General features: G+C 33.3%; 3 protein-coding genes across 3 annotated transcripts; all 3 read left to right on the top strand.

Annotated features, from left to right (window-relative positions):
* The first annotated feature begins 19,644 nt into the window (after positions 1–19,644).
* Positions 19,645–23,885, top strand: LOC146945134 (putative WRKY transcription factor 14). The gene is made up of 3 exons (XM_085743495.1): positions 19,645–20,555; positions 21,299–21,439; positions 22,336–23,885. The coding sequence occupies exons 1-3, from the start codon at positions 19,855–19,857 to the stop codon at positions 22,925–22,927; spliced, it is 1,434 nt and encodes a 477-aa protein (XP_085599621.1). The 5' UTR covers positions 19,645–19,854; the 3' UTR covers positions 22,928–23,885.
* Positions 23,886–58,374: 34,489 nt separating this feature from the next.
* Positions 58,375–61,574, top strand: LOC146945133 (NAD(P)-binding Rossmann-fold superfamily protein). The gene is made up of 6 exons (XM_085743494.1): positions 58,375–58,657; positions 58,889–59,041; positions 60,118–60,211; positions 60,502–60,584; positions 60,751–60,904; positions 61,219–61,574. Exons 1-6 carry the CDS (start codon positions 58,463–58,465, stop codon positions 61,452–61,454), a joined length of 915 nt encoding a protein of 304 aa, XP_085599620.1. The 5' UTR covers positions 58,375–58,462; the 3' UTR covers positions 61,455–61,574.
* A 2,107-nt stretch (positions 61,575–63,681) lies between these two features.
* Positions 63,682–65,509, top strand: ANNAT8 (annexin 8). Its single transcript, XM_085743493.1, has 6 exons — positions 63,682–63,760; positions 63,908–64,053; positions 64,202–64,420; positions 64,535–64,747; positions 64,892–64,981; positions 65,089–65,509. Exons 1-6 carry the CDS (start codon positions 63,688–63,690, stop codon positions 65,287–65,289), a joined length of 942 nt encoding a protein of 313 aa, XP_085599619.1. The 5' UTR covers positions 63,682–63,687; the 3' UTR covers positions 65,290–65,509.
* The last annotated feature ends 6,580 nt before the right edge of the window (positions 65,510–72,089 follow it).

Below are 72,089 nucleotides of genomic sequence, written 5' to 3'. Positions count from 1 at the left end.
CGAATGAATACTACCTGTATTGAAGGACATGCATTGCAATTAACTTATAGCTTGTTATACCACTCATTTTGAAAAAAAGAGAGTAGAGAAGTGATAAGTTACTAAGTATTAATGGTTATTTTTTAAAAAGGCAAAGACGATTGTAAATTCTACCTTTAAAACTACATTAACAAATTTAAAGCTCTCTAATTCAGTAACTTTTTTTAGTTAAATGTGAGAGTACGTAGATAATCTCCTCGTGTGCGTTTAGACTATAGACGAAGGAGCGCTCAAATGCATGTGTTCCTCATCCACAATGATTAAAGGAATAAATGATATCAATGCTTTGTACCTAAAAAAATGATATCAATACTAAAAACAAGGTAATGAAATGATGAATGATAATCATGCATGCATTTCATTACAAATTTTAACGAAATAAAGGTTTTTTTTCTTCTTGTTTAAACGGCAGTGAAACAAGGTATTACTATTACAAACAACCGGCTATGGCTTTCTTCCATAAGGATTAAGGACCATGTTTTTCAGCCGTAAATAACTGTGATGATTGCTTATCTCCCCTCTCTTATATGCTTAAATTTGTCAAAATACACACTATGAGACGCTTCCGATAAAATGCAGCATTTTAGGGGGAAAATACTAGGTCTGGTTGCTGTTACAAAGAAAAAGTCCTGATGAAGTTGCTCTGCTAGGTTTCGTTTTAGGGCATTGTTATTGACACCTCTTATTTTACTACTACATGCATACTTTGACAGTTTCTATTCAAATGACCAAATAGTCCGAAGTTCTATTTTAAGACGGAAAAACAAGTACTAAAGATTACATGTATAACCTATGTGATCTAGAGATGGAAATCTAAGTAGTAGCAAAAACCCATGTCAAGTACTGTTTGTACTGGCTTACTTTCTGATTGCATTCCCAAACTATAGTACTTAAGGTCTTTCTGTAAAAAAAAGAGTACTTACTGTGATCTTATTCTATTTTTCGTACTTCTAATGATTTCATTAAGTCAATTTATATTTTTTATTTTTAAGGTTCATGGGTAAAAAAAAGGATCATATATATTTAATATTTGATTTGATCATATTTACCACAAAAGTTCATGCCGTTTCCCCTAAAATAAAAGAAGTTCATGCCGTATAAAAAAGAAACCCCAACTAACACATGCAGTCGCATATTATACTATATGGACCACTGTACTTTTTAGGTCTCATTTTATTAGACCCTAGACTTTCAAATTCACAAGTTGTTCCTTATATATTTTCTTCACAAGATGCATCATGTCACTGGAAGCACATGTACAATTAAATGCAACATACACTTGATCAAAAACAAAATTAAATGCAACACACACGTTACGCAAATTGTTACAAATTTATTCTTAAAATTTTTATAAAATTAAAATAAAATAAGTTGTGAATATATTCATTATTTATTCTTGTTACGAAAAAACACTTAATACAAGTGTAGATCATCAAATGAAGTATAGTACACAAGGTTATCAAAATTGGGACTTTACTTGAAGTCGAAAGAGAGTAGCAAAATCGGGATTCGTAAAATCGCAATCAAAATCGAAGGATTTTACTCAAGGACTTTTGTAGAATCGATATAGGATAGCAAAGTCAGGACTCATAAAATCGCCATCAAAATCGAGGATTCTACAAAAACAAAAATAATGTTAAATATATGTTATAAATTGCATATAGTCATAAATGACTAAAGTTCAAAGTACACAAAATACATATACATAAATGACTCAAAACATAGATGCAAATATTATTTAGTAGTCATAATAATGGTAAATAACCTAGACAAAATACTTAAAGGAAAATCCTAAATGCCCGACAAAATACTTGATCACAAATGAGTAAGCCGATTAAGTGTCAAGGCAAAGACTAGAGGCGTAACAAAATATTTAATGGTAAAACTTATATGTAATCATAAGTCACGAATAAATCGTCTGAACAATCCCGTGTAACTATTGAGGAAGTGTGGGGAAAGTGAAAGAATGAATTTTTTTGGCCTTTTGGGTATTTATAAAACCGGGTCATGAATTTAAATTGGGTCAATTTACGAACCGGGTCAAAAATTGACCCTTATCAAAAAATTAACAAAATCCTTCAAAATCCATCAAAATCCTGCGATTTTGAAGGGATTTCACGATTTTATGCGATTTTGTTAGATTTTGCCTGATTTTGGGACTTTGCTATGGATTTGAGTCGTTGAAGCTACGCAAAGTCGCAAAAACCAGGATTTTGGGACTTAAGTCGCGTTTTTGATAACAATGATAGTACATCATAAACAAAATGACTCAAGTACAGTTCACTATCTCAAATCGGTGGCTGTTTCAGATACTGTTATAGTATTGCATTATGTTATGCATGATATTGTTTTCCTATTATGTTTGTGGCAGCACCAGGACAACTATACTAACATGTTAAACAGTACATGCATTAATTAGGATTGTGTCATTTATTTTAGTAGACATGTTACTAACAAAATTAAATAAGTTTAAAATTTGATTAATTTTAACCTAAAACCTAGTTTCATCTCCTTCATCCACCAAAGATAGACGATTTATGGTCAATTTTTGACCCCAAATCATCATTCTAAATCGTTTTTCTCAGTTCCTTTTATTTAAGTAAGTGTGATTTTCACATCTATTTAGTTTTTCTTTAGTGATTTCATCATCTTAGGTCGACGTTCTTTTATTCACCGTCTTTGTGCGACGTTGTTTGTTTTTCCTGTCTTGATCAGTTCATATTGTCAGATCAGTTTTGATCAAGTGCAAATCCAATCAATGACTTTGACGTCGTCAACGTTATAGATCCAGAGACATGACTATTCTGAAGACTTGCATACAATCATATTTGTAGACTTATGTATTTTGATGTTTTATGCTATTAACATGAATGTTGTGAGTTTGTTCGGAGATTCACCCCTTTTATTTTTTAGCGAATTTGTATTGTATTGATATACCTTATCAAATTAAGTGAATGAATAATGTTTATTTTAGTAAAAAAAATTTAGGGTATCAAAGTATTTTTCTAATAAAATTGGCTCTATCTTATCTTATATTTCTCAATCCAGTGACAGTGTATACCTAGATAGTTGCTAACGTGCTTCATCCGTATAATAGTACTTGTATGTTATGGGGGAACACTACATCCTTCTAACCATTCTTCCATGTTGAACTTGTCAAAGACAACAACACAAAGGTAATCATCAATTTAACAATATTATTATTTAGGTCTACAATCTTTTACTTGTGTTTGTGACAATAGGAAAGACAAGAGGCCACAAAGAGATATGAACAAAAGACTATATATGGCTTTTCTTGAACTTGAAATACACCTAAAGGCAATGACATAGGATCTCTAAATGATTCCCTAAATGAAGGCCAATGGATTGAACAAATTGCATTACCCTTGGAAGTAAAGTTATTCATAGCACATGGAAAAGAGCCATATGGCCCTAGACCCAAGGCTTAATCCTGTTTTTCGGTTAATATGTGTATAAAATTAGAGCAAAATGTGGTAAAAAAAATTGAAGGATTGCCCACATGGAAGGGATATCAATTTCCAACTCCCAATGTGCATTTGTATGTGAATTATGAACTATATGATTTTAATTAGCTTCATAAAAACTGAACATGTCCGGTAGAAACGGGTCTATCGTCAATTTCTTGCTTTAACTTTTCCTTGAGGCTGTGTTTTTGCTGTTAAATTACGGATGAAGTAAAGGCTAAAGATAATAACTGCATTAATTATAATTACAGATATTATAAAATAAATTAGGATAAATTATACTTACATATCTTGAATTATACTTTTCATTCCTTCTATTGTAACTATGTCAAAACCTATAACAAACATATAATACATTGAGAAGTAAATATATATTATATATACTTTAATAGGGCGCATATAATATGGAATTTATCCAAATGTAAACAATTTGTTACCCATGGAGAATGACTTTGTACAATCGTTTAAAAATTTGTTTTACTTGGTACAACTTTCATTGTCACTTGTTATTAACTTTTCTAATTTATAGTTTGAAGCTAAAGAAAATAAAGTTTAAATACCTTTTTTCTTATATCTGATTTGGATTTCATATATCTTAATTATATTATGAATAGAAAATAAAAAAAAATGTGTAGAAGAATTTTTTTTAGTAAGATTTATATGATTTTCTTTTTTATATTAAATGGATTTAAGTGTTGCAATTACATATTCATTTTTTGAAGTAAACAGAAAAGGCTTAAGTTTTTCGTCAAAAAAAGCTTAAATTTTGACATAAAATATAGAATAATGTTAGCAACACTCATTTTATCATATTTTTCTAACATTCATTCTTTTATTAGATGAAATATATATGAACCCCATCACTTTATATGAGACCCGTTTCTAAAATGGTGTGACTCACATGTATTTTACTCAATAAAAGAGTGAATGTTAAAAAAAAGTGTGTTAAAATGATCGAGTGTTGCTAGCATTACTATATTGTATATGAGATGTATTCAAGTATCTTCCAAAATTAAGAGGGGGTGTAATTTTGTTTTGTTTTGACAAGGGTTTATAATTTATATAAAAAAGAAAATATTTAAATTAAACGATAAATATAAAGGGCTTTCAAACTCAATTATAAGAGCAAAACAAAAGAGAGCAAATAAAGACGAGGGCCTGGTAAAAACCACTTTTTTCTACCAATACAATTTTTCAAATGGACCTACCAATACAATTGTTCGAATTTACCCACCATCAAATTAATATGCCAAATAGTGAGACGACTTGGACCGTACCAAAAACTATTTTCACTCTTTTAATGCAGGTTGATCTAATTATAGATTTTTTTTTGGAGAGAAGGTTGATCTAATTATAGATAGTTACTATATCTTTTATAAACGTGTGAATTCAACTTTCATTGTCGACATAAAGTGATAGATAGTCTACAAATACTTCTTTTGATACTCTCTGATCCTTGAGACTTACGCTGACCTTGATAAGCTTTAAACCCAACTCACATTACTCACCAAAACTTTTATTTACCAAAACAAACTATGGTTCAATCACCTTATCTAAAAAAATACAACCATTTTTTAGTTACCTAATAGCAAAAAAGAAAAAATGAATGCATTTCATAATAATTGTCACATTTGCAAAAAAAAAAAAATTATTTCAAAATAATTGTCATTTTCAGTGTAACATCAATTAACTTTTTTTTTCACTATATCATCTAAATTAATACTATGTACATCATTTCAAAATTATTATTTTCAACTTTATGCTTATAATATAATAAGAATCAACCAATAATTAATGAGGTTAATTTGATAAATTTGTTATTCTTTTTTCTTCATTTATAAGTAAAATGACCAACTATGATCATTTTTGTAGGAGAAAAGAATTTTTCACTATATCATCTAAATTAATACTATGTACATCATTTCAAAATTATTATTTTCAACTTTATGCTTATAATATAATAAGAATCAACCAATAATTAATGAGGTTAATTTGATAAATTTGTTATTCTTTTTTCTTCATTTATAAGTAAAATGACCAACTATGATCATTTTTGTAGGAGAAAAGAAGTTAGTATTATTATATGGGTCCTGTTAACCGGTGCCCCGGGGCACTGGTTAAGGAATCCAAAAAAGGAATTTTTGAATGAAAAACAACACTTTTTTGACTCTTGAGGAATTGATTACACAGTTTTCGATACAAAAACTACTATATTTACTTCCTTATCCAGTGCCCCGGGGCACTGGTTAACATTTCCCTTATTATATATATGTATGATGTCAAGCGGAAAATGTGGTTATGGTAACCTTGGATCGTTATTTCTTTCAAAAAAAAAATGTATATGTATATATGAGAAAATCTTGTGTGGACCAGGACCAAGAATTTTGGTTTGGTCACACACACAAGAATTTGCCTTCTCTCTCTTCTCTTCTCTCTTCTCTCTTCTCCATTTTCTCTCTCTTCTCTCTTTGTGTGTGACCAAACCAAAATTCTTGGTCCTCGTCCACACAAGTGTTTCTCTATATATAATATGCATATATGCACTAAATATTTTAGGGTTATATGGTGGAATTAATGTACGTGTGAGTGATGATGGTGGTCCATAGCTTGCATAAAATTCTACAGCTAAGCCTATTAAGTAGGCACTGTGGTTGGTGGTCTGGTAGAAGAGCCCCACCCCTACCCGATTTAATGTTAATTTGTCCTTTTCTTATTGGTTTGTTTCTTATAAAAAAATGCACTGACAAATTCCAAATGCAAAATATAGGATGGAGCAAACAGCTCCTACATGATCTTGATCTTGATCTAGCTAGCAAATTGCAAAAAATCCAGAAAGGAAAGGGAAAAATAGATTCATCTATTTTGATGTGGACCCCTACTTTGACCTTGTTTAAGTGGTTGCATTAGAATGTGTTCAACACTTCTTCAAAACTTCATATTAAAAAAGGTGGCATGCATGATCAAAGCCGTCCACTATAACCATTTCAAGGGCTATATATAATGGGGTTTTACATTTTTTATGTCGTTAATTCAATTATTAAGGAATATTTTATTTTGAAGACAAATACTAGATTATTAACTAAAACTAATCTTATTCACCATTTCAAGGGCTATATATAATGGGGTTTTACATTTTTTATGTCGTTAATTCAATTATTAAGGAATATTTTATTTTGAAGACAAATACTAGATTATTAACTAATCTTATTCAAAATGTGACAGACACTAAATTGATACCTCTTTCATCTGTCATTTTAACTTGATTTATCACGTTGCAAGAGTTTATCCATTTCCCCTAAAACCCAAATCCTTTTAGTGTTAGAGACAATTAATTTTAACTGAGTTAATGTCCAACTTGGTTATCTTTTCGTACCATCTTATCAATAATTTGTTAGTCTCCAAATTATCGATATTTAAAAATAATATCTAAAATTGCAAAATGTTAATAGGGTCCCTCCCTATGTTGGTATTGACATTAACTATAACGAGATTAAGTTAATAATATTGAAGATTAAGAAAGTAAACAGTCCTAGCTCAACTGGCAAATGCCGAAATTGCAAGGTCGGACGTCGTGACCCGGGTTTGAACCCGGGACGTCACAGTTATGTGTGAGTTTAATTTCAGTGGATTACCACTTCTTCTAAGACCAAAAAAAAAAAGTAAACAATAATAGGGACCCATTTAATGAAAAATCAAGACAAAACAAAAAAATTAATTAATATTTATTTTCAAATATTGATAATATAGAAATCAAAGTTAATACAAAAATTTCAGAGATTAAGTTAGAAATTTATTCGATTTTAATTCATTTGTAAATAAAGAAAAAAAAAAATTAAGGGTTATTTATTTGCGCTTTTGGCCCCTAATATTCGTGCGAGTTTTGATTTTAATCCCTCTATTTCTTTTTAGATTCTATCTCTATAACTTAAAATTCTCAATGTTTTAGTTTATGTTTCATTTTCTCACTTAACTTAGATGATGTTGCCACATCATATTTTGGTCCCATGGGACAAAGTTGCCACACCATCATCGAATGAATGATTTCCATATGGCACTGAGTTGTAGTGTTTATTCTTCCTCTCTTACATATGAATATGTAATTCATGAAACCTTAATCTCACAACTTATTGCGACTAGAATTTATATTTCACTATTACTTTGAAGACAAATACTATGGACCATACTTTTATGAGTAATTTTTTTTTTCTTCAAATTATATAGTGGTTGGAGCTCACACATTTTTAATGTGGAGAAGCGCAATGTTTATAGTTTGAACCCCGATCTTTATATATATTATGCATTGTCCATACTAACTGAGTTAAACTCTTGGAAACTGAGTAAATATTTATCATTAAGATAAAAGAAAACAACTTAAAGATAATTTTATATCGATAAAAGAGAAGAAAATGGAAGATATTAAAAGAATGAGAATCTCAAATTATAGAGCATAATCTAAACAAAGTTCAATAGACTAAAACCAAAATTCATCCAAATATTAGAGACGTACTAAACAAAGTTCAATAGGCTAGAACCAAAATTCATCCAAAACACAGATAATCAAAAAAATAATGAAGCCGCCACCTAACAATTTTAATTTAAGCACAATAAAATAATCATTTGTAACAAAAAAGTTATTTTAATTCAAGTGACGTTCCTTCAAAAAAGAAAAATTCTAGTGACATGTACATGCGTCATGGCCTTTGCCAAGTGTCCCGCGTGCCCATAAACACCAATGTCACAGGCAAATGCCAAAAATATTACTCCCTCCGTCCCATATTACTTGACCTAGTTGACTCTGTCACGTATGCCAATGCACAATTTTAAACTTAAATTTCTTTAATAATCTAGTAGAAAAAATTACGAAAATTTAATATTTTGAAAATATTAATAGAGACGAATCTAACAACATCTTATATGCTATATTTTGTTTTTATATATTAGTATAAAAATAGAGTCAAACCATGGTACATGAATAGTGCAAATATTCTAAATAGGTCAAGTAATATGGGACGGAGGGAGTATTTTAACAATGCATTTGGGGCTTAAACATTTGATTAATTTAATGTTGAAAATGCAGTGATAAGCGAGTATGAAGGGTTGGCATTAATTTTAAGAACCCTATAAGGTATTTTTTAATTAATGTATTATTTGTATATGACCATATGGTACATTAATTTTCATGTAAGAATAATTTAGAGGCCTGCTTCACATGGTAGGGTGATGGTGATTCAGACAAAAACCTTGTTAGAGTAATGGTGAGAGAATCCCAGTTTAATTTTGTTCGTTTGTGGGAAGTGTGATTGGCCTGTCATGCTTGGAACGTGAGGCAAGTTTTTGTCTGAACTCAATCCATAATTTTGATTTTACAAGATACCACTAGTGTACTTATGCTTAGCTAGCTCGGGTTTTGTGGGATATGTATTAGTATATAGTATAGTATTGATCCCTAAGAATCTTATTAAATTGGTTCCTTGCAGGAGTTGGCGAGCAATTCAACAAATATTTTGAAATGGTTAAAACTATATCAATGCTTATTATCCAAGTGAATGAGCAGGATGTATATAGGTTAATATATTTCACTTGTTAGTTATTTATTGGTTGAGTTTGACAAAAACCGAGACCCTAACCATGTAGAGAATTCTGATTTTAAGTCTAATGGGAGAATCACACCATAATGAGTTATCATATTTTTTTTTTTCAAACTCTATCAATTTTTAGCTAGGTTGGATTAGATTTAGCATGAGGTGGGTTATCAACATTATCTTTAATTTGTTAGTAAACGATGAGTCGTCATATTTTTTTTTTCTTCAAAAAAGCGACCCAATCTTATTTTTTCCTAAAATATGGTGTAACCTATTTTCAATATTTTTTAGCATCAAATATATAAACATACAACAATAAATGAGGATATTAATGAGATACGTAGAATAATTTTTGCAAAAAAAATATAGTAGAATATTTATGAATATGCCGCTACAATATAGTCAATACAGTAAGATACTACGTTTAAAGAATGAGATACTAGTACATTTATGTAGAATATGACGGGGAGTTTCACTGAGTGATATCATCACATTAGACAAAAATCTTAAAATGCTTGTTTAGTTTAACATCATTGCATATGGGAGCGGCACATATCGCATATGCGACACGGGAAAACACATTGTTTCGTTTAGGAGTTCATATAAGTGAGCTAAGGAGTGATATGCAAGTTAAGGAAAATTAGGTTATTTTCCCATATCTCATTGCATACGCCAAGGTATACGATCACATGTGCGACACCAGGGGCGGTTTCACCCCCCAGCTAGGCTGGGCTAGTGCCCAGGCTCTGCTTCTGCTTTACTTGCAACAAGCCCAACCCATTAGTCGCGACTCCATGCTTCTACTTCTGCTTTACTTGCTTTTGCCCAGGCTCTGCTTTTCTCTCTATACAAACACTGTGAAATATAAGCTTAGATTCATGATCAGCGTGAAAATCCAAGCAAAATAGTATTTTAGTTTGTGAGATTTGATGAATATTTGAGGTTTTAAAAAATTTGAAGCTTTGATGGTTTTTGTGTTGTTCATTCACGTGGCTAGAGGAAGAAGAAAGAGTGGACTCTCTTTCTCTTCCATTGACTCACGCGGGTCCCACAACTTTTTTGTCCTATTTGCTGAATGTTCACACGCACGTCTGCCCATCGTATACTGTGCACCCTTGTTTTTTTAACTCTTTGATTTAGATCTTGTGGCAGTGATGAGCCCTTTAGTGATTAAGTTTGGACCCCTTGATGCATCAAGTGGTCCAGATTTAATCCAGTTGAGCCAATTTTGTTTTTATTTATTTCTTCACCATTTTTATTATTTTTTACACCATTTTTGGCACTTTAATGCCTCTTTTTTATTCATAAAAATTTATGATGTGAACTAAATGTAGTTAATTGATCATGAACTTTGTTTAAAGATATGCTATGAGTAGTTATTTATTAGTTAATTTCTTTTCAATCTGTCAAACATTCTATCTTTACTAAATGTAGTCTATTTTTATTATTCTATTTACTTTAAACATGTTATAATTATGGAAAAAAGTATTGATCTAAGTTATTATACATTATATGATAATATAAATAGTTTTAATACGTTTTGTGAAACGTTTTGATTAATTCACACCGTGAAGACCGTTTTGTTGAAGTACAAGAATTTTGTGTTGCTAAAGGTATTCCGGTGCCAAATATGGATGAAGAAATACCGGTTCGGGGTCGTTCAAGACTAGAAGAGGTCGCAGAAAGGGCATTTACCTCCTAATTTTATTTAGCACGCCATTGTCAGGTTATATTTCTTCTCTCTTATTTCAAATTGTACTTTTGTTGAAAAAATAATGAACCTCTTTTATTTCTATTTATGACTCTATATATATTATGTCATATATGAATTCGGGATAAAAATTTCGCCCAGGCTCTAGAAAAATCCTGGCTCCGCCACTGTGCGACACTGTCCAAAATCAAATTTGTTCCATTCTAACTTCGTTCACATATGCAAGATATATATGTTCCTCATCTATATATGCGAGGAACTCCATACCTGGAATTTCCCCATTCTTGTTTTCGTTGACACATGCGAGCTATCCTGCCTGTATATGTGAGAAACATCATGATCTGGTTGGACTTAGGAAGATGGTTTGTTGCGTGATATCCTATGTGTAGAGGGGTTGGGCTTTACGTCATCCTCCGCGAGTCTTTCTCCACTGGAATGGGTGGTTTACATGTACGTGGTCCGACGTCCAAGTCAGTAAAGGATTCAAGAGAAAGTGCGGCTATATTATGGGTAAGCCAAGGTTTTTTTTTTTAGGGATATGGGTAAGCCAAGGCTAAACATGTGTATATACAGTGGGTAAGTAGGGTTTTGGTTGTCAAGCCTTCATTTGTACGAATGTCCTTGAGGGGATAGGCATGACCATCTGGGTGGTCATGTAACATTGGATTCAGACTGGTCGGTCAGAATCTGTTGGTACATAATCCAGTGGAATTTAGAGCGTATCTATCATGTGGTATCACATGTGAATGAGCCTCTAACTGAACCAGAGTCAAGTCAGATTGGGCCATGAGTCAGTCTGGAACACATCAAGAGTGATTTTGCTCCAAAATGGGTCGATCAAACTTAGTCTAATCCCTTTGTCACACAAATTTCCAACATAAAATGAATACCTTTTTATTGTATTTGACATTAAAATACACATAAATAAATAGATATCGTACGTATTTATCATAAAAAATTGATAGAAGAATGATCATTTCCCATAATTTATAAGACAGCAATCACAAATGCTGTCTCCTCATGATTATCACAAGGACTCGATTAACCAACTTGATTTGAAGCCTAATCGACTAGTTTAAGAGCTTGGATGATGAACAGTTGGAGACATAGTTGGCAAATAGTGTCTCTTTTGGAGCATACTATATGATATGAAAATCGAAATTCGTAGTGACAAAAAGCCCTTAATTAAGAAGAGAGAAATATTGAAGGGGGTAATAGTTGTCTTACCTATATATATATGGGTTTTGTTACAAGCCACTCTTTGGTGGTGTCTTTTAACAAGTCACACCTTAAGGTGTGATTTTCACTTTTTAGTTATAATTTTGCTAAAAGACACCTTCATAAAAGTAAGTTGGTGTCTTTTCGCAAATGCTCATAGAGTAACTTGATAAAAGACACCTTCATAAAAGGTGTCTTCTATCATAACCATATATATATATATATATATATATATATATATATATATATATATATATATATATATATATGTATACACACACATAGCTTGATAGTAGCTTCTCAAAATGTCTCATCAAAGACAAAGGACGGTGATTCTCTCTATGATCACTGGCCCATTAAAAACTTGAATACTCCAAACCTTCCATATTATAGAATATTGATTAACATTATGGTATTCTAAAGTTTTGTTGGCTATAATACTCAATGTTTAATTATTTAATGTTATGTTATTTTGTAATATTTAATTGTTTTAAAATGAACTTAAACTTTTAAATAATTTTACTTTGAAGATACCAATGTAAGAGAACATCGAGAGCTGTAATTGACTAAACATTCAGGACCTTAAGAAACTTAGACGTCATATCTCCACTCAAAACATTAAGATATCATGTATATGCGTCTTCTCTCTTATATATAAATTGTTTCCTTCATTTCTAGTCGATATAAAACTTAATTACTCATACTTGATTTTCAACGCAAATAATTTCCCTAATGTAATAAACAAAATTAAGGTCCCTCTTCGACCCCGCAGCATGCCCACATGATATGGTTGATTTGATTATACACACAAGGAAAAATAATAGTGGGAATGGGGAAGCAAACGTTTCAAAACCTCTTGTCAAAAAAGTAATAAAAATCAGAGCCTTCAAAGGTGTCTTATCATGCTTGTATCATTTTTATCAATAAGATATGATTCTTTGAGCATCATCTTTGAACATGTCACACAATTAAACTTAACCAAGAATTAACTTTTGGAACTAAACAAACGGTAAAGACGTTAATCTTTATCTCTTTTTAAGAAAGATACACTAACCCCAATTAATATTTATATATACTTATAACTTAGGCTAAGGTTTTACTAATTTTCTAATCAATGTCCTTTATCATTCCGACATACTTTATAATAGTTCCTAGTTAATTGCTTCCCAAAATCTCATCATATTCACTTTTACAATTTGATTATTATATTAATTATCTGCAAAAGCCGTCCATAAGTAGCTAAGTGTTAATTTTTGGCTTTTAATTCCATTTGTTATTAATTAGTACCTATTTAGATATTTTCTTGCTTTCAAGTGACCTCAGAAGATGATGAAAAATGAGGTCAATTTCCATTTGCTGAAATAGTTTATTTGTGAAGAAAGAATAATGCTCAACCAAGAGAAAAATTCAAATCCAAATTCAAAATAACACGTGGTATGTAAAGTCAGCTCATTTTGACTTTGAATGGAGTAAGTGGACCTGGATGTTCTCAAGCACATATGACACACACAAGATCTATTTCTGTTCCTCTTAAAAAAAATTATTTGATATGTTGAAGAAGAAAATAGTTTTTTCTCATTCCATTGTCTTTTGCTACAAGCTTTGCTTAATTAAGTACCACTCTTTTTTTTGAGAGGCATTACGTACCACTCTTGTAGATGTAACATTTTTCAATATTAATTAATCGAATTATTGATGACGTGTAAAATTATTCAAATTGAATTTGTTATTATATGACTAGGACAAACATGACTCGGAATCTACATGGCAATATAGTTTATGTCTATTATATTATTTAGTTTTTTTTTTTTGGTTGAAAGGTTTATATTATTTAGCAAACCTTATCATAATTTTTTTGAGTGAGTTGGGTCCATTTCCCTTTAGAGACAATATATATAAGTTAATAATTTCTAAATCTATTGCTTGGCAATTAATTTGGTATATTCATTTAATATTATTGAACAAATTTTTTTAGTTGTTATTTGTTTTTTCATAGATTTTTTTTGAATAATAAGTGGTACAATACAAAGTTACTCATTATAATCAAAGAATATGATTAGATATGATTTGTAAGAATATCATTTTGTTATTCAAACCAAATGAAAAAGTATAACCAATACCTTATCCGGTCTAATATCCTCCCCATAGTTGTCTCGGAGAATGCACTATAAGCATAACTAACTGAAAACACATCCTCTAAATTATGTTTTCAAACTTAAGTATCGTCATCTGCCGACAACGAACACCCCTCCAAAACTACCAATATCTCTCCCATTAAGAGGGACCAATCCCACCCAGGTATTGTCCTAGAAGAAAATTGTAAGACCACCCTTGATTACCTTACCCATTACCTTCTATAAACTAATTAGAAGTATCCCTCATCCCTGCATCTATTAATGAAACTTCAATCCACCAAGGGAAGGTCGAGGACATCCCCCCTGTCTCGTACCGATAAAATAATACTAGTACCTTAACGTGCAGATATGATATCCATCCAAAACTAACACCTCGAGAAATAAGTGTTCTCATACTTCCCAAGCAGAGCTATATTGACAAGCTGTAAGTTCCTAAGCCCAAGACAAGTTTTAGACTTAGGCTTACAAATGCCAGCCTACCAGACCCAAAAGATTTTACTATCCCCCTTCAACCCTCCCCACAAGAAGCGTCTATAACGATGAACAATCTTCTTCTGAATCTTAACTGACATCTTTTTGATGAAAAGAAAGAAACTATGGATCAAGTTCAACACTAAATTAATTAGATCACTCTCTTTCCCAGAATAACAAACATATTCCTCTAAGAACTACGCCGATTGGAAATCAACTAAATCAGGGGATCCCATGTTTTCTAACTTATAGGATTTTCCCCAACTGCGATCATAAGATACCTAAAAGGAATAAACCCAACATTATAGTGAATAAAACTCTCAACCATCCTTATGAAGTCATTCTTAGATGAACGAATATAATATCACTCTTAGAAAATTCACACAAAGACCATATGTCAACCCAAAGCAATGAAAATAAATTTTAGGATCCACTTATTAGTCACTGTAGCATCATCTACGAATAAGGTGTCATCACCGTATTAATGACGAGACACCATTAACCCCGCATTTCCAATCTTAAACCATTTAAACTCACCAAGCTCCTCAGCTCTCCTGATCAAGGCACCAAGACCATCCACCATCAGAAGGAAAAGAAAAGGCGCCAAAGGGCCCTTAATCGAGAATTTCCTAGAAAACACACAACACAGATCTAAGACCTCCAGCTATCATTAAAGACCAATTGTCTCATCATATAGTTCAAGAAAGGACAGCCGATCAAATCACAAGTCTTCTTAAAACACACCTTCAAAATTAGGCAACTCTTTCTAGACTTTTGTGCAAGATCAATAATCTCATTAACTACGCAATCCACTAATTTTCTCCCCTTAATGAAAGATGATTGGTTATCCAAGATAATTTTATCCATAATGAAATCTAATCTATTTGGCAAGACTTCACCACCAACTTATATAGGGAACCAACTAGAGAAATTGGACGAAAAATCCTCAAGTGAGGGCAGTGGCGGAGCCAGGGCAAAAAATTTATCGCAAATTCACATGTGACATAATATATAAACAGTCATAAATCGAAATAAAAGAGGTTCCTCATTTTGTCAACAAACGTACAATTTAAAATAAGATTATTAATTGAAATTGACCATGTAATATACGTGAATTCCGAAAACTTAGAGGCGAGTTAAGAACGTTAAAATATGGCTTTACACCGAAAAAATTATAAATTTTCGACAAACAACAAATTAATTATGAATTTTTAAAGTGTCAAAAACTCAAAAAACAAAACAACGGAAATCTCGACCTATAAATCGAATTTGGAGCTCATTATTTCCAGAGACATCTATAAAATACATAAAAAGGATCTGTAAAGTTTTATAGCATTTCGAAGTCGTTTAAATTTATTTTGATTTTACAACCAAAACGTGCAAAATTGAAATTTTATTCCGCGTAAGCGTATACTCACAAATCAAATTTAGTTCCCTATTTTGTAGGCATGACTAGAACATGATAAGAATTTTCACAATGAAATTTTGTAGTTTTTAAACGAGATACAAATTAATTATAAATTGTTTAAGAAATTAATAATTATGAGGGAATAAAAATTCATAATTAATTTATCCCTAGTCAAAGAAATTTAATTTTTTGTGTAAAGCTATATTATAACATGCTAAACGTGTATGAAAAAAATAGTAAAAAAATTCAACCTGTAGGTCACATTTTTAGACTACGCGTAGATTATAGGGTGGTCAAAAATAAGAAGAAATTCAAGTTACAATGCTAGAATATATGTTTCGTATTTTACAGGGTCATTTTTCAGACATAATGTATATTACAGGGTCAATTTGAACAATTAACCCGTTAAAATAAGAGAGATGAACCCGTCAATAGTGTGCTAAATAAAATTAGGAGGTAAATGTCTTTTCCGAACCTATTTGTATGTGAGAATTTTTCATATTTTGCCCAAATTTTTCTTTTTGTAAGTGTGTTAATGGGCTTTTGGATTGGGTCTAATGTGCAAAAATGATCGATCGAGCCCGGACGACCGCCCGGGGTCGCCGGGCGGTGAAATCGCCCCTGAGTGAGGGCAAGACCTCCACCCACTCGGAGAGCCATAGCTGAGTTCCTCCACCCTCCTCATCTTCATAGAAACATGGAAATAACCAGATTTTGCATCCCCTTACCTGACCACCTTAACCTAGATCTTTGATATGTCTGGGTTATTAGAGATATAAGTGTATAAATTAGTTTACTTGTGTTTGTGCTAACTCATTAGAAGATGTATGCTTAGTCATACAAAACTGTAACTAACCTGATGTTGAGTCAGCATCAGAAACACTGGTGTATATAAACCAATCTCATCTCATATTGTAACTAACTTTTCATATATCGAAAATCTCAATTCATTGTAACAAACTTTCTTTCTCTTCTCTCTCTATTTATCTTCATCATATGATGAGTTTATCAAACTCTATTAAGGTATCAAGAGCTTAAGATCCTTTTTCCGACATGACTTCTGAAGGTGATTCGAATCAAACTTAGCAAAATTTGTTTTCGATGATGCTAATAAGTGCCTTTGCATACTATTTTTTTTTATTACAAACTTAGGGCACTAGAGAGAGAAAAATAACAAAATTTTTCATTAATAATAACAAATTTTGAACTTTCAAAAATTGACTTCAGTTTATTTTAACAAAAAATTGACTTAAGTTGAACGCGCCATATTTGAAGACAATTTTTTATTTTGTTTCCTTAACAAATACTCTAAAGACACTCTTTAACATTTTTTTAATGAATTTCCGAATCAATGCATTTAGGCACTTACCATAGTAAAGATAACTAGCTATACAAAGGTGGCAAGTTAGAAAACTAGTTGTTTCTCAATAATGTTTAGGAAAAATTCAATGCATACTAACTTTCATCACAATTTAAACATTCAGAATATGATATATTGAATCATTTCATTCACCACATAAAAACCTCCAATTTTACCTTAGAATTGTACAAATTAACTGCATTTCTAATAGATATATATAGAATATATACTAAAATAAATTATAATTATTATTACTAGCGAAAAGACGGGCACACACGTGCTCATTTTTCCACTCATTTTACTTCGCTAACGCGTATAGATTATCAATGATATTTTATAGAATTTTTACGTGTAAATTACAAACGATATTTTATTTTAATTTTTTGATATAGACTAAAATTATAAGTACAAATATTTGTAACTTTCAAATGTAACAAACTCAACAAACCAAACTTATATTTATCAATGACAATAATAATATAATAAATCTAACAAAATTTCTCTTCTTTTTTAACAACATCAACAATATTACATTATTATAGAAAAATTTGTTTAAAAATATAATTGAAATAACAAAAAAACCAGCCAAAAATCTCCTTAAAATCTCCTATTCTCTTTGTATATCGGATAGATTATTATGCTTTTTATTTTTACAATATTATTATGTTATTAAGTATTTTTGAAGGGAAAAATTTGAGCGGCATATATAATGGTATATTGATTGTTATGAAGGAACATGAGACATATATAGATAGGTGGCACATTAAAACATTCTTTGCTTATGGAAAAAAAATTAGGAGAGTCTCTAATTATTGAATGGCTCGAAACGTTTCTCCGCAAAATGCGGCTACTTGCCGCCCCTTTTGTTTCTTGTCATTTGTTACGTAGAAATGACCATTCTTCAATCCTTTTCCTCTTTTTATTTTTTTCATCTTAAAAAGTTACTCATACACTCATATTGTTTATTTTTATTATTATTAGCATATCATAACAGTTGATTTGATTTCATTAATCACTTCATTCATACAACACATGCAAGGTGAATAGTATCCCAACATTATTTACTTTTACCTATAAGAGAGAAAACGACTAGGCAACATTTTGACCCTTAAAGATAATCTATAGTGCTCCATAATAAAAAAGGGTTGTATCATATGATAAAAGTCTATTTCAGTTGTGAGCTTGAATTTGATGCTAAAAATGAAACAACTGTAAAACTTTTAAAATAGAGCTTAATTTGTTGTTTATGTTTTTTTAATGGAAAAATATGTTAACATATGTTTCGAGGGCACATGTTAAGGAAAGACATGCAATCAAATTCTTAAACTAGTTTAGTATCCTTTAGCTCATCAACAGTGTACAATTTGTTGTCTATGTAATTTTGTGTGATTATAGGAACAACACTTTTGAGACATGGTGCGTTTACCTTAAAAAATGAATGATAGGACAAAACAACTTCAGTTGTATAATATTTGATTTGTAAAAGTGTTTTAGGGACATGATAATTTGGAGGCAAGGAGACATGACAAAAACTGAATTCTTATCCCTCATTAAACCACAACATAATTTTTTGTCCCACGTACAAGTTGTCTAAAATATTAAAATAGCATTTTGTCCACAAAAAATCGTAAAAGACAAAAATTATTCAAAATGATAAAAGTTTGTCATATGTTGTGTAGCCTTGTGTTGTATTGTTCTGTCTAGTACTTACTGTTTTGCAGATCAAACACATCCAAAGCTTTATTAGTTGGGTTTTTCCCTATCCAAGCATTACTCTTCACAGTTGCACAATAATTTTTCGATAATCATGTTATAGATACTAAACATCAATAGTCGTTTATCAGTGACTAACATTTGTTAAGAGAATTTGTACATACAATCTGAGTTTTTCTCTTCTAACTAAATTTTTTCATACTTAAGAAATAAGAGATCAAATCTTTAATCACTTGCTTAAGGTATCCGAGTCTCTTACGATTAAGACGAACGGATGTTGGTAGTTGCACAATTATATATACCATATTTATAAAAAAAAAATATATAGATAAATCTCCCAGCTCTGCAGTTGTATTAATTTAATTAGTCCTCCTGCCAATTTATTTATGTTAATTAAAAAATTCCTTATCTCTCTCTCTCTCTTGATGTTGCGTATGGAATAGAGCTGTTATTGTGTGAAAAGTCAGCGTCTCCCTTTCTCTTTCTATAAACTCATCTTTCTCTTTCTTTTGTTTGTTTCTTATTAACAAGAGAACAATCAGTTTCAGTTCCAACCCCCAAAAACCTGTTCCCTAAACTTGCTTTTTCTTGCTCCTTAATAGCCAAAAAACCTTATTGCATGTTTTTTGTTATTAAATTCTCTTCCAAAATTCCTTTCATTTCATATATATATATGCTTCAAAACCAAACCATGATGAATAATAACAAGAAACTCTTGTTTTTCAACTAAGCATGTGTAGTATCTTTGTTTCTTCATCAAGTATGGACAATTACCTAGGTGATTTAACTGACATAATCAGAGGTGGTACTGCTGGAGCATATACTAGTACAGGAACTTCATCATCATCTGCTGAACCTGCAGTTTCACATCATCATCATGATCATGATAATCAGTGGAATCATCATCATCATAATCATCAATTCTCTTCTGATCATCATCACCACCCTTTGAGTTTCTCTTCTGTTCTTGAAGACAATAGAGGAGGAACAAACATGAACATGTTTGGTGATCCATTATTTTCAACTTTAAGAGATCCATTTTTACAAGAACTTGATCATATACCTTCTTCTTCTTACTTCAACATCACAAGTACTACTAGTACTACTTCACCTGCTTCTATAATTGATGTTGCTTCTTCTGGTGTTAGTGTTACTACTTCATCATCTTCTTCTGCTTCTGTTTTTGCACTTGATCATGAGATGAGATCAATATCAAGACCATGTAAAAACATATTCTCAAATATGATTCAGATCTCTCCTAATCCAAAGTTACCTAATTATGAATCTTCTTCAACAATAGCAGCACCTTCTCCAAGACCAATTAAACCTTCTGCTGTTATTTCAACCAACATCAATATTAATGCTAAGGATTCTCTTCTAGACAACACAGGAGTTCAGATCTCATCTTCAAGGAATACAGGTCTTAAACGAAGGTAAGATCAGACATTATATTATATTATCTGCTTAATTAATTAATATTAATAATTAATGTCATTGAATATAAGAGAATCAAATTAATTTATGCTTGTCCATGTTACTATAATTAATTTCATGCTGATGAATCAATCACATACTAGTACTTTTTTTTTTTTTTGATTTTGAAGTAGAAATTTTATGGTGATTTTTTTGAAGTACTATTGAGAGAAAGTAGGGTTTGGCATAAGTTAGGCACTTTGTTTCTTTTTCTTGTGACTACACGTGGCACTATTAATGGTTTATATTGAGAAGAAAGTTATCAAGACTATAACATGTGGTTTAATTTCTTTGAGGCTTTTCATAAATTAAAATTCACCTGAAAAGTAGAGTTAGCTTCTTGTCACACATAATTAAAATGACAGTCACAGAGACTGACCTTTCAAGAAACTTATCTTAAACTTACTTTTCTTCCATAACTACCTGAAAATTCCTATTCCTTTGATCATCATGCACAAAAAACCATAGTCCTTTTAATTTTTAGAATACCAAAACATACCTACCTATTTTAATTGGAATAAATCAAATTAAATAGATAGCCTAATCTAATAGTTTTTTTTATTTCCTTTTTTTGGTACATGTTTTTTTTTAATGTCATATGATAGAATTCTTATTATTTCTTGCATATGTGAAGAGTGAAGTATTTGATTGGTGGAAATGGTAAATAGCTATTTATTATTTTTGTGTAATGAATTAATTGCAGGAAGAATCAAGCAAAAAAGGTGGTTTGTATTCCTGCACCAGCAGCTGCAAATAGTAGACAAACTGGAGAAGTAGTTCCTTCAGATTTGTGGGCTTGGAGAAAATATGGTCAGAAGCCTATTAAAGGTTCACCTTATCCAAGGTAAGTTACTTTCTTAGAAGTACATAATTTAGCAATTAAAAATACATTGAGGCAAAGCTTCTTGATATTATTAAATCATCATGTTTGACTTGACTTACCTATAACTATAATCATTTCCTTGTAATGTACTACTGTGTTTCTTCCACATTTTTAGCTTGACCATTGTATATTGTTACTTGTAACACATTGAGATAACAAAAACAACAACAAGGCTTAGGTCTTCCAATTAAGAAATCTCTCTCTAATTGCTACTAGTATTTTATTAAGAGTTTAATTAAGAAGCCTATTAGGTTTTCAATTAATGAATACGACAATTGATCTCTTTTCATATTCATTGATTGAGGTGACAATACATGATTGTATGTATGCGTAAAATAATAGTATGGAAAATGCTAGATATCAAGAAAGAATTTTCTTGATGAATTCAAGAATGACATGGCAGAATAATCACCCTTAGATTTCAATCTTATTTATTAAAGTTTCATAAAAAAAAATACATAACACCCACCATCCCATGATTTCCGGCAAGACTGAGATTTTATTGGCTAACATTAATTTCGGGACAATTTCTTGATAAAATCTTTCTTGATATATAACATTGCTCTAATAGTATAATGAGAGAATATGCTAATTAAATTCTTTTATTAAAATAAATTTATTGTATTAAGCAATTTTGATTTGGTATATAATGTTAGGAAAAACTGCACATTTCATCCTTTAAGTTTCGACCCTGTATAATATTAGTCCTTTAAGTTTCGTAACAATATTTCCGTTAGGTTTTGACATTGTTTCAGATTGGTCCTTTAAGTCTCGTTTAGGTATTATGTTACAATGTTTCTTCTTGTTCAAAAAAAATGTTACAATGTTTCTTATTATTATTTTTTGGTTGCTATTAGGGGTTATTATAGATGCAGCAGTTCAAAGGGATGTTCAGCTAGGAAACAAGTTGAGAGAAGCAGAACTGATCCAAACATGTTGGTTATAACCTACACTTCAGAACACAATCATCCATGGCCAACACAAAGAAATGCCTTAGCAGGATCAACAAGATCTCAACCATCCAAAAACAATACTTCTACAAAGAATTCAGAAACATCACAGCCACAAAATGACACAACAAAGCCAAAAGAAGAACAAGAGAACAATAATAACAGTGATGGAAATGATTCTCCAGTTGTTAACAATGTGAAGGAAGAGAATATGGAAGATATAGAGAAGCTACAAATTGAGATGGATGAAGGAGAATTCAGTGATGGACTTTCTTATAAGGTGATGGAAAATAGCAAAATTCATGAGGACTTTTTTGCTGAATTGGGTGAAATTGAAACTGATCCATTAAACCTATTGTTTAATCAAGGTTTTGGTGGTAATTCAAGTAATGATAGGGATCAATCCAAGGTTTTAGATCCATTTCATCTCTTTGATTGGTCAGGTGATAACAACAATACCAACAACTCATTTGAAGGACCAAACAAGAGAAGGCTATGATGACAACAAGACCTAGAATTTAAATGCATGCACCTAGCAACAATGTCTACCTCAAAAAAAAAGACCTAGTTATCAATCTTGCTTTTTAGTATTATTTGGTGGTGCTAGCTATACTACTCAAGGTCATGTTTGGCTATCATGTGATTTGAAGTGTGTCATGTGGAGGGAGATTGAAGAAATTTTCATTTTTTTACTTACTATAGAAAAAGTTGAAATAGCGATATAAATTTAGAGACAGAAAAATACATAATTTGTCTTTAATTTAATCGTTCACTATTAAAGACATCAAAAATTGATGATCTATTTTATTTTTTTCCATCTCTAATTAATATCATTATTTCAACTTTTTCCGATAGTTCAATTTTTTGGATTTAGATTATCTATAATTAATGCAAAACACATTCAAACATTTAAATTACTAACTGCGTGAATGCCTGTTGATGTTAATCGTAGATAATACAAACCCTACTTTATTTATTTTTCTTGTTATTTACCAGAAAAGGCAGTGAAAAAATTATAGAAGAGTGAAAAAGAGAAAGAGTGCTGGTTGGTTGATTGGAAGCAAACCAAACTGAGTCCCACATTCCTTTTGGAATATTGATGGATGGGACAGAAAGCTGAGGAACAGAAGGTTGCAATAGTTGCAACAAGTACATTTCACTATATGAAGACATGATCACTCGAAAGTTCAGTAGTGTGAGTAGATTGATGATAAAAAAGATAAGACTAGCCCTTTCATCTTTTCAAGTGGGAAAAATTATTTATTTTGAAACCTTCTTGGTCATGCTCATGCTGCATGTGGGGTTATTATTGTTATTATTCTAATTCCAAAGTGTGTGAGTGAAAAAGAGAAAGAATTTGGATTCCAAGATTTGCTTGTGAGATGAAATTTATGAAAGAAGACAAAAGAATATATTTAGGGTAATTTTATTTATAATATAAAGCTTGACTTTTCATATCAGTCACCTCTAATCTAGGGATGTGTGACATATGAGAGGTGAAATGCATGCTTTGGTTCCTCAGCTTTCTGTTTTCTTATTATTACTATTATTATCTTATCCACCGACTTGTTTGTGTTCAATGATTTTAATTTGAATGAATGAAATTATTATTACTTTTTTTTTTGTTTATTAATTTTACTGTTTTATTTATCATCACAAAGAAAATAATTATGATTGTTAGTACTTACTACTCCCTCCGTCCCGGAATAACTGACCCATTTTCTAAAAAAAAGTGTCCCAAAATAACTGACCCATTTCAATTTTCAATACAACTTTCATCATTTTCAATACAATATAACACTAAATAATACTACTTTTATCATTCCCAATACAATATATTCCACTTTCCCCTTTATTTATACACTTTTCTTAATCTGTGCGAAAAACTAAAGTAGGTCAATTAAACCGGGACGGAGGGAGTACTTAGTAGTATATGGTATCGGTAGTTTGTGTTTAGATAACAAAATCCAGCAAAACGAGGTTGGCATTTAATCATTTAGCATGTGCATGCTCAACTATTTGTGCATGTTTCATTATAATTGTAGTAGAATCCATGATCAGTGTTAATATAATAATAAGTATGGAAAATGCAAACATATATATGCATATAATATTTAACTGTAATTACTACCAAATTGAAAAAAACCTAGCTAGGTTAATTGAGAACATGATCAGATGCGGTAAAATATTAGCGATGATGATGCAGAATTCATTAATAATGTAACATGTCATCAAAACCTAGCACATATTCTCTACATATCAACCCAAAACCTTAAGGAATGGAGAATATGGGCTATCTATTTCATATATCAAATATTTTGTTTATTCATAGTTGATGGAAGACTAATTACTCACATTTTAACCTAATGATCTTTCTCTCAAACGTACGCGAGTCTCCTAAATTCAATATTTACATCGTCGTTGGTACCAACGAAACACATCTCCTGACTACATTGCGAGGAAGACTTTAAAATTCAATAATTCAATACCACTTCTTCTAACTATACTTGCAACAACCCACTTTTACTCCCCTAGCGAGCCGTACCAGTCTCTAATATTTCTTGTTGTGGAGTTCGGGTGAGCGTTGAAGCAATAACAAGTCAATACTCCAAGACCTCAAGAGAGGGAGACATCACATTGCACCCATGATTGTTGGTTCAATTGTTATATATTATATGTAGCATTGATTTAATTTGAAAAGGTCTCACATTGCTTTGTATTGTTGAGAAAAAAAGGGAGACCAAAACAATGTATATGAACGATGGTTCTTCGTTATTAGACAAGCTAGCTAGTTAGAAGCCAATTATCAAACAATATATGTAGTATAACGTAAAATACCTTTTACTATAGTATGATGTTGAGAGAGTTGACAACATGACTCTTCCTTAAAAAAAGAACTTTGGTTTGAATTTTGAAGTCACCTATTTGAGAGGTAGTCCAACCCTAATAAAAAAGGGGAACTGATACTTATAGCGAGAGATAGTCTCGCAAAAACTTCACGGCCATATATTTGCCAAGTAGCTTTCCTAAATTATAGTCATTACTTCCCTTGATTTCCGGCTAAGAATAATTTCAATTGGCTAAAACATTTTCGTACTTAATTCTAGATAAATTTTCTCGGGATGAATAGCAATGCTCATAAAAAAAATTAGATCTTTTTGGCAACTAGATTAGTTTCATAATGGACCTAAAAGACCTAAGCCGTGAGAATATTTTGAAGTATCTAGTGGAGGTTTAAGATTTTAATTACGGTGGTTAAAAAAAACGTAAAAAATCATTTTTGGTCGGATAAAAAACCTTTTTCTTGGTAGTGTAGTAATTTTGTTTATCCATCTATGAAGATTGGTTCAATTGTTATTTATCATATGTTGCATTGATTCTACTATATATCCAACTCGATATTATCAATGCTTTATTGCATGGAGACTAAAGTGAAGTTGTATTTCATTTACCATTCTCATAATCTCAGACATCATAATAAAGGTGAGAGGAAAAGGTTTTCTATGATCCCTTAGGCAAACCCTCCATGCATTGTAGAGTAGCAGCAATACTCTGTCCCATATTATATAACAAGAGGAAAGCTTTGAGAAGTACTCAAAAAAATTTAATTTTGTTAATTCAGTTAAGCTGCTCATTGTGACCCTTCGTGAAAATTTCACATTTGCTAACAATTCGTAAATACCTTTGTAAAATAACAATTAACATTTGTTATTTTTTTTCAAAAAATAAATGAAACTTTTGTAAATACCTTTTGGGCCTTGAGGTATACACCCTCCGGTCACTATTATAAGCAAAACTTTGCATTTTAGATTCATTCAATTAATGATGTATATAATCTTTATTATAGACTACATACATCATTTAATGAATGAATCTAAAATGCAAAATTTTGCTTATAATAGTGACTTGAGGGTGTATTCTTTAACCTAAAATTAGCCTCTAAGAATTCATCACCTAATCTTCTACATGAATCATTTTTTTTTTTTTTTGGGTCAGATAGCTCAAATTCTCTATATATAGTGAAAGTAGTTATTTAAGAAAATTCCAAGCATGATCTGATCTAATTCCCTTTTTATCAAGAGATTTTGAAGGCTTTTGAGGGAAACTTTATCCCTTTTCTTATTTATGAGACATTTTTTCTGAAAGAGAAGATGTAGGTTTTGTTCTTCCAGGAACTTTTACTGACATGGATGGGCCCAATTGTAACTGTGTTGGTGTCAAGATCTACTACCTATGTGGCTAACGGTTAAAAGGGGATCCTATAAAATTTATTAACACCAGCATTTTTTTTCAATAATTTTTTTTTTTTTTTTTACAAACTCATGCACAATTTGCTTTGACATTGTATACATAATAAAGAAATGTTCAACTTTTTTTACAAGTTCATGTACAATTTGTTTTGACACTGTATACATAAAGAGTGGCTTAATTAATGTCATTAAAAAAAAGAGTGACTTAAGTGAGAAAATATTTTATTATTGTGACAAATAAGTTTTTTTTTTTTTTAAGGATATGACAAATAAGAATTAATAATAATCATAATAATTATCTTAAAATTAATAAAAACTAACGGTTTAGATAAAAAAATTAACAAAAATGTCTCATGAACCTTTCCCAGTGTTTCTTCCTTTTCTCTTAGTGTTCAAAATATTTTTAAAATTTCATTATATGAGGTTACAAAGTCAAATATTTACCATACACATCATGGACAATAATATGATATTTAAATTTTTTTATAATATTTTAAAATTGTTGTTCATGCAAAATAATATACAATGTTATATTATTATTTATGCTTGAATAAATAGGATCATGTGCATGTTAATGCCAAATTCATGTTATAATTAGCTATAGCAAAAGATACATGTCTATACCTATATAGTATTAATTAGTGGATGCTCTTCTTCTTCTATCTAAAATGTGACAATTTTTAGCCTAAGCACCTTCGAGCCACATATCTCCAATTTGTAATGGAGACAACTTTATTTAATTCTGGTGAAGCCAAGTTATTGGATATGGTCTTGTCAAATCCATAAACTTTAGTGAACTTCATTCTCACCTCCCTACAAATGAAGTCACTTCAATGGGTAGAGGAAAACAACAGTTTGTTTAATGGTTTTGCCCATATAGTTGATTGATGGGTAAGAGTCATTGTATTCATTTGAAGGAATATATATAATTAATGATGCAACTTGTTCTTGTGGGAGTTACTGTAGTTCATGATTTTGAAGTGATGACACAAATAAAGCTTCATCATTCTATAGGCTCTTTATTATTTTTTTTTCAAATGTGTGATCATGTATATATAATTGCTTTTAGTCTTTTGTTGGGAGAGTTAATTTGCTTTGATCTCTATCATTCTTGGTATGATTTGCATATCAAACATCAAATCGTTCATAAATTGGTCAAAAATTTATAATTAAGAAAAGGAATATGAAAGTTGTCAAATTTTGGAGAATGTTAATGTTAGTTCATTGGTTAAATCTTTCCCATCCTGCAATATTCCGTAAGAATTTTTTTTTAAAAAGAATTTTAATGAGATATATTGTTTTTTGCTTGCAGAGAAACACACTTTGCATACTTCTTTTGGTCCTTTAAGTTTGTCAAAAATATCAGGTTAATCTTTTAAATTTTTTAATTTTTAAATAGGTCCTTATTACCCTTTAAGGATCTAATTGAAACTTAAAAAACTTCAAATAGATGCATTTAATTAACAATTTAAAGGACTTATTTGAAACTTTAAAAAAATTAAAGGACCTATTGAAAACATAAAAAAAATTAAAGGACTTATGTGAAACTTAACAAACTTAAATGATTACCTCAATATTTTTGTCAAACTTAAAAGATCAAAAGAGGTATTTTGTCAAAACTCTACCTGCCTCTATAATAATGAATTTAAAATAAAGGATAATTTAGTAGATTGCATTCAATTTTCATTTTTCAATAAAACATTCCAAAAACTGTTTACTAAATTTACAAAAATAACACTTTGTTTAAAATTTGTTTGATTAGTAACAAATGGGTATTTTACCCAAATGAAAATGTGCGCACTAGCTAACTTAGATCTTAATGTTTAGAACAATCTAAAAATATTAAGGTCTAAATTAACAAGTATGCACCTTTTCATTTATACAAAAAAAATCTACTTGTCTCCATTCAAACCAATATACTCCCTCCGGTCACTGATATAAGTAAAACCTAACTTTTTAGATATATTGAATAATTAATGTATCTACCCTATAATAAAGACTAGATACATCAATTGTTTAATGTATCTAGAAAGTAAAAATTTGCTTATAATAATGACCGGAGGGAGTATATGAGAAAATGTACACCTTTTCGTTTTGGGAAAAATAAATTGTCTCAAATTATAAATCACTTTACAATATTAATGAATCATTAATATATTCTTTTTTTACCCTTAACTATTTATGAATTTATTTTTTTTTACTTCCTTAGTTTGTTTTTCTCATAACATTATTGAAAAATTTGATTGTAAAATAACTCATAATTTTCTATTTCTCATATAAAATTAATTAGATTTTTTAATTTATGTTAAATGGATAAAACGGCTTAAAATTAATTACATCTCTTAATTAATAGGCACACATATGTACCACATATATAGGAAAGGAAAATGCTACTTTTCAAGAAAAATAGCTTCAAGAATTTTTCAAGAAATAGTTGGCAAATTTTAATTGGATGATTTATTTGTCCACTTCCTATTTTTCAGCCACACCTCCTTGAATTGTGGCAAATAGTGCATTGTGATTGGCTATTCTTTATTCTTGAAGAATTCTTGATATTATTTTTCTAGAGATATAGCATTGCTCGGAAAGGAAATGTCATTATTTAGTTGATCATGAACATATTTCATGAATTCAAATGCATTTTTATTCCGAGCTTTTAGTTGACAAATATTTTTTTGACTTAGTTATTTGATATTTAATGGCAACTATATTACGAGAATCATTTGATCCTGGACAAAGGCCGTATATTTTTAAAACAAAAAACGTCTAGGAGTTTCTACGTTGAATTGAATCTACACTATGTTCCACTTTAGATTTAAATGGATTAATATATTTATTATCAGTATTTTTCTCACTCTCTTTTACTTGTTCTTTCACACAAAGATTTTCTTTCTCCTTCTAGTCATGTTTAAAATATATTTCAATAATAATACATATTGAAATATTAGAGTTAGTCTCTAACTGACTCTTGCATACAAAAGTAAATCATAAAAGGGTAAATTTATTAAACAAGAAAAAAGAGAAAACATAAGTGGTAAGAAAAGTGATGATTTAGAAGTAAGAAATAAATGAACAAAAAGCAGATAGCGTGGAGTTATTTGTTAGTGACAACAAATAAATTTAACATACTTTAGAGTATGCATATGATTCACATGTTAAAATTTAGATGTATTTGTCAATTCTTTTTAGAAGGAGTATGCTTAAACTAAAATCGACCAAACCTTTTGTAATGTGATGCTTGAGGTCCAAACTCTTTAACTTATTATATTTTATGATTTGTATTGTTTTAACTTAATGTGAATTTGACTAGTTGATATAAACCTAATTTAATGACTTTGTTAATTTACATATCCTTATTGTTTGTGAAATATATCATACAAACATGTTGAGTAGAACATGTTTGTTATAATGTATAAACAAGTTGAACATTATTATTTGTATGAAATGTTTTATATATGCACAGGTTTGTGCAAATATCATATGCACATGTCAATTAATGCCAATTAATATGTACAAAGAAAGAATCTTACATTAATGTAAACAAATTCAGTAAACTAGATTTATATCAACTAGTCAAATTCAGTCAAAACTAGATGCAAAACACGTACACTACATGAGTTTGATTATAATGTATTTAAAATGATTTATTTAATAAAAATTCTATGATTTCTATAAATATATTTTCGTTAAACAAAATGGTTGTCGGTTTTAAAAAATAGTTGGCATTAATATTTATAATGATAATATATGCTCTTATCTATATAATCTATGTTAAGTTTTGATGTAACTTTTTTCTTTTAATTTTATAATTTAAAAATGTATTCTTCATTTTACTTCATGCTGCAGAGATATTATTCTGTTAGTTAGGTATGTTTCACCTTCAATTTTTAAGGTAAAGTTTGTAAAACTACATTGTTTAAGAATAATTAAATTTTGCTTAATGTCTATACAACAACAAGGTTGGTCATATATAATTCAATTTATTACATATTAGATTTGAGAATTAATAAGTCAATTCACTTATACTTTTCAATGAATACTTATTGTTTTATTTTCAACTATACATACCCTCTAATTAATTAAGTGTACACTACTTCCAAAACATTACAACAATAATAAAAAAATTGATTTAGTAAAATTGTTATTTATTTTGACACCATCAATATATATTTTAATTTGTGTATTAAAATTTTAAACACACTTATTTTAAAAGTAAATAAATAGATCTCTTTATTTTAACTAATTATCACACTATCACTTGAATCACTATATTTAAACACTTAATATATCAATATAGTAGTCTATAGCGATTTGAGAAGGTCAAAAGCCTTTTCAAAATATTGATAAAATTAATTTTAAAAATACAATGAATGTTAAGTTTTGATGTAAATTGTTTTAATGAACAAATTAGCTAAGAGAAAAAGGGAAAAACAGAAAAAGAAAGAACTATGGATGAAGAAAAAAGGGAAATGTTCACCTTTACGATAATGATAGTTTGATGTGTGGTGAAAGATTTGTGGTTTAGGTTTATAATGTATTGATGAATATATGGTCCAGATGAGTTTTCATGAGGGGAAAGATATCACAAAGAAAATGAATTACTCCTCTCTCATTTTTTGCATCCGCTTTCTCTTTTGCTCTGAATTTTTGTTCATCCATATTTAAACTCACAAACTAGGTTAAGTTCTTATGGGAAAAACAATAACAAATTGTATTCTTGGTGTGTATGATAGTAGGAGACCAAAGATCAAAGTTGTTGAAAATACAAACAAAGCATAACAAATTATACTCTTGATGCAAAGGATAGTAGGAGACCATAGACGGGAGTTGTTGCAAGCATGTACGGACTTTGACTTAAAAATGAAAAACATGATATACATTATTGGTGTAAATTAATTTTATATTAACATTCCATAAGAATAGAGTATCTTACAAGTGTTTTCAAAAACAATTATAAAATAGAACTACCTAGTAAGATGATATGCTCTCATTGCCTCAAGAAAGGGTAGGTTAAATGTCAAAGTTCAATCCCTTCTGATTTTTTTAAAAGTCTCGCTAACGAGCATCCTAAGGGCACTTTTTTAGCATTCCTAATTAAGAAATTATTCACCAAAAAATCAAATACTTTAATTTTTAACACATTAAATACACAAGTTCCACACATGCTTGCAACAACTCCAATCTTTGGTCTATTGCTACCATATGCACGTATAGTACATTTTGTTACGTTTTGTTTGCATTTTCAACAACTTTGATCTTTGGTCTCCTTCTAGCATACACACCAAGAGTATAATTTGTTATTGTTTTTTCTATAAGAACTTAACCTATTTTGTGAGTTTAATTATGGATGAACAAATATTTAGAGATAGCAAAAGAGTAAGGGGATGCAAAAAATGAGAAATAAATCATTTTTCTTTGTGATATATTTCCCCTCATGAAAGCTCCTCTGCACCATGTATTCATCAATACAATATAAACCTAAACAACAAAACTTTCACCATGCATCAAACTATCTTTATCGTAAAGGTGAACATTTCCCTTTTTTCTTCTTCCATAGTTCTTTCTTTTTCTATTTTCCCCTTTTTCTCTTAGATAATTTTCGTAAAGGTATGTAATGATTTGAGAAGGTCAAAAGCCTTTTTCGTTAAACACGATGGTTGTCGATTTTAAAAATATTTGGCATTAATATTTTTAATAATAATATATGCTATTATCTATATAATGAATGTTAAATTTTGATGTAAAATTTTTTCTTTTAATTTTATAATTTAAAAACGTATTCTTCAGTTTACTTCATGTTGCAGAGATATTATTATGTTAATTAGGTATGTTTCACCTTCACTTTTTAGGGTAAAGTTTGTAAACATACATTGTTTAAGAATTGTCTCATTTAATTTAAGATAAATGTTAATATTAACCAAATTCTAATTGATGCCTTCCTTTTACGATTTGTTATTCTCCTCAATTTTGTTGTTGGAGTTTTCTTTGAAGGTCTCACTTTCATTTGTGTGTATATGAGTCAAATTTCTTCAAATTTTGTTAGTACAATTTCAATGAACAAAACATATACGACGAATACAATAATGATGTAAAACTGATGGGATGCCAGAAGAATTTTCAAGGGATGAAATGTGAAATAAGATGAAATTAAAGGAACAAAATGCAAAGTGTGAATTTTGTGAAGAAAAAAAAATTAAGTGTGGGAGCAAAGATGGGTACATACATGAACATGTAAATATGTTTGTGTGTATGGACATCATGTGTTAATTAGGTTTAGTGGACAACATTGAGGTGGCCATAATGGTTGATTACCTCTTGGCTCCGTCATACCATTGAGATCTTTTGCGCACATCGATTATGTTGTGTGATCATTTTCTTCTTGTGAGATTTTAGGCTTCAAAAGTTAGTTTAATTTAAGTATTGAGCTTTGTTGTTTAGAGATATTGACAAGAAAAACAAACTGAGAAGATCCAAACCCCATATTGTGAAAGTAGTTTTGTTAGTAAATTATGACAAGTTTGTTAGTTTTTAGTTGTGTGTGTGTGTGTGAGAGAGAGAGAGAGAGAGTTTGTACAAATATCATTTCTATTTTCTAATATCGGGGACTTCCCACCAAAATAGGAGGTGCAAATAACAAACCCCCAACAACCATGATACTTACTACTACTTGGTAAACACATAAATGACCCAATAACTTTCTCACATGCACGAAATATAATTCTTTATCTAACTCCGTCACACCGAAAGTCGCATCGATACCTGGTTTGCCTCATTAATGGAATCGATCAAAACCTGAAACAATTGTCATGAAAATGCGTCTGCATCAAAATGGCGTCGTTTCCAACATAGATCTCGACACAAACTCCGCCATCGTAAAAAAATCTCGGAAGACTGAGCAACGTCGCCGTCATCGGAAACAAAAGAAGATTAACAAGGCTTCTGAGGAACTAGAAGCAAACGCCTCAAAAGAGCAATGACACACATACAATTCAAAACATATTAGACAATGTAACAGATTTTTATCATAATTTAAAATTTAATTTAATACTTTGTTTAAATATGTACTTTTTTATAGGGATCTTTTACTTAAAGTTGTGATTTTATTTTGTTAGGGATAAAGATGAATTTTTAAATATTTATTGGGACAATTTACATAATTGACCCTTTTAATTATGTACTTTTTAATAATGTAATTTTATCTTTGAATGAGTAATTTTTTTTATATGTTTAAAATTTATTTTGAGTAATTAAAAATTACAACATAAGAGTGTTTTGTAAAATTCTAATAAATAAAGTATATAATAATACTAGACAATTAGTCAAAAACAACAATATAAAATAAGCCTAATTTTTTCTTCGATTTCAACGTTTGATACTATAGTTTGTTTATGCCTACTCATTCAAGTTGAATTTAAACATTATTTGATTACTCACCTTGCATGTGTCTTTTGTGTTCAACGCTTGCAATGGCGTAGTTGTGTCTAGGGGTGTTCATAGTGCGATTTGGATAGATTTTGAGGCAAAACCCATTCGATCCAAATTGAAAATTATATATACGTGGTTTGTGTAACACCCTCCTTTTATTTAATTATTTTTATTAAGTTAGAATTTATTTATGTGATTTATTTATATATATATGAGGTGTTAGTATTTTATTATGTGGCATTATTCTATTATTTATTAGAATATGAGAATTATTAGTGTAAGTAGAATTGGAGGTTAGAATAGAAATAAGAATAAGTTATTGGGCCTAAATAGATTTAGGAAGAGTGATTAGTATTATAAATAAGGAATCTTAGGTTAGAAAGAGTTTTTACGTTAAACCGCTTTTTGGAGAAAGAGGAGAACTCAGAGAGAGAGAACCCTAGGAACGAAGAACGCTGCATTTGATTTCAGAAAAACAATCTAAGGTAAGGGTGAGACTATCTTGCACTAATATTAAGTCTGTAGATCATTAGATTGCATCTTGTTATACCCTAATTTTGGACCTAAAAATACTAGCTCAATTCTTCTTTTCTTGCATTTCAAGCTATCTGAACTGTCTTTGATCAATTACATCTTTCTCTGCATTTTATTTCAATGTTATTTGCAAAGTTCACATAGAAGGGTATTTTAGTCATTTCCTGCATTCAACTCATTTTAATCCTTGAAAATTGCTTGAGTCTTTTAAATTGGTTGTATGAGTCCCTGTTTCAATCTCATGTCAGAATTCATTTCAAAATATCAGTTGAGTCATTGTTTAGTCAGTTTAGCCCCTAGGGGCATTTTAGACATTTCCCATGATAAAATTTCTTTCAGTCTTTTAAAAATTTGTTTAAGTCCCTTCAATTGGTTAGAATAAGTCCTCATTTCAATTCTATGTCAAAACCCATTTCAAAAATTGCATTTGAGGTCATTTTGAGTCAGTTTTGCCCCTAGGGGCATTTTAGTCTCTTCAAGTGTCAAAACTCTGTTCAAATCTTAAAAATTGTCTCTGAGTCTTTCAAATTGGTTTAAATAAACTTTTGTTTCAATTCTCTGTTAAAAATCCATTTTTAATTTGCATCTGAGTCATTTTCTAGTCGTTTTAGCCCTAGAGGCATTTTGGTCATTTCACACGAATTTTCGGCAGAGAGAGGTTACTTTAAAGTACCTCATTTAAGCCATTGGTTCGTTTTAGTCCGTTTTGTCAATTTTAATCGTTTCACTTTACGTTATTTCCAAATTACGTTTTTTACCAATTTTATTATTACTTACATTTTTAGTCCTTTTTTGTCATTTTTGCAGTTTAGTCCATTATCTTTAGTCATTTGCAGTTTAGTCCAGAAGTTAGTTAAGGTCCAGTGCCACGTGTCACTATCTTACAGGTCCAGCAGTCACTGCGTCAGCCTATAAAGCTGACCAGTCACAGTCAGAAAAAATCCATTCACTTCATGCCAACTCAACAAACACAATCACAATCTCTCTCTCCACCAAAACAGAATCAAAACAGAAAAATTCAAGAACAATGGTGAAGGTTTGAAGAACCTTCAAACCCTAACCAACTCAAAACCACCGTAACAGAACCATGCAACCACCACAAAAGTGATCAAAACCACCAATCCACCATCATCATCATCACCAAAACGCGTAAATCTCCCACTGTCTTCAGTTCCAATCGGTGAATCAACGAATTCGAGTCACAATCGAAGCTGCGACGGTAACTGAATCACCGTTCCTTCCAAACGAATCAAAATCGAAGCCAAACGAATCGAAATCGAAGGGTCAAAATCAAGGCAAGAAAAGAGACAGCGCTGGAAAACGTCGCTACGAATTCACGAGTGCAAGTCCTCGAACGAATTCACAGCAGCGAACGGGGAAGGGAATGAAGCAGTGAAACCAAACCTGAGTTAAAGCCGAACCATACATAGAGGTAACTCTCGTTTCCCTTCTTTCTTCAAGGTTTTGTTCGTGTTTGCTCAAAGCTATTTCCAGAACTAAGATGTAGATCTATGGGTTTTGGTGAGCCTTTCTTCGAAAATAACAATGGATTCGGCAAGAGCTCAAAGAGATCTTTCTAAAACTGCAAAAAAAATTCGAAAATGGAATATAAAATTTTCCGGTGCCGGAATTTGCAACCGTCGCCGGAATTTCTTCGAGCTCTCGCCGGAGAAGAAAGGTTCTTGTTGCAGAGCTTCTCACTCTACAACAAGTCTAGAGCGAGAAGGGGAGTCTGAAAATGGAGCAAGAAACCGGTTCAAGGCCTTATATAGGCCTGTGAACCGGTTCAGCCCGTTGGATCGACCCACAACCCGCCTCTTTGAGGCCCAATTATCATAACTGTGCATATGCTGCTCTTTGCGCCCCCCATCCCTGCGTGTTTCTTGCTATTTCTGCTATTCACACCCCCTGCTTGGTCAATGTTCATACAAAAATGCTCTAAAAATTTGCAATACTTTCCTTGTTAATTCTAATTGTTCTTGTTATATTAGTGCATGATTAATTTGGACCCCTAAAGAATGTGAAAAAATATTCGTTTGTTGTTAATCCATTTCTTTCCAATTCTTGATAAAATTTTGTTAAAAAAACTTGTGGAAATTTTAGTAGGTCCTCATTATGATTGTATTGATGATTTAGTTTGCTTTATGTGAATTTTGTATGCTAAAAAATGGATAGAGAAATGCATAAATAATTGTTTGTGATTTGTGTTGTTTGGTACAATTTTAAAGAATTTTTGGTGCATGGTTTGTTGCCAATTCTTTTACTTATGATAGTGCTTAGTTGTTGAGTATTTTGGAGGCCTTGTTTAGTGTTTAAATTGAAGCATGTGGTGGTGTTTTGGATATGTGGTAATTGGTTGCTTAACTAGCAAGTTACTTGTTATGTTAATATGTGACTTAGTGCAAAATTGGCTTGGTAGTACACTATGATTCCTTGACATCTAATTACCTTGTAACACTCACATTGGGGCTGAACCTAAAAGTCTTTTGAAAATACCAAAATGTGAGGGTTATGGATCTCTTGCTTGCTTAGGAATTTTGGTGTTTTATTAAGTGCATTTTTGCCATTTTTTTGTTGTCTTTTACCATGTTGATATGCTTTATTTTCTTGCCACCTTTTTTTCTTACTATTCAATGCCTATTACTACTAACCCTTTGTTCATTGTTTCATAAGCACCTCACATCATATTTTCATCTTTCATTTCTTGCATTTCAATTCCTTGCACTTTAAGTTTTACCAAGACTTAGTATGTAAAAAACTTAGGAATTTTGTAAACATTTTACTTTATGCCATTAAATTTCTTGCAAGACCATAGAATGTATCTAGGCCAATGATGTAAAGGACAATGGACTCTAATGATGTACACCGACACAAGCACCGACACATGCACACACTTCACTTTAGGTATATAGCTAGAATATGCATGTTTAGATGTATGTTTAGGATTGTATGTTTAGATGAATGTTTAGGCTTCATACTTAGAAAAATCAATTTCCAAAAAATATGAATAGCATCACTCAAATCTTTTTCCTAATAAACCTTGGGATCAAAATCCCATTGTAATTTTCCCTTTTATTTTCTTAATCAAATTTCAATGAACTTTAATCATACTTGACTTCTTTTGCAAAATCACTAATCAAACCTCACCTTTTCTTAAATTCTCATGCCCTTGAGGCCTCTTTCTATTCTTCAAATTCCAATTTTCAAACTTAAAATCAACCAACAAAAACAAAAACATTTTTGGAAGAGAACTACGGTGGATTTGATCCCTTAAAAGGGTACGTAGGCAAGGAATCAAAATTCCTTCAATTCAAATAAAATAAAAATTCAAACATTCTTCTCCCTCCAATTCTTCACTTAGAATACTTTTAGGTTTAATAAACACTTTCAAATAGCATTTAAAAATAAAGCGCGGGCGTAGAAATCAAAGACGGTTCCTATAGGATACTATAGTCGTTATGGGTGCCTAACACCTTCCCGTAGCGAAAACAACTCCCGGACCTCGATTCTCAAGGATTTTTCTTATTTTTCCCTTCCCAAGAAAAAATGAGATATCACCGGTTAAAAAGGTTCAAACGTAATCAATGTTTGACACCCGAAAACCAAGATAAAACAGTTGGCGACTTCACTGGGGAAATTCGAGAGTTACGCCTAGTCTTTATTTCCACGCTTGCGCTCTTTTTACTTGTTTCTTTTACTTGCTTTCCTATATGAATAAATGTTTAAATTCTTGCAAACGTGTGGGGTGAGAATATCAAAAATCCTACACCCGGGCTGAGTGAACTTAGGATTTAGGAGGGATATAATCGACAATTCATTCCGGGGGTTGCCTCGTGCTTTGGATTATGCGATCAATCCCACATAGCTGAGGCATTTTGGGGGTGATGTTGTCGGCGCGTGTTGTCGCGTTTAGGCACTTTACTTCTAATTGTTCTATGACGCTATGAACCGTAGATAACCAAACCCATCCATGGCCATTTTCTAGGATGTAGTGCGGAGGCTAAACCGAGTGTTGTCTCGAGTTTTAGTCGTCACGCGATACTACACTCAAGTTAGACCTTCTTACGGATAATCGTGGAGCGAGTGTTGTCTCGTGACACCATGATATACGTCGGAGAGGTTGCAACTTGGGAACCTTTTTAGAACCCGGTTACTATTATCCTAAAGCCCTAGATTCACCGGACACCGTGTCCACCCATGACTCCTCGACTTTGAACTTCAAAGCCACCATGTTTTCTCAGAACTTGAACATAATCATGCATTCATGCATACATGCATACATGCATAAACTTTTTCCATGCATTGTTATCGAAGGGCTTAGACAAGTTGAATTTGTAAACATTGTAGGAATGAAGAAGACTAAGTCCTACAAGTTCAAGGAAGTGGATTTGGCTAGTTTGAGAGATTTGGCACTCAAGATCGAGGATCCGACTGGTTTCCGACGCCGTTATGGGGCCTTACTTACTATTCTCCAGACTAATGTGGATGAGAAGCTTGTGCACACTCTAGTGCAATTCTATGATCAGGAGTATCGGTGCTTTACTTTTCCCGACTTTCAGTTGGTGCCTACTCTAGAGGCTTATTCTCACTTGATGGGTCTATCTATTGCCAAGGGGGTACCTTTCTCAGGACCTGAAAATCCTCCTACTCCATTGGTTATTGCTAAAGATCTCTATCTCAAGACCACCGATGTCTCCAAGAATCTTGTCACTAAGGCTCGCATCCGAGGGTTCACTTCAGAGTATCTTCTTGGGAAAGCCAATCTCAATACCACTTGTTAGGACACTCTCGAGGCTATTCTTGCACTACTCATCTATGGGCTTATTCTCTTTCCAAATCTTGATGACTTCGTGGACATGAATGCTATTATGATCTTCCATTCCAAGAATCCGGTTCCTACTTTGCTAGCTGACACATACCATGCTATTCACGATCGTTCCGGCAAAGGTCGTGGATACATTCTTTGTTGTGTGCCTCTCCTCTATAGGTGGTTTATTTCGCACCTTCCGAAGTCTTTCCACGACAATCCAGAGAATTGGTCTATTTCACAGAGGATTATGGCTCTCACTCCTAATGAAGTGGTTTGGCTCACTCCCGCTTCTAGGGTTAAGGAAATTATCTTTGGTGGTGGTAAGTTTCTTAATGTACCTCTTCTTGGTACCCGGGGAGGAATTAACTATAACCCGGAGCTTGCTTTGCGACAATTTGGTTTTCCGATGAAAGATAAGTCCATCAATCTTGCTACAACTCCTTACTTCTTTCACTACTCCAATGCTCCCACAGGCATAAGAGAGGATTTCATAGGAGCTTGGTCCAAGCTTCGGAAGAAAGAGGTGAAGCACATGGGTGTAAGGTCCGGTGTTGCTCATGAGGCCTATACACAGTGGGTGATAAACCAAGCTGAGGAGATTGGTATGCCTTACCCCTCTATGAGATATGTGTCTGCATCTGTTCCTACCATGCCTTTGCCTCTACTCCCACCTACCCAGGAGATGTATCAGGAGCATCTAGCTATGGAGAGTCGGGAGAAGCATCAGTGGAGGGCTAGATACTATGAGGCTGAGAACTTGATCATGACTTTGGATGGAAAGGATGAGCAGCAGACTCATGAGGTCTTGACACTGAAGAAAGAGTTAGCTAAGGCTAAGAGAGAGATTGAAGAGAAAGATAGGTTGCTTATGAGAGACTCTAAGAGGGCTAGGGATGCCCGTGACTTCTATGCCCGATACTGCAGCTATGAGTCTGAGTCTAAGGATGATGCTTCCACTTCCTATGCTTGAGGATTTCTACTTCCTGTTGTTATTTCCAGTCGTTTATGTTGTTTTACATTTCAAAGTCTATCCCTTGGCTCCTGTAAAGCTATATGTTGGTTGTTTGTTTCCCTTTTATTGTTGTTTAGTAATGTTTACAAGTTTCTGATTTGTCTAAAACCCTTCGATAACACAAAAAAGAGTCTTTTTGCATATGCATTAACACATTTCATGCATCATATGCATTCATTGGCCACAAAAACTTCTCTCGTGCTTATTGCCTCCTGGTTTTGTCCGCCGCAGTCTGAAAAGTGGCTCGTGTTCGCAAAGTTTACCAACCAGATAGAGTTCATCAAACAAGATTTCACAAGAGAAGAATTATGGCTAACTTTGAAGAAGAAAATGCTCAGCTCCGTGCCGAATTGGCTGCTATGAAAGAAGACTTGGCTAAGGCTCATGACACTATGTCTGCTCTGATGGCTGCACAAGAACAACCAGCCACATCTATTCCAGCTACTACTGAAACCATTCCATCTATCCCACTGTCTACTGTGGCTACTGATGCTCGGTTTGTTATGCCTAATGGGCGTCCTTATGGACTCTCAGCTTACTATTCTGCTAATACTGCTGCTGGTGTCTCTGGTTTTGCTGGTCAAGGACAGATTCCCGTATCCACTGCTATGCCTTAAGTAACCACTGTCGTCACCGACCCTATTGTCCACACTGTGCAACAGGTGATTGATGTCGATACTCCGCGTGGACAAGATCCCGCAATGGAAGCTATGAAAAGACAGTTAAGGGAATTGACTGGAGAACTCCGTGAGGTCAAGGCTAGCCGGGGAAACAATGGTGTTCCTGCTAAAGCTCGTGATCTATGCTTGGTATCCCGATTTGAGATTCCTAAGAAATTCAAAGAGCCAGAATTTGACAAATACAATGGAACTTCTTGTCCACACAACCATGTCATCCGGTACGTCCGAAGGATGGCAAACTACGCAGATAATGACGCACTAATGATCCACTGCTTCCAAAGTAGCTTGACAGATGATGCAGCAGATTGGTACACTAGTCTGAGCAAAGACAACATCCATACTTTTGAGGAACTCGCTTCTGCTTTTGAAAGTCATTACGAGTTCAACACTCGTCTGAAGCCAAATAGGGACTCCCTTAAGTCCTTGTCTCAGAAGTCAGATGAAACTTTCCGTGAATATGCCCAAAGATGGAGAGGGGCAGCTGCCCGTGTTTCTCCTCGGCTTGATGAGGAAGAATTAACACAGACATTCCTGAAGACTCTGAAGAAGGAATATAAGGAAAGAATGATAGTCTCTGCTCCAAACAATTTCTCCGACATGGTTACTATGGGAACTCGTCTAGAGGAGGCTGTCAGAGAAGGCATTATTGTTCTTGAAAAGGGTGAATCTTCAACCAGTGCACCAAAGAAGTACGGTAATGGCCACCATAAGAGGAAAGAATCTGAAGTATGGATGGTATCTGGTAACCCATCTGCAGCTGCTACACAATTACCCCTGCCTTACCAATACATGCAGTACTCTCAACATCCTTTCTTCCCGCCATTCTATCAGCAGTATCCTCTGCCACCGGGTCAACCACCAGTGCCCGTTAACGCCATTGCTCAACAAGTGCAACACCAGCCTCCTGCTCAGCAGCAGCAGCAACAACAGGGTCCCCGACCCAGGCCTTCTTTTCCACCAATACCTATGCGGTATGCTGAGCTGCTCCCAACTTTACTTGCTAAGGGACATTGTGTCACTAGACCAGGCAAGCCTCCGCCTAATCCATTGCCCCCTAGATTCCGGCACGATCTTACATGTGAATTCCATCAAGGCGCTCAAGGCCACGATACTGAGGGTTGCTATGCTCTGAAGTATATTGTGAAAGACCTGATAGAAAAAGGACGGTTAACTTTTGAAAACAGTGTTCCTCATGTTCTTGACAATCCACTTCCAAACCACGCTGCTGTTAACATGATTGAAGCTTTTGAAAGGATCCCCGTTCCTCAAGAGGATCCCATGTTGGATGTCCGTAATGTTGTTACTCCCTTGGTACCGCTTCATGTCAAACTTTGCCAAGCCTCTTTGTTCAATCACGATCACGCTTCCTGTTCAGAATGTCTTCAAAATCCTATGGGCTGTTGTGAGGTACAAGATGATATTCAGAGTCTGATGGATGACAAGTACTTGATTGTCAGTGATGTATGTGTGATTGTGCCAGTATTTCATGATTCCCCGGTTGAAGTTGCATCCCAGACAAGGAATGTTGAGCCCTTAGTGATCAGGCTACCTGGTCCTGTATCTTATGCCTCTACAAAAGCAATCCCTTACAAGTACAATGCAACTATGATTGAGAATGGAGTGGAAGTGCCTTTGGTATCCCCAGCTACAGTTGATAACGTTGCCAGTGAAATTACAGCTTTGAGAAGCGAGAAAGTCCGTTCACCCTTGTTTCAAAAGAAGGTGGTCACACCTATTGCCACCATAACTCCACCAGTTGCTCCTCCTATTGACAAGAACACTGGCCCATCGGGCCAATCTATTGACGAGTCTAACTTGGACGAAGTTCTGAAGCTTATCAAAAAGAGTGATTATAAGATTGTTGACCAACTGCTGCAGACTCCGTCAAAGATATCCATCTTGTCTCTGCTCATGAGCTCAGAAGCTCACAGGAAAGTGTTGATGAAGGTACTGGAACAAGCTTATGTTGATCATGAAGTCTCTGTGGATCAGTTTGATGGAATAGTGGGTAACATCACTGCTTGCAATAACTTGGGGTTTGGTGACGACGAACTCCCCGAAGCAGGGAAACGCCATAACTTGGCTCTACATATCTCGGTACACTGCAAGTCTGACATGATATCCAATGTGCTGGTGGACACTGGATCATCCTTGAATGTAATGCCGGAGTCTACACTGAGACAATTGAGCCATCATGGAATCTCTTTGAGGGGAAGTAGCTATCTGGTTAAAGCTTTTGACGGATCTCGCAAAGATGTTCTTGGGGAAGTAGACTTGCCAATTACCATTGGTCCCGAGACATTTCAGATTACTTTCCAGGTCATGGACGTCAATGCTTCTTACAGTTGTCTCCTCGGAAGACCGTGGATTCACGACGCTGGGGCAGTAACTTCCACTTTGCATCAAAAGCTCAAATTTATGAAGAAAGGTAAGATTGTCACTGTGCACGGTGAGGAAGCATATCTGGTTAGCCAAGTGTCATCTTTCTCTTGTGTTGAAGCAGGGTCCGCTGAAGGGACGTCATTTCAAGGCCTGACTGTTGAAGGTGCGGAGCCTCGAAAAGCTGGTACTGCTATGACCTCATTGAAAGATGCCCAGAAGGCTGTTCAAGAAGGGCAAGCTGCTGGCTGGGGCAAAGTGATTCAGATTTTGGAAAACAAGCGTAAAGAGGGCCTTGGATTCTCCCCGACCTCAAGTGTTTCAACAGGAACTTTCTACAGTGCTGGGTTCATCAATGCTATTGCTGAAGATGCTGCTGAGAGTAGTTATGTGCCTACATTTGTTGTACCAGGAGGCACTGTGAGAAATTGGGAGGCCATTGATGTTCCTTTAGTCATGCATACTTCCATGTAATGTGTCTTGTTGCTCATGTTTTCTTTGTTTTCAAAATAACAATCCTTTCGCTCTGCCCAAGGCGAAAGTGATATCATTGTAAGGGCGTGTTTGTTTCGGCATTGCCGTTATCAATAAAAGTTGTCGTCTTTTCCGCGACTCTTTATTTTTTACTTTTTAGTGCCTTTTTCTTGGAAATAATGGTAATGCCAGAAAAAACCAAAACATCTGTATTTTCTTATTAATTTCAAAAATCTGCATGAAAAACTTTTTCTAAAAATCATCCCAATCATATTATGCAGATTGAACCACAATAAACCCGTTGAACACAATGCCCCTATGGTTCCTCCAAATTTTGAATTCCCTGTATATGAAGCTGAAGATGAGGATGATGATGAAGAGATACCGTATGAGATCACTCGACTGCTTGAGCAGGAAAGAAGAGCCATTCAGCCTCACCAGGAAGAAATTGAACTCATCAACCTGGGTACTGAAGAGAACAAGCGAGAGATCAAGATTGGTGCTGCACTCGAGCCAGAAGTGAAAGGAAAGATTATTCAGCTCCTCCATGATTATCCAGATGTCTTTGCATGGTCCTATGAAGATATGCCGGGTCTAGATCCCAAGATTGTGGAACATCGGATACCGACAAGACCTGAATGTCCTCCTGTCAAACAGAAATTGAGAAGGTCTCGTCCAGACATGGCTTTTAAGATCAAGGCTGAAGTACAAAAGCAAATTGATGCGGGTTCCTCATGACAGCTGAATATCCTGAGTGGATTGCCAACATTATACCAGTGCCAAAGAAAGATGGGAAAGTTCGAATGTGTGTTGACTACAGGGATCTGAACAAAGCTAGTCCAAAAGATAACTTCCCATTGACTCATATTGATGTGCTTGTTGACAGTACTGCTCAATCCAAAGTGTTCTCTTTTATGGATGGTTTCTCTGGCTATAACCAGATACGAATGTCACCTGAAGATAGAGAAAAGACGTCCTTCATCACTCCGTGGGGAACATTCTGTTATAAGGTGATGCCATTTGGCTTGATAAATGCTGGTGCTACCTATCAAAGGGGTATGACCACTCTGTTTCATGATATGATTCACAAAGAGATTGAAGTATATGTTGATGATATGATTGTGAAGTCAAGTGATGAAGAGCAGCATGTGGTATATTTGAAAAAGATGTTTGAAAGATTGAGAAAGTACAAGCTGTGATTGAATCCTAACAAGTGCACATTCGGCGTAAGATCTGGAAAGTTGCTAGGCTTCATTGTCAGCCAAAGAGGCATTGAAGTTGACCCTGATAAAGTCCGAGCCATCAGAGAGATGCCGGCCCCTCAAACTGAGAAGCAAGTCAGAGGTTTCCTCGGACATCTGAATTACATTTCAAGATTTATATCTCACATGCCCACTACTTGTGGACCAATTTTCAAGTTGCTCAGAAAGAATCAGCCTGTTGTATGGAATGACGAATGTCAGGAAGCTTTTGATAGCATTAAAGAATACATGTTGAAACCACCCATCCTTGTCCCGCCCGTGGAAGGAAGGCCTTTGATTATGTATCTGTCAGTGTTGGATGATTCAGTGGGCTGTGTTCTCGGTCAGCAAGATGAGACTGGTAAGAAAGAGCATGCCATCTACTATCTGAGCAAGAAGTTCACTGACTGTGAGACTCGGTATACAATGCTTGAAAAGACTTGTTGTGCTTTAGCTTGGGCTGCCAAACGCCTGCGTCATTATATGGTGAATCACACAACTTGGTTGATATCCCGAATGGATCCAATCAAATACATCTTTGAAAAACCTGCTGTTACTGGAAAGATTGCACGTTGGCAAATGTTGTTGTCTGAATATGATATTGTGTACAAAGCTCAAAAACCAATCAAAGGAAGTGTCCTTGCTGAGCATCTTGCTTGTCAGCCTCTTGATGATTACCAGCCAATTAAGTTTGATTTCCCTGATGAAGAAATTATGTATTTGAAAGCAAAAGACTGTGAAGAACCACTGATTAATGAAGGGCCGGATCCCAATAGCAAATGGGGATTGGTGTTTGATGGCGCTGTTAATGCTTATGGTAAAGGAATTGGAGCCATCATAGTAACTCCTTAGGGGCACCACATTCCTTTCACCGCTCGAATAACTTTCGAATGCACAAACAACATAGCTGAATATGAAGCATGCATCTTGGGCATTGAAGAAGCCATTGATCTGAGAATTAAGCACCTTGACATCTATGGAGATTCTGCACTTGTTATTAATCAGATAAGGGGTGAATGGGAGACTCATCATGAGAAGCTGATCCCTTACCGTGACTATGCAAGACGTCTTTTGACATACTTTACCAAGGTTGAGCTGCAACACATCCCTCGGGATGAAAATCAGATGGCTGACGCTCTTGCTACTTTGTCTTCTATGTTTCGTGTCAATCACTGGAATGATGTGCCCGTAATCAAAGTGCAGCGTCTCGATAGACCCGCACATGTGTTTACTATTGAAAATATGCCGGATCAGGCTGATGAAGATGTGAATGATAAAAGGCCTTGGTATTACAACATCAAACAATTCTTGCGGAATCATGAATATCCAATTGGTGCTTCCAACAGGGATAAAAAGACTTTGAGAAGATGGGCTAGCAGATTCCTTCTAGACGGAGAAATCCTATACAAGAGGAACTATGACATGGTCTTGTTGAGATGTGTTGACAAACAAGAAGCTGAGAAATTGATGCATGATGTACATGACGGTACTTTTGGGACCCATGCTTCGGGTCACACCATGTCAAGAAAACTGTTAAGAGCCGGCTATTACTGGATAACTATGGAACGTGACTGCCACAAACATGCTAAGAGATGCCACAAGTGTCAAATTTATGCTGACAAGATTCATGTGCCTCCACATGCCCTCAATGTTATCTCTTCCCCATGGCCTTTCTCCATGTGGGGCATTGACATGATCGGAAGAATTGAGCCAAAAGCTTCTAATGGACATCGTTTCATTCTAGTGGCAATTGACTATTTCACCAAGTGGGTTGAAGCTGCTTCCTATTCCAATGTGACCAAGCAAGTGGTAGTGAAGTTTATCAAGAATAACATCGCCTGTCGATATGGTGTTCCCAACAAGATCATCACTGACAATGGTTCCAATCTGAACAACAGCATGATGCAAGCATTATGTGAAGAATTCAAAATTGAACATCACAACTCTTCTCCTTATAGACCTCAGATGAATGGTGCAGTTGAGGCCGCTAACAAGAACATCAAGAAGATTGTTCAGAAGATGGTCACTACTTACAAAGACTGGCACGAGATGCTACCTTTTGCCTTGCATGGTTACCGTACTACGGTGCGCAGTTCAACCAGGGCAACTCCTTTCTCTTTGGTATATGGTATGGAAGCAGTTCTCCCTCTGGAAGTGGAGATTCCATCTCTTCGAGTAATCATGGAAGCAAAATTAACTGAGGCTGAATGGTGTCAAAGTCGGTATGATCAATTGAATCTGATTGAAGAGAAACGTATGGATGCTATGACTCATGGACAGTTGTATCAAGTGCGAATGAAGAATGCTTTTGACAAGAAAGTCCGACCTCGAGAATTCAAGGAAGGCGAACTTGTATTGAAAAGAAGGATAAGTCAGCAACCCGACCCAAGGGGCAAATGGACACCTAACTATGAAGGTCCTTACGTTGTCAAGAAGGTTTTTTCTGGTGGTGCTTTGATTCTTACACACATGGATGGTGTCAAACTTCCGAATCCTGTAAATGCCGATATAGTCAAGAAATACTTTGTCTAAAAAGAAAAGAACAGCGTGGTAGGTCGAAAACCCGAAAGGGCGGCCTAGGCAAAAATGCGCTTCCCGGTGGATCGAAAACCCGAAAGGGCGATCCAGGCAAAAGTTAGGGACAAAAAAAATGAATATGAAAGAGCTCGCTGAGATTGTACGCAACTCAGGCAAGAATGAGCGCCTCGATGAGCCGAAAACCCGAAAGGGCGGTTCATGCAAAAATGAGGTTGACAATAAAAGACAAGTAACTATATCCGGCAAATCACCATCACCCCTTGGGGCATCTACAACTGTCAATGATCGTCTTCATCAGAAGCTTCTGTACTTGTGAATTCAAAATTTCTATGAAATGTAGCGGTCATCGTGTTCAATGTATCACCAACCAATAAAATTACCATTTTCCAAGCTTTGTAAATCCGTGAAGTCATGCCTTTGGCTGACTCTCACTCTTCTACATCAATTTGAGCCTGTGCTTTTGTTTGAAACTCTATTTTCCTTTCTACTTTCAATGCTATATACAAAATATTTTCTTTCTATTTGATCATGTCAATGTCTGAAACAAACATTTTTGAAAATTGAAAAATCTTTTTCTGTCTATTTTGAGAGCAAACTTGAGCAACAGGGTACATTTCAATGAAACATGCATGAATGAATGAATGTCAATGTCTATTTCAACACATGTTACGAGCAGGTTACTCCCCAGGATGATCTGTGGTCAATGGCAAGATTGAAAAACAGAATGGAGATGAAAAAATTGAAAAAAATGAAAATGAAAAGCTCGCTAAGTTGAAAACCCGAAAGGGCGGCTTAGGCAAAAATGAGCACCCCGCTGATTGACAACCTATGAAGGCATTTCAGGCAAAAATGGGGCAACGAAAAGAATTTTATTCCCCGGTGAATCGAAAACCCGAAAGGGCGGTTCAGGCAAAAATGGGGTTTGAAAATGAAAGAATGAAAAATAATGAAAAACATTGACCATAGATGCGAACATCCAATGTTTACCCAGCACTGGCACGCCTAGCAACGGCGACCTGTATCCAAGAATCTTCCAAAGGTTCCCTCCTCTACAAGTTTTATTGCCCTCAGCCATGGTTTTGATACGTCTCTCAACAACGATCTCTCCAAAGAGGTTTTCCCCTGTAAATATGTTGCAGCACGAGCCACTACGTGCCCAATCTTCCAATGTTTTGTCTGCCTTTGTGAAACTTCTCTGTCAAGTTACAAACCAATCATGCATTTCAAGCATTCATACATGCATAATCATGCATTTTATGTGCTCATACATTCAATAATCTTGTTATGCCATACATACATGCTGCATTTCCAATTTCAATTTCCAATCTAAATCAGTTTCCACTTCCAATTCCAACTTCAAATCAATTCCAATCTCAATTCTAATCCAAATTGCAACTGTCAATTTCAATCTCAATTTCAATTTCAACTGTCAAATCCAATTCAATCTCAACTGTCAAATTCGATGCAATCTCAACTCTCCAATGTCAAAATTCAAATCAATTTCAAATGTCAGATTCGATGCAATCTCAACTCTCAAATTCCAATTTCGAATCATTTCAACTGTCAAATTCGAAGCAATGTCAATTTCAATCCAATTCAATGTCAAATTCGAAGCAATCTCAATTTCAAGTGTCAAATTCGAAGCAATCTCAATTTCAAGTGTCAAATTCGAAGCGATCTCAATTTCAATTTCAACCCAATCTCCAATTTCAATCCAATTTCAATGTCAATGTCAATTTCAATTTTCAATTCAATTCCAATCCAATCTCAATGTCAATTTCGACTCTCCAATCCAATGTCTATGTCTATGTCTCTGCTCAATCTCAATTTCAATCTCAAACTTCCAATTCAATTCAAATCAATGTCAATTCACTCTCAATTTGCTTTTGGGCCAATAAAAATGGTCATGTCTATCTTCAAATCAAGTCAATGACAATTTACCCTCAATAGGTATCTTGTCAAGCCAGACTTCCAACATGTCTTGTTATCGGTCAAGTGACTAGTTCGATCCAAAGAACAACTTGTACCTGCTTATATACCTATACTTCCGGACAAACGACAAGTTCAATCCAAAGAACAGTTTATACCCGGCTTATGCTTTGTTATCGGTCAAACGACAAGTTCGATCTAAAGAACAGTTTGCACCTACCCACATGATGTGGTGACGATCCAACGGCAAGTTCGATCCAAAGAACAGTTTGTATCTACCCTTTTGTCTATATCTCCAGCCAAACAGCCAGTTCGATCCAAAGAACAGTTTGTGTCTGTCTATTTGTTTGTATCTTCAATCAAGTGTCAAGTTCGATCCAAAGAACAGCTTGTATCTACCTATATGCCTATGTTTCCGGTCAAGTGCCAAGTTCGATCCCAAGAACAACTTGTACCTATCTCTTGTTTTGTACTCCTTGGTCAAGTGATTAGTTCGATCCAAAGAACGGCTTGCACCTTATTTTCTATCCCCTGGCTTGCCTACCCTGTCAGTGTCCACCTGAATCCCCAGTGACATGACATGTTCCATGGACTTCAGTTGTTTATCTTGCATTCTTAATCAAAGTATTGCATGGCATTCATATTTTTGAAAATCTGAAAGCGTATTTTTATGTCCAAAAGCTGTGCAAATGTTAATATTTAAGTATCTTCGTCCTGTCAACTCTAAGACTCCGTCTCTTGACTCTCCGGACAAAGAAACTTAAATAGGGGCAGCTGTTATACCCTAATTTTGGACCTAAAAATACTAGCTCAATTCTTCTTTTCTTGCATTTCAAGCTATCTGAACTGTCTCTGATCAATTACATCTTTCTCTGCATTTTATTTCAATGTTATTTGCAAAGTTCACATAGAAGGGTATTTTAGTCGTTTCCTGCATTCAACTCATTTTAATCCTTGAAAATTGCTTGAGTCTTTTAAATTGGTTGTATGAGTCCCTGTTTCAATCTCATGTCAGAATTCATTTCAAAATATCAGTTGAGTCATTTTTTAGTCAGTTTAGCCCCTAGGGGCATTTTAGACATTTCCCATGATAAAATTTCTTTCAGTCTTTTAAAAATTTGTTTAAGTCCCTTCAATTGGTTAGAATAAGTCCTCATTTCAATTCTATGTCAAAACCCATTTCAAAAATTGCATTTGAGGTCATTTTGAGTCAGTTTTGCCCCTAGGGGCATTTTAGTCTCTTCAAGTGTCAAAACTCTGTTCAAATCTTAAAAATTGTCTCTGAGTCTTTCAAATTGGTTTAAATAAACTTTTGTTTCAATTCTCTGTTAAAAATCCATTTTTAATTTGCATCTGAGTCATTTTCTAGTCGTTTTAGCCCTAGGGGCATTTTGGTCATTTCACACGAAATTTCGGCAGAGAGAGGTTACTTTAAAGTACCTCATTTAAGCCATTGGTTCGTTTTAGTCCGTTTTGTCAATTTTAATCGTTTCACTTTACGTTATTTCCAAATTACGTTTTTTACCAATTTTTATTATTACTTACATTTTTAGTCCTTTTTTGTCATTTTTGCAGTTTAGTCCATTATCTTTAGTCATTTGCAGTTTAGTCCAGAAGTTAGTTAAGGTCCAGTGCCACGTGTCACTATCTTACAGGTCCAGCAGTCACTGCGTCAGCCTATAAAGCTGACCAGTCACAGTCAAAGTCAGAAAAAATCCATTCACTTCATGCCAACTCAACAAACACAATCACAATCTCTCTCTCCACCAAAACAGAATCAAAACAGAAAAATTCAAGAACAATGGTGAAGGTTTGAAGAACCTTCAAACCCTAACCAACTCAAAACCACCGTAACAGAACCATGCAACCACCACAAAAGTGATCAAAACCACCAATCCACCATCATCATCATCATCACCAAAACGCGTAAATCTCCCACTGTCTTCAGTTCCAATCGGTGAATCAACGAATTCGAGTCACAATCGAAGCTGCGACGGTAACTGAATCACCGTTCCTTCCAAACGAATCAAAATCGAAGCCAAACGAATCGAAATCGAAGGGTCAAAATCAAGGCAAGAAAAGAGACGGCGCTGGAAAACGTCGCTACGAATTCACGAGTGCAAGTCCTCGAACGAATTCACAGCAGCGAACGGGGAAGGGAATGAAGCAGTGAAACCAAACCTGAGTTAAAGCCGAACCATACATAGAGGTAACTCTCGTTTCCCTTCTTTCTTCAAGGTTTTGTTCGTGTTTGCTCAAAGCTATTTCCAGAACTAAGATGTAGATCTATGGGTTTTGGTGAGCCTTTCTTCGAAAATAACAATGGATTCGGCAAGAGCTCAAAGAGATCTTTCTAAAACTGCAAAAAAAATTCGAAAATGTTATATAAAATTTTCCGGTGCCGGAATTTGCAACCGTCGCCGAAATTTCTTCGAGCTCTCGCCGGAGAAGAAAGGTTCTTGTTGCAGAGCTTCTCACTCTACAACAAGTCTAGAGAGAGAAGGGGAGTCTGAAAATGGAGCAAGAAACCGGTTCAAGGCCTTATATAGGCCTGTGAACCGGTTCAGCCCGTTGGATCGACCCGCAACCCGCCTCTTTGAGGCCCAATTATCATAACTGTGCATATGCTGCTCTTTGCGCCCCCCATCCCTGCGTGTTTCTTGCTATTTCTGCTATTCACACCCCCTGCTTGGTCAATGTTCATACAAAAATGCTCTAAAAATTTGCAATACTTTCCTTGTTAATTCTAATTGTTCTTGTTATATTAGTGCATGATTAATTTGGACCCCTAAAGAATATGAAAAAATATTCGTTTGTTGTTAATCCATTTCTTTCCAATTCTTGATAAAATTTTGTTAAAAAAACTTGTGGAAATTTTAGTAGGTCCTCATTATGATTGTATTGATGATTTAGTTTGCTTTATGTGAATTTTGTATGCTAAAAAATGGATAGAGAAATGCATAAATAATTGTTTGTGATTTGTGTTGTTTGGTACAATTTTAAAGAATTTTTGGTGCATGGTTTGTTGCCAATTCTTTTACTTATGATAGTGCTTAGTTGTTGAGTATTTTGGAGGCCTTGTTTAGTGTTTAAATTGAAGCATGTGGTGGTGTTTTGGATATGTGGTAATTGGTTGCTTAACTAGCAAGTTACTTGTTATGTTAATATGTGACTTAGTGCAAAATTGGCTTGGTAGTACACTATGATTCCTTGACATCTAATTACCTTGTAACACTCACATTGGGGCTGAACCTAAAAGTCTTTTGAAAATACCAAAATGTGAGGGTTATGGATCTCTTGCTTGCTTAGGAATTTTGGTGTTTTATTAAGTGCATTTTTGCCATTTTTTTGTTGTCTTTTACCATGTTGATATGCTTTATTTTCTTGCCACCTTTTTTTCTTACTATTCAATGCCTATTACTACTAACCCTTTGTTCATTGTTTCATAAGCACCTCACATCATATTTTCATCTTTCATTTCTTGCATTTCAATTCCTTGCACTTTAAGTTTTACCAAGACTTAGTATGTAAAAAACTTAGGAATTTTGTAAACATTTTACTTTATGCCTTTAAATTTCTTGCAAGACCATAGAATGTATCTAGGCCAATGATGTAAAGGACAATGGACTCTAATGATGTACACCGACACAAGCACCGACACATGCACACACTTCACTTTAGGTATATAGCTAGAATATGCATGTTTAGATGTATGTTTAGGATCGTATGTTTAGATGAATGTTTAGGCTTCATACTTAGAAAAATCAATTTCCAAAAAATATGAATAGCATCACTCAAATCTTTTTCCTAATAAACCTTGGGATCAAAATCCCATTGTAATTTTCCCTTTTATTTTCTTAATCAAATTTCAATGAACTTTAATCATACTTGACTTCTTTTGCAAAATCACTAATCAAACCTCACCTTTTCTTAAATTCTCATGCCCTTGAGGCCTCTTTCTATTCTTCAAATTCCAATTTTCAAACTTAAAATCAACCAACAAAAACAAAAACATTTTTGGAAGAGAACTACGGTGGATTTGATCCCTTAAAAGGGTACGTAGGCAAGGAATCAAAATTCCTTCAATTCAAATAAAATAAAAATTCAAACATTCTTCTCCCTCCAATTCTTCACTTAGAATACTTTTAGGTTTAATAAACACTTTCAAATAGCATTTAAAAATAAAGCGCGGGCGTAGAAATCAAAGACGGTTCCTATAGGATACTATAGTCGTTATGGGTGCCTAACACCTTCCCGTAGCGAAAACAACTCCCGGACCTCGATTCTCAAGGATTTTTCTTATTTTTCCCTTCCCAAGAAAAAATGAGATATCACCGGTTAAAAAGGTTCAAACGTAATCAATGTTTGACACCCGAAAACCAAGATAAAACACATCTAACGTGTTTTAGGATGAGTTTTGTAAGATTATGAGAATTAGGGTTTGAGTGAGAATTGATGATTAGGTGATGAAAAATCGTTGAATTGATGTAAGGGGGAGTCTTTATTCATCATATATGGGATGTATGAACATATGGGTAGTGAAGGGTTTATGTGCTTTTCTTTGTTTTCATCATCTTTTCATAAATTCATGTTAAATTTGCGCTCTAAGTTGCTGCTGTTATTTTGAATATATTCTTATCTCTAAATTCATTGATTTCATGTGCCAAACTCATGATTTAATTGAGATGTATATATATATTTGGATTATGCATTTTATTGTGTCGCTATTGCTCTCGTATTTATTTTGTGTATCTGTTTGAGTACTGTGACAATATGCATGTGTGCTGTGATCGTCCGTGGATAGTCACACTACATCACTCATTTAATGTAATAGCCTGAGATCTTTTTCCACTTTGCTATACTTTCATTATTTGTATAGTAAGCATCTTTTATTATTAATTCTTGTGTGTGACGCTTTATGTTGCTTGAGATGTTTTAATCCTTATGATTATTTTTATAGTATGTGTATACACTGTGCCATATAGCTTTTGAATTGAATAATATTGTCATTATCGTGGTAAATTTATATTTATATAGAAAATGCTATTGACTGTGAGATATATATTAGAAAGGGGTTTCTAAAGACAAATGTTTTCTTGTCCTTCTAAAGGTCATGCTTATAATGGTATAAACTATTTATTAATTAAGATCAATTAATATAGGCAAAGTGTAATTGATGAATTATTTGACTAAGTGTAATTTGTGAATTATCTGATGATGTGAAAAAAGATGTGTTATATAGAGATGTGCTATTTGAAGTTGTGAAATTTAAAGATGTGTTATATAAAGATGTGATATTTGATGATGAGGCTATTTAAAGATGTGTAAATGTCGGTCAAGTCAAGAAGTTATAGGATGTTCATGAAGTTTCTAAGATGTAAGATGTTGAGTCCATGCATACTCATTTATAGATGAGGGCTCATGCCCTGGAGCTTTTGCTCAACCACGACGATGGAGCTTTTGCTCAACCACGACGATGAGAGCTTATGCTCAACCACGACGATGAGGGCTTATGCCCTAAAATGGTACCACATGCATTTGCATTTTCATGATGATCAAAGATGGTTTAAGACGTTAAGAGTTGCATAGTCGAGTCTAGATACATTGTCAAGTCAAGTTGTTAAGTTGTGATGTTTTAACGAATTACTTTGTGATGCCTTTTAGTATGATGATATGTGACGATGATTGTGACTGCTATATGATGATATATTGCTAAGATGAAATGATGATGTCTATGTATTTGATTATAATTGTTAAATTATAAGATGTTTATATTGTTAAATGTAATTTATGATTTAAGAGCTTAATATTATTGTTTGAGAAATCTCACCCCTTCTGCTTGAAAATGTTGCTCTTCGTATGGGTAATTTGCAGGTAATCAAGATTAGCTGCAGTCGTGGGTGACTATCTCTCACTGTGTCCTTAGGTGCTCTGATACGTAACGGGATGGGAATTTTGACAATGTTTTCTATTCCTTACGTATTGTTTTAAGAGATTTATAATAAAGTTGATGGATTTGAACTAATTATTATGTTTTAGACTATTTATGAGACTTTTATGATGAGGCCTTCGTGCCAAAGACTATTTTAGATGATGAATAATTCCGCTGCAAAGTATTAATTAATTGCTGATTGAATTTTGAAGGATAAATATTAATTTATTCCATTTATGATTTTTAAGAAATGTGACATTCCGTTTTGTGATGAAAAACTCTGATAATTGTTATGAAATTTTTACGTTGGAAAAACGGGGTGTTACAGTTTGGTTTGGTTTTGAATGACAACTTTTAAAAAACCGGTCCTCCAATTTGAAGGTGAGAAAAACACAAGAGGGGGGTTGAATTGTGTTAGCTTTTTCTTCTTTGTAACTAAGTCTAAAGTTCAGCTTCTGATGGAGTTCAGAACTTGAAGCAATGTTCAAAGTTAAGTGCAGTGGATAATAGAGAGAGAGAGATAGAGAGAGAGAGATAGAGAGAGATAGAGAGAGAGAGAGAGAGAGAAGCAATTAACCTGGTTCCTTCCACAATCCGTAAGTAATTATGTCCCCTTCTCACTTACAATAGTTTTTTCACTATAATCACACAAGATTACAATTGCTCAAGCACACAAGCAAGAGACTTCATATGGTCAAGCACACAAGCATGAAACTTCTAACAAACAAGAATTACAAAGTAATAATTGTTTGGTTGAACACTTGATATACAATCAGAGGTGTTCACAAATACAAAACAGTTCAGACTCTAGACTTAAGAATTTCTAAGATTTGAAAGTTTATAAGAAATTCTAAGTGTTTGATGCATAATGAATTTGACATAGTTTTGGCACTTGTTAATATATTGCAGATTTTCGTTTATTCTTCAAGTCTTTAATCCTTTATGTAGAGGTGGAAAAGAGACGTTGATGAGTGCCAGCACATCAAAGAGTCATTTGAGAAGCTTGATCATTCAACAATGATTTGTTGCTTGATTTGGTTAATTTCCTATGAATGAATGAATTTGAATACTTTCCTTAATAAGAAATTAACCTTTTTTTTTCCAATAAAGACACAGTTGTAGCTTCGTATGATGCACATGGGAATGTTGGAGGTAGTGGAGTAGTGGTCATACAAGGTTGTCTTCTTTGTACCTTCACTGAAAGTGACATCCATTGACCTTCTGACATCTTCAGAACCATTGTGCTTGATCTTCAGAATAATTCAGACTTGTTCTTCAAGATTTCAGCTCCTTTGTCCTTTAGCTTGTCCAGATCCTGAACTTCAGAGTCTGAGAAATCTTCAAAGTCTGAATGCTTCCATAGTATGGATGACCTTCAGAGTCTGACTCCTTCAGATTCTGACTTGCAACATAGCTTCTCATGAAAACCCTTGCTCTTCAATTTGTTCTTTCAGAACCAATACTTTGATTATACTTATTTTGTTCCAACACAATTTAATGTGGTTAAATTTTGGATCGATCTTTGGATATCCAAATTACAAATTGCAACCTTTTTTTTAATTAATAATTTTAAAAAAATATGGTAAAATAATAGGTTTGATACAAAATATAACATATGATTTATTACAAATGAATAGTATCGAATAACAATGATTGATTATCTTTGAAACATATGAAATTGTAACAAAATATATTAAATTAAACTAGTATGTAGTATTAAAAGAATTAAAAGGGAAAAAAACAATAGCTTAATATGATATATCATACTTATAAAAGATGGAAATATGTATTAAAATATTTGTGTGTGGTTCGGTTTGATTCGATTTTGAAAACTCAATCCAAAATCCGATCCAATCCGAGCGGTTTTAAAAAAATGACATTCAAACGCATTCAATAATATTCGGTTTTATGTGATTTTCGGTTTTTTTATCGGTTTGCTGTTTTTATTTCGGATCGGTTTGAATTTAAACTTGAAGGTCGGTCCCCCCGCCCCCCATCACTTATATAACAGGGTAGTAAAAAAAGATCCTTTCATATGCTTTTGCACAAATTGATCATATTATTCCAATAAAGATACTATCAAAGGGGTGACTTCCAATTCATGCCTACACTATCAAATTACAGTTCATGCCAATTTAATCAATTTCATATTCCAATTCATCCAAACTCAATCAAATTCCAATACATGCTGACACTAAATCCACACACCAATAGTTCAATATAATCCAAAAAATTTGTGATTCGTTTTTGTGTGCTATCTAATATCTATTTCTTTACGCGATAGCAAATTCTGGAACATTTGGAACTATATTCTCTGATGGGATGAATGGTGTAATTTTTTAAAGGGTATCTATTTCTTTACGCGATAGCAAATTCTGGAACATTTGGAACTATATTCTCTGATGGGATGAATGGTGTAATTTTTTAAAGGGTTAAAATTGGTTTTTTTTTATGGTTTGTAGGATATGAGTATAATTATTGGGGTATATAGGATAAAATTTCCTAATAAAGATTTAATTTGTGTGCTTCGACAATATAATTTTTTTACACATTCCTCCGATCGAATCATGTCACGTAGATATGTATGAAGATATTTTAGGAAGTAACATGTGTTTAGTCTTCATTTTGGTCCAACCTCTCCTAAAATTGAAAAAATAAAAAAATAAAAAAAAAAGATTTGTACCTACCTAAACGGTTCCAACTACCAAATTTAAATAGTGAAATATGTGTTATATGTTTCTCACTTCCACGTAAAACATCTTACAATTGCTAATAACAACAATTAACGTATTTCTGTCTTTGTTTCTTGGTCACTGTCTTGCCACGCTTCATGTTCTTTTCTCTTTCATATGATTCTCTATTGCTATCGCTATTGCCACCCCCCACTCATAACACTTCCATGGCTTCACGTTCCCCTCGGCTTCTATCACTAGCCAGAAGAGCATTCTCTTCTTCATCATCATCTTCTCAAGCTAATGGAGTTTCCTTAGTTCAAGGAGCTTCCAGAGGAATCGGTCTTGAATTCGTAAGAATGTTCTTACCTTGAAAACAATGTTTTTCTTTCATTCTTGCCATTCACTACATTGCCAAAAAAATTACTTTTCTTCATGGGGTGTCATTTTTTTCTCTGTTTTTTAGTCTAGGAAGCACTGACACAGACATAGACACGGACATTGGACACAATTGTTGCGGACACCGGCACGTGCCGGTGGTATTGAGTTTTTAGTTACCGTGTTGTGTTTTGTATTGTATATAGGTGAAACAATTGTTAGAGAAGAATGATAAAGAGCATGTTGTTGCTACTTGCCGTAATCCTAATGCATCAACTGGGCTTCTTCATTTGAAGGATAGATTTGATGATCGACTTCAAATTTTGCCTTTGGATTTGACTGTTGAAAGTTCTATTGAGGTTATGCTTCTTTTCCCATTCATTGTTTTCTTTCTTTCTCATTTTTACATACAGTATGTGTGAATTTAGACACCAAGTTGAGATTTGGTGACCCTTTTAGTTACAAGACTAGAAGGTAGATGCTAAAGTTAATATGGATAAAGATAGATATGAGATTTGTGACAAGGTTTAAGAAATATGTTTAGCTAATATTTAACTTTAGGTTTAAATATGCTATTAGTACTTGTGAATGTGTCTCCTTCTATGTTGTTAGACTCAATTGGTTAATGAGTTTCAGAACAAATTGTTCGTAGAACACAAGTTTATATCCTCAAATAATCTTTGGTCAGACAGTACTTATCTCCCAGACGAATTCCAGATTACTGCTGCCCTCTTCCTTGGTGCCGGAAGGTTAAGATAAAAAACAAAATATGTCTCATTTTGCATTTTGTCCTTGCCAAAATATTTTTTTCATTTGATTTGCTGCTATGATTGAGTGACATTTCAACAATGCTACATTGGATAAGTGAGGCTGTGTATCCTCCAACTAGTAGCTGACATATGGAATCTTGCCACACTATAACCATTGCCATTCTTAGTTGTATCAAAATGGGGGAGCGATTTCGTATACAAGCCTTGAGCATAAAAGATATTGCACATATCCACCATTATTTACTACGCTGATAAGTGATTTCAATTGTATATCGCGGAAACTAACAATTTGTTCAAATTCTACTATGCTATGGTGCTATATTGCTGCTATACTCACTACTTGACAACACATTGTACCAAATAGCACATCGCGGAACAATAACCATTTGTTCAAATTCGCTATAGCTGCTATTTGACAACACTAACCCTGATTAAGTTAACCCACTTGTCAGTTTCGAAATGGGAACGTGTCTAGGAAGGATTAACAAATATAGCGGCCTTTTCTATCAAGACTGGTATTAGGTCATGACAGTGTTGCTTTTTATACAATTTAACGTGATCAGCTATAGGCTTTGTTTAGGCATTAAGACATCTCACTGTTAGATTTAAAAAATCCAAAAACCTATTCATTTGTTAAGCTTTGTGTATTTATTATAATATTTCAGGCCTCTGCATTGTCAATAAAAGAGACATATGGCCATCTAAACCTTCTCATTAATGCATCTGGCATTCTTTCAATACCTGAAGTGCTGCAACCAGGTAAAGATTTGTTTCATTCTTTGGTAATGGACATATCCATTTCCCAAGTTTTTCTTCATGTATTCCACCCCGCTTGCACGCACTAAAAACAGAATAATCAAAAGGATTAAACAAGATAGAAAGAAACAGATCATATATTTGCAGCAGATTTGTGAGAACACGGAAAAAAGTAATATGTGTGTAATGGAGGCTAGTGATGTATAACTGTGAGCTAAAACTATCTATTATCATGTTTTATGTTTCTTACAAATTTGTGTTAGTTGATTGTATTAGTTATTTACATTATACAGAAACCACATTGAACAAATTGGAGAAGTCATCTTTAATGCTTTCATATGAGGTTAATGCCGTCGGTCCTATCTTGGTTATCAAGGTAACATCAATCTAATTTTCATTACAGTTTTTTTTATTTGTTTATCTATTTGTGGATAATTTTAGAAGTAAAATTGGGTTTCTTTATGTGTATGAGGTTATAGAAGCCTTAGGGCATGTAGTTTGAGTCAAAATTTTGTATCTAAGTCTGTGAATTTCTAAATCAGCACATGTGGCCTCTTCTTAAAGCTGGAGGTGGCATTGGGACGGAAAGAAGTGGTGCAGTTGTGGCTAGTTTGAGTGCAAGGGTTGCATCTATTGGCGATAATCGTCTCGGGGGTTGGCATTCATATCGGTCTTCAAAGACTGCTCTTAATCAATGTATGACTCTTTTTTGTTGATCACTGTCCTGTTATATTCAATATGATAAGTGCATCATTGGATCATGAATTAGTTTATTTGAGCTAATCTACTAGCAGAAGCACTTATAGAATTATTTGGGAGAACCTATGGAAATAGCTTATAACATGTTCATAAACTGTTTTCAGCTTATTTTCATAAGCTATTTATAAAAACAACTTATAGATTATATGGCATCAATTTGACTTCATTTTATCTTTTGTTAAACGATGATATGATAAACTGTTTGAGATGGTAATCATTAAAAGCTTTTGTTTCCGCTTATATTCAAACAGTGTCAAAGACGATCTCGTTGGAGTTTGCGAGGAAGAAGGATCCAATCATATGTATTCTATTGCATCCTGGTACAGTTGACACAGATCTTTCTAAGCCATTTCAAAAAAATATTGCTAAAGAAAAGCTCTTCACCAAAGAGTACTCAGTCCAAAAGTTGTTGCACATCATTAACAATGTCAAGAGCCATGACAATGGCAAGTTCTTTGCTTGGGATGGTCAAGAAATTCCTTGGTAATCTGTCATATTTGTGTCCAATAACATAGCATGTATGATATTGATAATTAGTATAAAAGCTGTACTCAAGAAAAAACTACTAGAAAATTGTATTTCATAATAAAATTCATTGATTCATTCATATTTGTTGTTGAAGATAAAGGAAATACAACTACTTGATGTGTCTGTTTTCTATTCTATGTTTACCATCATTTCCTGTTAAGGAAATGGTTACCTAGCAATGTTGTCAAAATGGAATTGGATCAGTCCGTTCAACCGAGAATTTGAAAATCTTCCGGTTGGTTCAACCGCATTTGATCGATCCTTTACTTTTAGAGTCGATCAAACCCGGTGGGACAATCAGTTTGAACCGTGGTTGATTTAACTACTTTTGCTTTTTAAAAAAAGACAGATACTACCCACACCCCAAATAATCCAAGTTACACCCCAAAGTTACTAATATACCCTTTATTCATGTTCACTGCACATTAATTATGTATAAGTAAATTCAATTTACATAGTGTATGTAAACTCAGTTTACATGAGTTAAGTAAACTGAGTTTACATACACTATGTAAACTGAATTTACATAAGTAAGTTAAGACTGAGTTATAGTTCATGTAAACTGAGTTTACGTAGTTTATGTAAACTGAGTTTACATACACCACGTAAACTGAGTTTAGGTGTATGTTATTCCTTTTTAGAATACGTACGTAAACTAAATTCACGTGAGACCTATATGTAAACTTAAATTACGTTACCTTTCTACATAAACTTAAATCAAACAAATCGAAGTAGATAGACAAACGTGAAATTAATAACAACTATAAACATCCATAAATCATAGAGCAAACGATAAATAGAAACTCGAAGAAATTTATGAAATTCACTTACTTGTATTAATCGAGGACGTATCAATGGAAGAGATGTTGATTCAATTGACGATTTTCGTAGGTATTGATTGCATATCCATGGTGGTTTGTGGGTGAAAAAGAGGTGAGGGTTCAGAATGATAGTAAAAGATGGGTTTTTAGAAATTTAGATGAAGAGGGTAATTTTGGTATTATTGTAAAATTTTAATAAATTTGGGTGTAACTATGATTATATGGGATGAAACTAGAAATAATCTTAAAAAAATCAATATTTATTTATTAGTGATATGGTTCATTCTGGTTGAATTGATTGAACCAGCAGAAAATCTTGTTGGTTTAATCTTCGGTCTAGTTCTAAAAACATTGATTATTAGTCGGGTATGAATATGGGAGAAAGAATATAGTGATGATAAGGGATTACTGTAATTGAAAATGATAAGATTCTAGATGATGTGACTCTAGTGCAGACTTTGAACTAAGCTGACCAATTCGTTACCAATCAAATTGTCACGGAAATAAAAAAACAGTGTACTACTGTTCAATATTAATCCTCACAGCTTACAAGATGAATGTATCTTACAAAAAATAAAATGCAGAATTTTTTACATGTGTAATATTCGTGAATCATGATCAACATTAAAGCTAGCCATTTTTGTACGAGGAGGCCAACGATAAAGAAATAAGATAAATTATATTTTAAATGTTGTTTTGACAATTTTTATTATTAACAAAACTCTTTTCGTAGTTGGTTAAAAGATCGCAAATGTCAAAATATAAGAAATAATGCATTTATCAAACACGTGGATATCTTTTTACTGTTCAGACGTATAAATATGGAGGAAAATATGTAGGACCGGTTGATTTCCTCAAAAATAAAATAAAATGTAGGACCGATTGATAGAGCCTACGATCTAGTCGTATCACACTCGTACAACGTATTCGACTTTATAGTTAGGTGTCCATTTTTTTTGTTTTTGGAAATTAGGTTCTCTGTTACTTGCCATATATTATTGCATGGATATATATTGAACGCTATGTTCGTAATTGATTGCTTTTTTTAGGTTAAAAGAAATCACTTTTACATAAAACATTTTCAGTTTCTTTAAAAAAATAAATAAAACATTTCAGTTATTATTATATTGAAAAGGGAACTTTTCAAATAACGTAGTGAGTTTTTTTCTTCTTCTTTTAGGTGAAAACTTGATAACAAATTTTAGCTGAAAAAAAAAAACGTATTTAGTTATTAGGAATATTTTAGGACTGGAAGTTTTTTTTAGGGTAGTATTTCATTACTGAAAAACAGTTAGCATATGTTTCTCTTCTATAAATTGAAAATGAAAAACAACTTTTCTATAATTGTAGACGCTTGAAGAAAGAAAAAAAATGGCTTCTCTACTTACTGTAAAAGATTTTTCTCCAATTGAAGATGCTGAAACTATCAAGAATGCATGCAAAGGTTGTCTTTCTTCAATTTTGTTTTGTCAAAGATTTGATGTTTCTACTTTCTAATAATATTTAACATATTCATGTCTAATAACAAAGGGAATAAATTTTATTCGAGGCATTGTCGGAATACTAAATATGTGATTTTTATCATGTACAGGATTCGGGACAAATGAGACTGCGATTATATCCGTACTAGCACACCGAAATGAAGCTCAAAGAAAACTTGTGAGGCTGGCTTATCAAGAAATTTATCATCAGGATCTTATAGAACAGCTCAAAACTGAACTTTCAGGAAACTTTGAGGTAAAAATATGTTACAATTCATAACACTAATATTCTATAATTTACTATTATTCTAATTGATTGAAAAAAGTTTCAAAATCTATACTTTGAGGCATGTTTTGAGTTGAATAACATTCTAATTGCCAAAAATTTATACCATGGAAATCAGAGAGCCATTAGTCATTGGACAATGGATCCAGCTGAAAGAGATGCTACACTTATTAATGAGGCACTAAAGAAGGCAACACCAGATTACAAAGTGATTATTGAGATTGTTTGCACTAGAAATACTGAAGAGCTTCTGGCTTTAAAGCGTTCATACCATTCTCTTTACAAGCATTGCCTTGAAGAAGATGTTGCCTCTCAAACTACTGGTGATATTCGCAAAGTATGCGACTCTCAAGCATAATTAGATTTTTATAACGAGAACAGTTTTGTTATGTTACATGGACAATGTTTTGAACAAGTGCAACAAAATGGAATGTAACTATTTTTCATGCAGTTGTTGGTTGCAGTTATAAGCACTTACAAGTACGATGGAGATGAGTTTGATGAGAATGTGGCTCATTCTGAAGCAACCATACTTCATCAATTGATTGAAAAGAAAGCTTTTAACGATGATGAAATGGTTAGAATTTTAAGCACAAGAAGTAAGAAGCAGCTATGTGTGACTTTCAATATCTTTAAGGACTTGTATGGCACAACCATTAATAAGGTAAGATGACTTTCAATACACACACATCACAGTCTTTCAGAAGTTTCCTTCAAAAGATTTCTCAAAGAAATGATATTACGAATTTATTTCATGCAATAAAATCAAGGATATCATGGAATCAAAATTTGTTGTTTTCAATTGTAGGGATTATCAGGTAGTCCAATTGATGAATACATTGGAGCACTGCGTACTACCGTTCGATGCATCGATGACAGCCAAAGATACTTGGCCAAGGTAACCAAAGTCACAAAAATATTGGAGTAACCATTCTCTATTTGATAATTTTTTAACCCTATAGTTTTTACTAAACATACGTATATATGTATGTTAACTTGATTTAGGTGTTATCTCACGCCTTGAATGATCTGGCAAATGAAGAAAATGCATTGAGTCGTGTTATTGTCACTCGTGCAGAGAAGGACTTGAAGGAAATCAATGACCATTTTTTGAAGAGAAACAATGTCACCATTCATGATTCTGTTGCTAGGAAGACATGGGGAAATTACAAGATTTTTATCCTTGAATTGTTGGGAAATGAATAAGTTCAACTTTTGCAAGTAGAGTTTAGCAGAACTTAACTAGAATAAGTTTACTACTATCTCTAAGTTTAGCAGAACTTCACTAGAATAAGTTTACTACTATCTCTAAGATTTAGAAGAAAATAAGATTAATTCTCAACAAAAATAAATATTACCTGAACCAATAAACTAGCTTATTTTTGCAACCACAGTAATGTAATTTATCAACAGATATCACACTTAATTCATGCATTTGGCATTTAATCAAATTTGCTTTAACCTAGGTATATCTATATTTTTCATGGTATGTTATCACTCACTCGTTTTAATAAACTTTCTTTTCTCATGTGAAAAGTGTTGAGTAGTTGAGATGTCTACCTTCTAAACTTACAAATGACAGCTAATATCAAGTATGCCACTTTGGATTAGAGGAAATTTAAGTGTTATTCAGTAAGCTGCAAGCCTATAACTACAACTTATTTGTTCAATAGTAACACCCTATCAAAAGTCATAAATAACCATAGTTCAGCGCAAAAATGAAAAGATAAAATCAGAACAACCAATCTATATGCTGCATCTTCTCTCATGTAAAGAAAAAATAAAATCAGAAAATCAATCTATATGCTGCATCTTCTCTCATGTACTCAACATTGCAAAATCAAATTAGGATCACACAACAGATCCTGTGGTATTAAAATGGCATGTTCTGAAACGTTCAAGTTATTGATTCACATCCTCACGGTTGCAATGGTACGTGATCTATAATTAAAAATTCTATATCAAATGAGCCATGTTAAAGAAGTTTGTGTAGCCAAACATTTGCAATAACATTTTTTAACTGAAACACAGAATCACTTCACATCCAGACAAATTTATATCCAATAACGAAAAAGAGAAAACATCAGGCTAGGTTTCAAGTGTTACTTTTATCAGAATTGTTAACAGATCAGGAAGGAAAAAATCCCTCATTTCATTTATTCTCCTGAGCTATGTTTTCTTTTCCTCTCAATCAAAGGTCCTCTACTAAGTTTTTAAAGCTTTTGTTATATAAAGCCTCATCTAAAATTTCTTCACTTTCATTGGTTACTAGTTATGTTACTCTTGCAGTGCAAGCAAAGTTGTAAACAATTTCAAGCTACTTACCTTAATTCTAGCAACCATCGGCAATCAAGACGAAGATATCGAAGTCCAATTCATACTCAATAATTTAATATAATTAAAAAATGACCATAGTTGTCAATTGCAAATAGCGGAAAATAAAGGACTGCTTAAATTCCACTACACAATGGGGCTATAGCACCACTATAGCCACTATTTGACAACATTTTGTACTAAATACCATATTGTGGAATAATACCGGTTTGTCTAAATTCCGCTATAGCTGTTATTTAACAACACTGAAAACAACTTTCATTGAAACACAGAATTCTAATATCGAAGTGGTTCACTTACAAATTTTAGAATATATAGACTTGGAAGTAGTTCTAAATAGTAAATAGTACAAGATTCATGAAAATAAAAAGTGACAACTCACAGAAGAATCAAACTATATGATAAAACAAAACTTCACACAGAGATTTCATAGGAAAACTAGTCAAGCCTGTTAAGTGAAAACAAAAACAGGAAAAGAGACGTTACCTGCAACTATAGCTTCCTGAAGTTGGATGGAGGGAGGCATTATAGAGATGAATATGTTTAGAAGCCAGAGAGAGAATGAGCAAAACAGAAGCAATCACTAGTCGCTACAACTCAAAACTGAGAAACTAAAACCTCTCTTAAGTCTAATAACCATGAAAGACACCGACTGAACTCCGCAAGACGTTGAGAACAGAATCATAGTAAATAGAGACTTTGAAAGCATTAGACGAAAAAGGTTATTGAGAATTCATAACAACTCAAATACATGAAATCATTGTTCTAAAACCCTAATCATACAAAACAAAACAGCCTGGGAATCGATCGCCACTTAAACAAACACAGGTAAAAAAATTTGGGAACCATAAAAAGAGAGCATAGAAAAGGATCAATATTTATACATATCAAATCACTCTAATAAACTTTACACCAAAGACGATCTCAAAGAAATGATAAAAAGAAAAATCTCATTCTTCCTATTAGATGATTAGTCACAAAGCTATGTGTTCTTTAATAATATCTAAAGTTCCAATCAGTTCTAAACGAAAACAACAGTAAGATTAATTGATACATAAGTTTTTACATTATCTGTGCTCAAAACATCTTTTCAAACTTCCACTTCATCAAGAATCTCCCAACTTATTTCAACTTCTGCCATTCTAAAAGTTGTTTGCGAAAATGTTTTATTTGAAACAGGAAAACATTTTCGAACATGATTCTGCCAAAATCAAATCTACCTAGCTTGTACATTCAAGTGGTTAAAATCCAAACATAAACCACTTTCACTTCAATTCCACCTTCACAAAAACAACATAAACCAAAAACCAATTCTACAAAATCAATATCATTCAAAATCAAATTTACAAACACTCACCCAAATACAAACACTTATTCCAACCTCAACAACCCAATAGTAACTAAAATCTCTAAAATTCCCTATGACAATTCACAAAATGCAGAACAATTCACTCATCACTCATACATATCATTTATTAACATTAACATAACCAAACCTACATACCAGTTTCTATTCTCCAAATCAACAATATCTAAAATCCAATTACAAACTCTGAGCCTGTCTGGATTAGCTTACTTAACCTTATCTACCGACATAAACACATGAGACAGGTTGAGAGACCTTATGAAAACAACTTATAACATTTTCACAAGTCGTCGTCAACTTATTTCCCCAAACTCTTCAGGATAGCTTATGAAATCTGTTTATAGCCAATACGAAAACAATTTGACTTAGTTTTATCTTTTACTTTAAAAATAGCTTATACATAAGTGCTTTTATGATATGAACTAATAGTAATACAAAATAAGTTGTTCATCCAAACAGGACATATAATAACTGCAACAACTCTTGCACATTTCATCAAACATCTAACAGACACAATTCCATGAAATAAAAATTGCACCTTTTCTCATAAAAACAACAATCCCAAATAAGAACTAATTCTACAATTAACCAAAAAATCATTCAAGAACAACAGTGGCACCCAATTCCTTAAGCTTATCAATAATAGAACCACCTTCTTCCTTAGTAACCCCTTTCTTCAAAACACAAGGAGCTTTCTCAACCAAATCCTTAGCCTCCTTCAACCCTAATTCAGTAAAAGACCTAACCTCCTTAATTATCTTAATCTTCGACGCAGCATCGAATTTCTCAAGCTTAATATCAAATGCAGTCTTCTCTTCAGCAGCGGCGGTTGTAGCTCCGTCGGTGGGTCCGGATGAAGTTGGGCCGAGTGGACCGGGAGCGGCGACGGGTGAACCGTAACGGTCTAGACCCATTTTGAGACGCCAGAGGATTGTGAAATCATGGCGTTCGAATCTGTTGAGGGTGAGAAGCTCGTTGGCGATGCGTTCGGGTTTGGAGATGGAGGATGCTTCTGTGGAGAGTGTGCGGATGAATTTGATGAATCGCGTGGAGTTTCGTGAGATTCGTGACATTGTTGGGGTTTCGTTGTCACGTAGAGGTTTTTGAGGTTCCGATTGAAGAACAGAGAGAACAATGTGAAGCAATGTGGAAAATTTTGTTTAGACAGCCTAATTTGCCCTCAAACGAAAATGAGTAATGATATTTTGACAGATGACAACTTTGTTGACAGCCTTCTTTTTCTCACTTCTTATTGGTCAAAAACAATGGAGGAGAAAAAGGAAGAGAGAGGATAACAACATCATGTGAGTATGAGAGAAAAAGTTGTTCAAAAGTTGTCAAAAAATGGTTGTCAAAATATCATTTCTCAACGAAAATACCATATGATAATGTGTGATGAGTAGTCACATTATCTTCAAAATTTTAAAATAGTTTTTGATTCTGCACTTGCTAATCAAAATTGTTTCCGACGCATCAATTATCTTTCAATATTCACAATAATTCTTTTTATATAGGACTGAAATGATAATAAGTAAATAATTCTAAGGAATGATATATAAGTAAGTATATTGAAGGACTGATATGACAATATTAACGAAACATTTTAATATCAATGATTATTTTGACTAATGAAGTACACAATCAAATACTATTTTGAAACTTCGATACACTAAAAGACTATTGTGACTACTCGTTAAACATTCAAGGATCAAAGTGACTATTAGTCCGTTAATTGTCGTACCTAAGGAAGTTAACTATCACTTCTAGATAAAAATGCAATTTCAAGCAAGAACACGAACACGAGCAAAAAGGATATTCATAAAACCACTTAATGCATTTGTAAATAACACAAGCAACAAATGTTTATTCAAAGATGAGAAAATGATTATGATTATAATTGGACAAAACAATTCAATATTCATGCAAGGCAACAACAAAAACATACATTAAACGCCATTCAACAACATAATTCTGCAACATAGTTCAACAACATAAAACCCTAAATAAAAGACAAAATAATACATCGCTGACCAAACAAACTAACTTCTTAGTCTTGTTCCACCATGCAAGCCATGATTTCTTAGTAGGTCCTGAACCGAATCAAACTTTCTCAAATATCTTGGAAAGATTTACCAAGGAAGTGTCCAACTCAATCGGTCATTTAGTACTATATTGACCAAATATTGTAAACATGGTTCTCGCGTTGTCTTTGGTCCCGAGCTACAAGTCATGGTTTCCCTGCCTAACTTGCACCTATGCAGGTTTTCATACATATCTAAACAACAAACAACATAAAAAAAAAATCAATAAAAAATTCATTGAGGCATTTCGTCAAACGCTTGGAGTGCAAAATACACATAATTTATTTATTCTGCTATTTCAATTTTCAAACTACCACATTACGCTTAAACTTAGTTTAAACAACATTCACAGTTAAAACATGCAAATATTTGATCATAATCTACCCAAAAATCAATAAATTCATCAATCACAAACACTAACATATGAGCAATTTAAAAAAAAAATATAACTAAAAATGTGCATGCTAAGATATTATGAACACTTACTTATTTGATTGGTTAGTTGCTTGACTTTGAAGAAATTTGATGGAGATTGATTTGTCGAAGTTTGGAGGAAGAAAGGATTGTGTTTATATGTTTTCGACAATGTGGAAGTTGTCGTTGATGTTTTGGTATAAGGTCGGAACGCAACGACAATAAACTATCGACCGTTGGGAGCTAACGAAAGTTAACCATCTCTATCTCCCTCTCTCTCTCTCTCTCTCTCTCTCTATACACACACACACACACACATACATACACACACACATACATACATATACATACATACATACATATACATACATACATATATACATATATATATATATATATATATATATATATATATATATATATATATATATATATATATATATATATATATATATATATATGCGAAGCGTTTGGCTACGGTCTTCATGATGAAGAATGAATGAACAAGAACAAAGATGATGATGATTCTGGGTTTTGTTGTAAGCTTTTTGATGTGAAAAAAATATCATTTTAGTGCAAATGTTGTAGGATATCGATTGTGAAAAATTATTACGTTTTGATTCTGAGTTTTTCTCAAGTGTGTTAATTCGTGTCTTCATTTGAAATTGTAGGATACCAATTGTAATTGTAATTCAAATGTTGGGTTGTTTTATTGTTGTTTTCTTCTTCTGGGTTTTAGTGTTGAAGAATGTATGAAGACGGGGATGATGAAGAAGTAGAGAAAGAAAGATTAATATTAATTAAGTTTTTTCGTGGACCACTTACAATGTGTTAGGTTAAGGGTTTTAAAAGAAAGGGTTTATTTGGTTGACGGAGGATAACTTAAAAGATCAAAACATAGCGTTAATAAAATATGAGACAAAAATAAAAACAACAAATAAATTAAAGGACCAAATATGCAATTTAGCTTATTTTATTTTATTTTATTTTTTCAAAACTTCCTTTTCTGTTGTATGGGCTTCAAATGTTGCCTTGTCAGCGATTTGATGTGAGAATGCATGATGGCTTGAAATTGACCAACGATAAACGCAAATAAGTAGTATAAAAAATAGATCAAACTAAAATAATACTACTAAGTAGTAAAAAAAATTAAAACCAATGAAAAATTATGCAATGTATCATACTAATAAAAAAAGGTCAAATACCGCTTTTGGTCCTTTTAGTTTGACATAATTCTCAAGTTAATCCTTTAAGTTTCGAAAGTTTCAATTAGGTCCTTTTAGTTTTACAGAATTCCCAAGTTAGTCATTTAAGTTTCAAAAGTTTCAAATAGTCCCTTTTAGTTGATAAACTATTTCACCGTCACTGTTTCAAAAGTTTCAAATAGGTCCTTTTAGTTTGAAACTTTTGAAACTTAAAGGACTAATTTGAGAATTCTGTCAAACTAAAAGGACTTATTTGAAACTTTTGAAAAAAAGTTTCAAATAGGTCATTTTAGTTGATAAACAATTTCACCGTCACCGTTTCAAAAGTTTCAAATAAGTCCTTTTAGTTTGAAACTTTTGAAACTTAAAGGACTAATTTGAGAATTCTGTCAAACTAAAAGGACTTATTTGAAACTTTTGAAACTTAAAGGACTAACTTGGGAATTCTGTCAGACTAAAAGGACCTAATTGAAACTTTCGAAACTTAAAGGACTAACTTGAGAATTCTGTCAAACTAGAAGGACCAAAAATAGTATTTGGCCTAAAAAAAATATTGAAATTCCCTAAAATTATTTTATTGAAATATATGTATGTGGTTTATTTTGG

Source organism: Medicago sativa, chromosome 2 (genome assembly GCF_051527215.1).
Source record: "Medicago sativa cultivar Bolivia chromosome 2, Bolivia_mono, whole genome shotgun sequence".
Taxonomy (NCBI): Eukaryota; Viridiplantae; Streptophyta; class Magnoliopsida; order Fabales; family Fabaceae; genus Medicago; species Medicago sativa.
This window is presented reverse-complemented; position numbering and strand designations above follow the sequence as displayed.

Coding starts and splice junctions, on each gene's coding strand:
- LOC146945134 (XM_085743495.1), top strand. CDS start 19,855: ATGTGTAGTATCTTTGTTTCTTCATCAAGTATGGACAATTACCTAGGT. Junction 20,556..21,298: donor AATACAGGTCTTAAACGAAG/GTAAGATCAGAC, acceptor AATTAATTGCAG/GAAGAATCAAGCAAAAAAGG. Junction 21,440..22,335: donor AAAGGTTCACCTTATCCAAG/GTAAGTTACTTT, acceptor GGTTGCTATTAG/GGGTTATTATAGATGCAGCA.
- LOC146945133 (XM_085743494.1), top strand. CDS start 58,463: ATGTTCTTTTCTCTTTCATATGATTCTCTATTGCTATCGCTATTGCCA. Junction 59,042..60,117: donor CTGTTGAAAGTTCTATTGAG/GTTATGCTTCTT, acceptor ATAATATTTCAG/GCCTCTGCATTGTCAATAAA. Junction 60,212..60,501: donor ACCTGAAGTGCTGCAACCAG/GTAAAGATTTGT, acceptor TACATTATACAG/AAACCACATTGAACAAATTG.
- ANNAT8 (XM_085743493.1), top strand. CDS start 63,688: ATGGCTTCTCTACTTACTGTAAAAGATTTTTCTCCAATTGAAGATGCT. Junction 64,054..64,201: donor AACTTTCAGGAAACTTTGAG/GTAAAAATATGT, acceptor CATGGAAATCAG/AGAGCCATTAGTCATTGGAC. Junction 64,421..64,534: donor CTACTGGTGATATTCGCAAA/GTATGCGACTCT, acceptor TTTTTCATGCAG/TTGTTGGTTGCAGTTATAAG.